Below are 53,001 nucleotides of genomic sequence, written 5' to 3'. Positions count from 1 at the left end.
CAATTTGCTGGGAAATCACACTGAGGCCTCATGCACACGGCTGGTCCCCGGCCATGGCCGTAATTGCGACTCGCAAACGGCGGTGCGGAACGGAGGCATGGAACCCCACTACGGAGTGCTTCCGTTTTGTTCCTGTCCATGCTTCCGCACTGCAGTGTGGACGGATCACAGTCCCATTCAAGTTAAATGGATCTTGATCCGTCCCGGCAGCCGCACGGATGTTGCCCGTGCATTGGGGACCGCAAATTGCGGTCCCCAACGCACGGAACGGCCGCACCAAGGCCGTGTGCATGAGGCCTAATAAGGAGAAGATAAGAAGCAGAGGTCCCGATCTCGCTTACTACTTATCAGTGGGAATGGGCTCCATTCCAGATTTTGATATGGGCCCCCATCTCTGCTGTGCCATATATCATTCTTTCTCCTCTCACCCATATCTTATCACCTGGCACAGAGTGATGTACATCGCCTTGGTATCTTTCAGGCTGCCCATGACAAATAGCTTCCCTTGGCTTCCAGGAACGGATATATACCAGAGAAAAGATATGAAGTGGATAATATACGACAGATCTGTCAGCTCGCATATTTCTTAATATTCATTTTTAGCCAGGGGTGAGAAATAAGCGCTTACAGGGGAAAACAAGAGGAATCGCATGTCAATAAATCGGGCATTTTACCTTGCATGCAAATGCCCAAACCTGCCAAACTGAAAAGCGTACACATTACGCAGTCAGCATATCCGGCTGAAAACACTGCACCGCGCCAACACTTGGATGATGTCATTTTCATTAAAATGACCATAACAATCTGTCGGCCACTCTGCTTTTTCTGTAATATTACACTAAGTTTAGGGCTAGACTATGATTTTTGGCATGCAAATGAACATACAGGGGTTGTCCGGGTTCACCTCTGAGGCCAGTGATCCCAGACAGGGATTTTCCGGAACTTTTATACTGGTGACCTATCCTCTAGATAGGTCATCAGAATCTGATCGGTGGAGGTCCGACACCAGGGATGCTGGCCGATCAGCTGTTTGAGAAGGCACCAGTGATCGCGCCCTCTCTGCTCACCAAAGACAGCACCATGCAGCTGTGTTTGGTATCGCGCTCTGCCCCATGGGGCTGAGCTGTGCCTAGACCACATGACCAATGAACGCAGCGTCACATTGCCTCGGCAAAGCTGCGAAAAGGCTGTGACGCTACTGCAGGTGACGATGCCTTCTGAAAAGGCTGATCGGCAGGGATTCCGACTATTGGACCCCCACCAATCAGATACTGATGACTTACCCAGACAATAGGTCACCAGTTAAAAAATCTTTATCTCTAACTCCTTAGATGCTGCAGTCAATACAGACAGTGCATCACCAAAGTGATGATACAGGGGGAGGGGGCTAACTCTTCAGCCAATCTGTGTCCTTAATATACAACTGTAGGGTGCCAATGGGTTGCATTGAAGATTCGCAGGTCTGCCATGGACAACAAACGTAAATATCCATCAAAAAACGACCAGACCGCATGAATTATAAGTAGATTTATTAACAGATTACATACAGGACAATCCATACATAAAGAACAAGTGCAGGGAAAGGCGGCATCCTCAAGAGGAAGACACCGGGGCAGTGATTCCACAGAACATCCACATTAAAGTACAATAAAGTGCATAGTGCCAAGTTTGTCAAACAAATAAAACGCAGAATCGGTTACCCATGTGTGCTTCCTCAAGGATGGCGCCAGCCCTGACGCGCGTTTCGACGAAACTTTGTCATGGACAACAACTGTAGCCTCCAACTCTGACGGGAATATTACACTGCAATACAGAAGTACTGCAGTGTAATATAGAAGTGATGAAATACAATACAATGTGGTCTACTATTACACATACAGCCCTATAGTGATATACAGTGTACTATTATTACACATACAGCCCTATAGTGATATACGGTGTACTATTATTACACATACAGCCCTATAGTGATATACGGTGTACTATTATTACACATACAGCCCTATAGTGATATACAGTGTACTATTATTACACATACAGCCCTATAGTGATATACGGTGTACTATTATTACACATACAGCCCTATAGTGATATACAGTGTACTATTATTACACATACAGCCCTATAGTGATATACAGTGTACTATTATTACACATACAGCCCTATAGTGATATACGGTGTACTATTATTACACATACAGCCCTATAGTGATATACGGTGTACTATTATTACACATACAGCCCTATAGTGATATACGGTGTACTATTATTACACATACAGCCCTATAGTGATATACAGTGTACTATTATTACACATACAGCCCTATAGTGATATACGGTGTACTATTATTACACATACAGCCCTATAGTGATATACGGTGTACTATTATTACACATACAGCCCTATAGTGATATACGGTGTACTATTATTACACATACAGCCCTATAGTGATATACGGTGTACTATTATTACACATACAGCCCTATAGTGATATACAGTGTACTATTATTACACATACAGCCCTATAGTGATATACGGTGTACTATTATTACACATACAGCCCTATAGTGATATACGGTGTACTATTATTACACATACAGCCCTATAGTGATATACAGTGTACTATTATTACACATACAGCCCTATAGTGATATACGGTGTACTATTATTACACATACAGCCCTATAGTGATATACGGTGTACTATTATTACACATACAGCCCTATAGTGATATACGGTGTACTATTATTACACATACAGCCCTATAGTGATATACGGTGTACTATTATTACACATACAGCCCTATAGTGATATACGGTGTACTATTATTACACATACAGCCCTATAGTGATATACGGTGTACTATTATTACACATACAGCCCTATAGTGATATACGGTGTACTATTATTACACATACAGCCCTATAGTGATATACGGTGTACTATTATTACACATACAGCCCTATAGTGATATACAGTGTACTATTATTACACATACAGCCCTATAGTGATATACAGTGTACTATTATTACACGTACAGCCCTATAGTGATATACGGTGTACTATTATTACACATACAGCCCTATAGTGATATACGGTGTACTATTATTACACATACAGCCCTATAGTGATATACGGTGTACTATTATTACACATACAGCCCTATAGTGATATACGGTGTACTATTATTACACATACAGCCCTATAGTGATATACGGTGTACTATTATTACACATACAGCCCTATAGTGATATACGGTGTACTATTATTACACATACAGCCCTATAGTGATATACGGTGTACTATTATTACACATACAGCCCTATAGTGATATACGGTGTACTATTATTACACATACAGCCCTATAGTGATATACAGTGTACTATTATTACACATACAGCCCTATAGTGATATACGGTGTACTATTATTACACATACAGCCCTATAGTGATATACGGTGTACTATTATTACACATACAGCCCTATAGTGATATACGGTGTACTATTATTACACATACAGCCCTACAGTAATATACGGTGTACTATTATTACACATACAGCCCTATAGTGATATACGGTGTACTATTATTACACATACAGCCCTACAGTAATATACAGTGTACTATTATTACACATACAGCCCTATAGTGATATACGGTGTACTATTATTACACATACAGCCCTATAGTGATATACGGTGTACTATTATTACACATACAGCCCTACAGTAATATACGGTGTACTATTATTACACATACAGCCCTATAGTGATATACGGTGTACTATTATTACACATACAGCCCTACAGTAATATACAGTGTACTATTATTACACATACAGCCCTATAGTGATATACGGTGTACTATTATTACACATACAGCCCTATAGCGATATACAGTGTACTATTATTACACATACAGCCCTATAGTGATATACGGTGTACTATTATTACACATACAGCCCTACACTGATATACGGTGTACTATTATTACACATACAGCCCTATAGCAGCACACATAGTATCAGCGGTATTCTTTATTATGATATAGTAACAAGTCTTTCCTCCCTCTATTTATGTGACCATTCATTTGTGTGACCATATGACCACAAGTGTCCCTGGTCAGACATGTAATCTGTGCCAGGAGGAAGATCCCCTCGTTTAGAGGAAGTGTGCACGTAACCGCTGTGTCATGTGTGTATGTGAAGACAGGACCGGAAAAGAACAAGTAAATAGAAGGTCTGGCAAAACATGAGATTTTAAAGAGACATAGGCAACATTATGTGAGCAGGGCAGGACGGGCAGGACGTGTCTTGGACTGCCAAATGCCCAGCGTGCATCAGGAAGTCTGAGAATTGGTGGCACCATCTTGAATGATGTGACAGGAGCCCAGAATCAGCAGATTTGTAGCTGAAGAGGGGGTCATCACCATGTAAGTGTTCTATTAGTTGAGTTAATGTGATTTTTTTTTCTTGAAAGGTAAAGTCACTTTAATATATCTGAATAGTAGCTGAATGCTAAAACATGCAATAAGCTCCTAAGCTCCCCCTAGTGGTGGCTACAGACAACGGTTATTTAAAGGTCAGTAGTGGAAATATGCAGCTACAACTCGTAGCCAGATATAGTAAGAAAACAATCAGGACAGAATTTTTAACAATTACTTAAAGGGGTTGTGCTATAAAAAATATTCTACCTATTTGAAACGAGCTACTTTTGTAATTGCATGTAATTAAAACTTTTGTATAGCCACTGAGTTATTCAATAAAATGTATCTGTAGAGCGCCACCTGCTGTTTGTTCTTTTCCTTATTTCTTATTCACCTCACTGAGGTGGTCGGACATGCTCAGTTTAAATCTTCAACTGCCACCAGCTGTATGTTCTGTTAGAAGTTGTGGCAGGGAAATAAATCCAGCAGAGCAACTGGGAAATAAATCCAGCAGAGCAACTGGAGCAATGAATGAGGAGATCTCTGGATCCATGCGAGGTACAGGGCTGGTTCTAGCTCTGTTAGAAATAGGTTTTCATGTCCTATAGAATGCCCAATTTTCATTTTTTTCATCAATCAGGGCATAATCTCTTTATAGACTTGTGTACACAGATCTAAGCATCCGAGGTATGTATTTCAGGTGAACATCCAAGAATCCAAAGAGAAAGAAATCCATCATGGGGACTCTGGTGGCTTTTTCTTTTGGGTTCCTGGATGATGGCTTTTGTCTGACTATATCTGTGGATCAAGGCGCTCCAGCAGTCGGCATTAAAGAGATGAGGTGGATTTAGATAAACCAATAATCGTCCAGATTGGGAACGACCGTGATTGGGTAATCGGATAATTTGTGCGCACGCAAAAATGATGGTTTACCGGCAGCAGATCGTGCAGTGAAAACACGATCTTCTGCCGGCAAATAACTAGTCCTTATGGGGACAAGCTATGGCATTAGCGATCACTCCTTCCCATTCTCTGGAGGAGATCGCTCCATGTAAATGCAGCGGACTCCTCCTCCGCTAGTGGTCAGCAGATTGTTGGGAAGGAACGCTTCCTTTCCGACAATCTGCTGTAAAGGGACCTTAAATGTTTTGTGGATCACCTGGTAAACGTGCAGCAGATCTTGCGGTCTAAAGAGTGATCTGCTGCCCAGAAACAATGATTCTGTATGAGGACGAGCGATGGCGATCCCTAGTCCTCATACTGTAAAGGAGATCGCTGCATGTAAATGTGCGGTGTCCTTCAATGAGAGAGCGGAAGACTGTCAGGAAGGAACGCTTCCTTCCCAGCAATCGGCCGGTCCATCAGCCCATCTAAACCGGCCTTAACAGGAAGGATGCAAGCTGATCAACTATCTATCTGTTCTGCTGGAAACTGAACCATACAAAAAAAAAGTTTTTTTTTTCATTTGCATAAAGTTGCTGTCCTGCATATTCAGGGGTGCATCACCAATGAGGCGAGGTGAGGCGATTGCCTCAGGCAGCACCAGATAGGGACAAGTGGGGGGCCTATTCATTGATTCATTGATTTCTGACATATTTCTGTATAACTACATGTTGCGTTAAAGGGGTTAGCCACTTTTCTAACATTTTATGTGTCCTTATTGTCTTTCGTGATGCCTGTTCTTCAAATGACGTCATATAGTGGATGCCTTGCTTCATCCACCCGTCCATTCCGCAGTGTTCGCTCTCGTCCTTCATTGTACTATGTAGAAGCCTGCTGGTCGCAGGAGGGCGCTTGGGCAGCGCATGCGCCAAATTTTTCATCGGGAGTTGGCTCAATCAGACCTGCAAAAGCGGAGCGGGAGCAGGCTGGGCCCCGCGTTGTAGGATTGTCTAAATTGACAGGAGGCAGGGCAACATAAGTAAGAGGGTCAGCAATACCATAGCACAAATACTATGGACCACAGTGCAGCACAATATATTGCCCTGAAAGCTTTCCCTCTGTGTTGGTGGTCAATAGCTGCCATTTTCTGTCCTCCTCCTCCAGTTGTGTCAGATTAAGTTATGGAGCAGGGGTTTAGGAGGGGAGATGCGGGCCATAGTTGAATTCAGGAGGACATGTGCAGTCACTGTCTGGGTACATGAGTACTTGATTCTTCGGGTTCGTTCACACAAACGTTTTTTGCGTTCCGTATACGGACCGTATTTTGATTCCGTATACGGAACCATTAATTTGAATGGGTCCGCAAAAGATGCGGACAGCACTCTGTGTGCTGTCCGCATCCGTTGCTCTGTTCCGTGATCCCGCAATAATTATGAGACATGTCCTATTCTTGTCCGTTTTGCGTTAATTACCACTGAGAGCTCGTTATGTTCCCGGCCAGCGGCAGAGATGGGGGCTTGGGCGGCCCCCTGGGAAATCTCCCTGTAAATTCTATGGCCAATCGGCCCCTGTTAGCACTCGATCCAGTAGCAGCGCTGCAGTGGGAAAGGGCAATTCAGTATTAAAGAAATCCCAGCAGCTACTCTGTAATCCAAACAGGTTAGTGCTTAATTTCATTCCATATAGCACAGTGTCAGGACGCGTTTCGGCTCGTCCGGCCTTACTCATCTGACACATGCGTATTGTAAATAAAGTATTTTATACAGGTAAAGGTGAGTCACGCACGGACGCTCAGAGGCAGCGCCATATTCAAAAGAGAACATGAACAGAAGCAAAAGAATACGAACAATGCGCTTCCTCCGGCGCCTGCGCAGTACAATGTAGGACGGGAGCGAGCACTGCGGAATGGACAGGTGGATGAAGCAGGCCATTTGAAGGTGCCGCGAACAGCATAGACAATGTTTACATCTGGGGAGGCGACCACAAAAAAAGTAAAAATAAACAAGCTTAAGGAAAAAGGCCATCTGCACAATGAGAACATTAAATACACAGACAGTAGGAACACTTTAAGATCTGTCTGCAGCAAGTATACAGCCCTGGCAATGCAGAGGTTAATCCGGGGTGCACTGGCCCTTTTCCTATCTCTTTCTCTTGGACAGAGATAAGCTCCTTCATTGTGTCCCAGGGGAGGAGGGAGAGGAGGGCGAGGAGGGGGGTGTTCTGCTATTGTACAGATGTAAACACACTATCAGCCGCCTGCACTTTGCCCAAGACATCTCTATAAATAAGCTGCTGGAAGAGCTGAGCCCTCCTCAGACAGGACCAGCCATGGAGCAAAAAGAGGACAAGGTGGAATCAGTAGTGGGTGTCATCTTCTCCAAAAACCGTCAGGAATGTCCTGAGCCAATCAAAGCAGAGGTGCAAGGTAAGGGGGCACTCCGCCCTGAAGGAGACCTGATTGCATGCAAGAATAAGGGGCCTAGTCATAGCTTAGTTAACTCCTTATGGGTTGAAATAGACTCTCCTTATAATGCAGGTTAATTTCACCAATCTGTCACATATAAGCCTCACGGGCAGGGCCCTCTCTCCTTCTGTACCAGTCTGTAGCTTAGTGCAATTGTCTGTATTATGTATGTGCACCGCTTATCATATGTACAGTGCTGTGGAATAAATGGTGCTTTAATAATAAATAGGTGTCACGGATGGTGTTGCAGAAAGCTGGAACTTATAAATAAACAAGCGACTGGCTTGATCCCAAACTAAGGAGCATATGGGTGAGCCCTATAAAACCCCTAGAGCTCTCCCTGACTGCTATGCCCATGCAAAGGTCTTTATGGTAGACGATGGCATGCCCACGTACCTTATACTATGTGACACCTGAAAACCCTATAATAGTGAGGGGACACGACCACCGGCTCCCTGCACTTAATACGGACGGAGTCAGGGTCACCTACAATCAAGCCAGCAAGGAGACACAAATAAAGGAAACAGACTTATCTGAGGAATCAGGAGAAGCAGCCTCCAGCAGTGAACAACTCATCCAGGAAGAAGTATAAACCGCAAAGTGAGGTAGTATGGGAGGGAATATAAAGGGAGACAATCAGTGCAAATATGTGACAGCTGGGAGAAGGAAAGGAGATGACAAAGTGAAACCAAAACAAAGAACGTCATGCAAGAGGTAGTGAAGAACGTCTAACAGACCTTCGGCGGTGACAATAGGTCACTGGAATTTGGGCCCTGAGCTCAAATCTCGGGCAGGTAGCTGTATGAATGGGCTGTGTATGCTAACGTGTGCTTTCCAGAAACCTGTAAATCTGCTCCGCCAATGGCACTGTACACTGCGGGTCCATAAATACACAGGTGCAGAAGGTGCCAAAATCAATGCTCCTTGATGCCCTCAAAGGGGTTGTCCCATGACTAATGTAAAAAAAAATTAGAACCAGACAACATATAGTACATGACAGTCTCTTTCTAACAAAGCTAGAACCAGCCCTGGACCTCACATGGATCCAGAGATCTCCACATTCATTGCTCTGCAAGATTTACATCAATATCAAATGTATTATGTTATAGCAGACCACTTTCTGTACCTTTAAGACCACCATGGGGCGACATCCAATGTCCATATAGGTTTCCTACAAAAGATATAGATAAGTATGTATGCTTATGAGTTCTGTGAAGAAGCGGGGGCAATAGAAGGCCTTACAGGTATCTAGACCATAGCACCAGCCATCTATGTAATGTGTATGGGAGTGCCTCGACTCTCCACCGGACAGCATATGTTGAGGGGATGTAGGATCAAATATGTTTGATTTCACCATGAATGTTCCTATACCGTGATCTCTCAGGATACAATGGCCCCAGGATACCATATTTCCAACATACGATGGTCTTTTCTGACCCATTGTAAGTTGAAACTAGATTCAGCATACAATGTCTCAGACTCAGATCCAACCAATCAAGGTCACTTCTCTGGTAAAGTAGCTGTATAAGTTGCTAGTTAGCAGCTATTCCTGACTGTCATATGTAAGGACTAGTTGTATCTGTCTTAGTTATCTGCTTATTTTTCTTAAATCTTAATTTTCTCTTATCTTGGATGACATTTCGGGGCTTTGGAACCGATTACTCAACTTACAATGGTTTCAACATACAATGGTCGTCCTGGAACCAATTAATATTGTATCTTGAGGGACCTCTGTGTTCCCAACGGAGATATGCCGGAAATGTCTGGCAGCAGCGTATCCCCTCTCCCCAATGAACATACTCGGCCAAGTCAGGAGAAATAGCTGTCAGTCAAACAGCTAAAATGTATGGCCACCTTAAGTCTCTAAAGGTCGTGTATAGGATAAATACCTATTGACTTAAGAAGTGAAGGTAAAACGTTAGCAGAATTAAGGGCCCTATTACACTGGCCGATACTCGGACGGGACGAGTGCCAATGGATGATACTTGTTGGCAGGGACCTATACAAAAGGTGAAGGTGAGAGGAGGGATCACTACACAGTCATCCTCCCTCATTCCATTCTATTGATTACACCAGGAGATGTGCTGCCGATAATCGGACGTCTTTCATCCTGATGAACGATGCCAATCAGCCGACAAAAGAGCGTTTGTTCGGTCACTGCCAATTATCAGGAACGAGTGTTCCTATTATCATTCCTTAAAGGGGTTGTGCAAGAATGGGGGTGGGGTTTTTGGTAAATTCCTGCCCCATCTCTCCCACTTGGCTGGATCTGTAAAGGGAAGATTATTTACCTGCTTCCTGGCGCTGGCTCCTCACTCCTTCTTCTCCCAGCTTTCGATGCTCCTTCGCCGAAAACATCCGGTTTGACATCACCACAGCCAATCACTGGCGGCGGTGACCAGATCCCTTGCGTTATGTGACCATTAGTCATGACACAAAAGGAGTAGGTCACTTCTGTGGCCAGTGACTGACTGCAGCCATGTCAAAATGGATGTTTACAGCAAGGTAGCCCAGCGGACCGTCGTAGGCCTGGAGGAGGAGTGAGGAGCAGCGCCGGGTAGTTTCTGCATCCTGTGATAAGGGCAGCTATTATTTAGACACAGTGGATTGCGTGTTTTTTTTGGACCACAGGATGCAGTCACCTCTGATGATCACCTTTGGATTAATGGATGCATGTGCCCTTTAGTAAATAACACAACCGCAGCATCTAATTGTCAGCTCCTACACATTAGTTTCAGGTCACTGAACAGTTTTCTAATTAAAGAGCTATTCCAGGAGGCCCATGGACAGTGGTCACAAAAGATGCAGCATTGTTTGCAAAAAAAAAACTATTTAGTGTATTCTGAGTTAAGATGGGGGGAGGGGGGGGGGGGTTGGTGTCCCCATTCAGGACCCTCCTCTATTTAGGCCTTATGCACATGACCATATCCGTTTTTCCGGTCCGCAAATAACAGATCTGCAAAACACTAATACCAGCTGCGTGCATCCCACATTTTCCCCCTTCTGCAGGTCCCGCAGTCTGTTACATATGCCTATTCTTGTCCAGAAAACAGACAAGAACAGAACAATTTTCACAGAAGGGGAGAGCGTGCACAGCCCTGAGCTCAACCCACACCTCTGTCCCTGCCTACTTGCACGGTCTGCCCTAGGTGACGGTGTACAACTGGACGACGTTCCCTAAACTGAGTACGTGCTGGGCCTTAAGGCCTCATGCACACGACCGTTGTTTTATTCCGTGTCCGTTGTTCCGTTCTTCGTGATTTTCTGCGGACCTATTGACTTTCAATGGGTCCGTTGAAAACTCAGCTAATGCACCGTTTGTCATCCGCGTCCGTGATCCGTGGTTCCAGTCCGTCGAAAAAATATAACCTGTCCTATTTTTTTCACGGAAAATAGTTTGCGGACCCATTCAAGTCAATGGGATTGTGAAAAAACGCGGAGGCACACAAGATTGTCATCCGCGTCCGTTTTTTTCCTATCATTTGCATGGCAAACTTGACTTAGACTTTTTTTTACTTTCCTTCATGTCTGGTGGTCCTCCAAAAATAAAGGAAGACACACGGAAACAAAAACAGAAACGGATCACGGAACAACGGAACCCCATTTTGCAGAACGGAACACAACAACGGTCGTGTGCATGAGGCCTAAAGGGAACAATGAAACTGGAGAAAATAATAAAACAAAGTGACAGCCAGGCACGGAGGGGTAAATACACAAACAATGCAAATATAAGCAGCGGTCAAAATACAGGACGAAAGATACATATAAAAGAGTAAGCAAGGTCAAAACAAGGAGGTCACGTCAGTACAAAGGAATAATCAAATCACAACAAACACAAGCCGAGGTCCGAATGCCAGGAGGTCACCTCAATTCAGAGGAAACAGCAGAAGCGAGGTCAAGGTACAAAACAAACCAATACAGAGGAGGACAGCAGGCTGCCTGTTTAAATAGTCCTGGCTGGTGAATCACATGACGTGGCCGGCGTCACGTGACGCACAGCAGACCAACTCAGCCGAGCACCGATCATCATTATCGGCGCTCGGCTCTCCTGCAGCTCGCCTGCTGTCATGGAGACGAGGACGCAGGCTACGTCCCTGTCCCTCTCCTTGCGCAGGGTGCCGGCGGTGCTGCGAAGGAAGCGTGCGTCGCCAGCCCCTCGATACAGAGAGGCCACAGAACGGACATACGGATGCAGACAGCACACGGTGTCCTGCCCTCATCTTTTGCGGCCCCATTGAAATGAATGGGTCTGTATCTAATTCGACAAAAAATGCAGATCGGATCAAAAATACGTTTGTGTGCATGAAGCCTTGGGGCTAATGCACACGAACGTATTTTTTGCGTTCGTGTGCATTTTTTTGGGTTTGTGTGTATGTGTAACCATTCACCTTAATGGGGCCGCAAAAGAAAAACGGAAATGAGTTTGTAATGACCGGCGTCACGCACAGGGAGGAAAAAGGGAAAGCCCTGCCCAAGGGAGAGGGAAAGGTGGTGACCCCTAACTCACCTTGCGGCTGGCACCTGACTGCCCTGACGTCCCTAGACGGGTTCCTCACCCGTGCGGCGATCACGTGCCTAAACCCTGGCTTTCCCTAAAATGAGCCCTAGATAGTGAACGGTGGGATCGCTAGTCCGCACCACTGACACTAAGAGGGAAACACCAGGGAGAGGACAGACAAAACAGACAAACACATACACCCAGGTGGCGACCACAATAGACCACAAAGGTCCAACAGGGATCCGGAGGGTAGCGTTCTGGACCAACTACCAGAGAACGCAGCAACACAGCTCCAGACGGTCAGAATAGATGTCCAGGCAGGAAGCTCTATATCTGGCAACCAGAGAAGTGTGAGAGAGGAATATAAGGAGGTCTGGGAGTGCTGGACAAGGAACAGCTGAGGAGAAGGAGCTACGGATCCCTGAGTGAGCCAAAAGGGTTTGCAAGGCAAACCCAGAAAGCTACAATAAGGAAACAGCCCTATCTTACATAGAGCGTGCAGCCAACCGCTGCGACTTCCTGACCCCGGGTATAACTGAGTCAGGCGTGGTTTTTGACACCCTTGTGACAGACTCCATGTGCATTCCGTGTCCGTATGTCCACATGTCCGTTCCGCAAAAAAATTATATTATTGTCCTCATTATGGACAAGGATAGGACTGTTCTATTATGGGCCAACCGCTACGCAATTTTCAGACCACAAAACAACAATGGTCGTGTGCATGAGCCCCTCGGTCATTGCTGAACACCCAGCAAGGTACTACACTGCACACATGGTTCTTCAATGGGAACTGCAATGTCTCATTTGTGCTAAGGCGGCGCTGCAGTGAAGTTGGACACTTGGATTACAGCCGATCGCCAGAGGTTTAAGTAGAAGGTCAACCTGAGAACTTCTTACTAGAAGGGTCCTATTAGATGGGCAGATATTTTTTCATTAAAGGGAACCTGTCACCGGGATTTTGTGTATAGAGCTGAGGACATGGGTTGCTAGATGGCCGCTAGCACATCCGCAATACCCAGTCCCCATAGCTCTGTGTGCTTTTATTGTGTAAAAAAAAAAGATAATTTTATACATATGCAAATTACCTTGAGATGAGTCCTGTACCTGACTCATCTCCAAGACAGGACTCATCTCACTCTGGACTCATCTCAGGTTAATTTGCATATGTATCAAATAGGTTTTTTTTACACAATAAAAGCACACAGAGCTATGGGGACTGGGTATTGCGGATGTGCTAGACGCCATCTAGCGACCCATGTCCTCTGCTCTATACACAAAATCCCGGTGACAGGTTCCCTTTAAAGAGCGTCAAGCAATGATTTAGCGAGTCGTTCAAAAGACGTTCAATTACGCAAAACAGTAATTGCTAAACATTCTTTTCTGTTTGCTCGTTAATGCGATTGTTGCTTATTCTCCCCTCCAGCACTTACATTGCTAACGACTGGTAGATTTCTGATTAGATGAGGGGATGTGGCAGTGACTAAAGGACCGTACACTGTTCAATGGAGCAGACAATTGTTGGGAAGGAAGCGTTCTCCTCCACAGTATGGGGAGCTGATGCCATCGCTCGTCCTCATACAGAATCATTCTTTGCCGGCAGCAGAGTTCTGTTTAGACGGCACAATCTGCTGCCCAGAAACCATTATTTAGGTGACTGCACCAGCAATCTAAGCGTTTCGCTCATTCAGCGGGTAATCGGCGGCACCTTTACACCGGCAGATTATCTCTAATGAACGTTCACATGAACTATATAAGAATTCAGATGATAATCGCTCCAAATGAGCACTTAACAAAAAGGGATTGCTGAAGGTGGACACCCATTTATGGCCCCCAGGTGACATTCTTAGGCTACTTTCACACTGGCGTTTTGGCTTTCCGTTTGTGAGATCCGTTCAGGGCTCTCACAAGCGGTCCAAAATGGATCAGTTTTGCCCAAATGCATTCTGAATGGAAAAGGATCCGCTCAGAATCCATCAGTTTGCCTCCAATCAGTCTCCATTCTGCTCTTGAAGCCTGCAGCGTTTTGGTGTCCGCCTGATGAAACTGAGCCAAACGGATTCGTTCTAGGACACAATGTAAGTCAATGGGGACGGGTCCGTTTTTCTCTGACACAATCTGGCACAATAGAAAACTGATCCGTCCCCCATTGACTTTCAATGGTGTTCAAGACGGATCCGTCATTGCTATAGAAGACATAATACAACCGGATCCGTTCATGATGGATGCATGCAGTTGTATTATTGTAATGGAAGCGAGTGTGAAAGTAGCCGTAGACGCTTTTACTGGTTGTCTCCTGTGTAAGGGTACTTTCACACTTGCGGCAGGACGGATCCGACAGGCTGACCACCGCTCCGTCCCCATTGACTATAATGGGGACGGGGCGGAGCTCCGGCGCAGCACGGCGAAAGCCGCCGGACTAAAAAGTCGAACATGCAGGACTTTAGTCCGGCGGCTTTCGCCCCCGTCCCTATTATAGTCAATGGGGATGGAGCGGCGGCACGGCGAAATAGCGGAAGGACGGATCCGACATGGTGTCAGATCCGTCCTGCCGCAAGTGTGAAAGTAGCCTTAGTTATAAGAAATAATTCTATATATTGACTTATTGTAGAGCAAAGATTATCAAAGGGGTATTCCCATCTCAGACAATGGGGGCATATTGTTAGGATATGCCCCCATTGTTTTATAGGTGCGGGTCCCACCTCTGGATTTTTTTAGGAAACATACATGTGCTGAGAATTGTTTGCGGTTGTAAAAAGACAGGTATAGTTATAAGGTGACTTCCCATTGCTTAACATGTGGATATCTGGCTGGTGCGGTATTTTATTAGTAAAGACCCCACCAAACAAACGGAGAAACAGATGTCCTGGTGAGCTCAAGTTTGCCTTTCCACTAGCGGATGCTCATTATATAGGGGGTTTAGAATCAGGGGTGCACCTAGCCTTTCTGCCCCCCCCCCCTCAATGCGAATTTCTTAACCTAACCCCTTTGCCACAATGAAAGCGCTCATTGCCCATGGCCCTTCCGCTGCCCCCCCTTGCCCCTACCTGGTGCTACCTGAGCCTCACCTGGCCTCATTGGTGTTGCACCCTTCTTAGAATACATCATAATCATTAAAGGGGTCGTCTCACTTCTTCAAATGGCATTTATCATGTAGAGAAAGTTATTACAAGGCACTTACTAATGTATTGGGATTGTCCATATTTCCTCCTTTGCTGGCTTGATTCATTTTTCCATCCCATTATACACTGCTCATTTCCAGTGGTTATGACCAAGCTCATACAACATAGAGAAAAGGGCCAGCCTATGCTCACTGTCCCAGCCACCAGAGAGGCTGGCACCTTTTCTTATAGTGTGCAAGCATGACCACCGCTGAACTGCAGAGTGGTCGTAACCATGAGAATTAGCAGTGTATAATGTGATGGAAAACATGAATCCAGCCAGCAAAGGAAGCAATATGGACAATCACAATACATTAGTAAGCAGGGTCAGACTGGCCCAACAGAGGATCCTCCGGCGAGCCCAAGCTCTGACAATAATGGACCCCTAATAAAACAGGGCCCTTAACACACAGAGCGTGGGCCCTCAGAATAATTTACTCAGGTGGGCCCAAGGGACTTCAGTCTGAAGCTGTTTTTAAGTGCCTTGTATTAACTTTCTCTACATGATAAATGCTAATTGCTGAAGTGAAACAAACCCTTTAGGCCTCTTTCACACGACCGTTTTTTTTTTCCGTTTTGCGGGCCGTTTTTTGCGTTCCGTATACGGAACCATTCATTTCAATGGTTCCGCAAAAAAAACGGAATGTACTCCGTATGCATTCCGTTTCCGTATTTCCGTTTTTCCGTTCCGTTGAAAGATAGAACATGTCCTATATTTGGCCGCAAATCACGTTCCGTGGCTCCATTAAAGTCTATGGGTCCGCAAAAAAACGGAATGCATACGGAAATGCATCCGTATGTCTTCCGTATCCGTTCCGTTTTTTGCGGAACCATCTATTGAAAATGTTATGCCCAGCCCAATTTTTTCTATGAAATTACTGTATACTGTATTTGCCATACGGAAAAACGGAACGGAAACGGAAACACAACGGAAACAAAAAACGGAACAACGGATCCGTTTAAAACGGACCGCAAAACACTGAAAAAGCCATACTGTCGTGTGAAAGAGGCCTTAATGTGTATGAATGGCACAAATATAAATTTCGATCCATTGGACATGTTTATGCTGAAGGCTGCCTGGTAGCGGCAGCGGGTCCCTATATTGAGAAAGGAGCCCCGAAAGTGGTGGAGAGTGCACTTCGCATGCTTGGCTATTTCTGTTAGGCCCATAGAAGTGAATGGGAGCAGTGGCCGGTCATGCGCGGTGCACTCCCATTCACTTCTATGAGGAGCGCACTTGGTGGTGGCCGGACCGGAGTCCTCCAGCCACTACCTTGCGGGGCTCTGGTCCCGATATAGGTGCGGATCCCAGTGTTGGGGGCATATTCTAGTGATATGCCCCCATTGACGGACAACATTCCATCAATATCTGATTGGCGGGGGTCCGACCCCCTGCAGCACCGCTACTCAGCTGTTCTGCAGTAGCTCCAGGTGTCGATGCTGGAGCTACACAGCTCCATCCATTGACTCAGGGATTACTACTGGGTGATTTTAATCTACGATTTTCCCCTGCTCAGTGATGCAATTCAATAGCAGAGGCAAAACAAGCGCATTTCTCGAGTGTGAAAGGTTGTGCTCACGCATAATACGGACTGCTTCCTTCTATTACTCAGGATCCATACCAAAGTGGCTGCAGGGAACTCTGATTCGGAATGGTCCTGGAATACACTCTGTCGGGGAAATGTCATATAACCACTGGTTTGATGGCCTCTCCCTATTGCACAGCTTCACTTTTAAAAATGGTAAGTATGCCGTCCTGAAGGCTCTAATCCACCCAGTACATGCATTATCTCCTTTGCAGTATATCAGTGACACTGTCCAACATGCAAGATCTGAAGACGATGAAGCAACACATGTTGTCTAATGCTGTGGCTATACAAGGGTCCTCGTCACCCAATATTTTAGTCCAGTGTGACCAGGCCACAATGCAGCATGGGAACGAGGGGAAAGATTAATCCCTTGTGGTGATCAAAAGTGCTAAGGACTGGAAAAGTCACCTTGTGATTATGTTTCTTCCCTTTTTTATTAAAAAAAGAGAGGTATTTGACGTCGATCCAGAGGACCATGAACAAAGAAAATGCCTGATTGACCAGATAAGCCTGTAAAACATCACGCTTAGGCCTCATGCACATGACCGTTGTGTGCATCCGCGGGCGTTGTTCCGTTTTCCGTTTTTTTTCGCGGACCCATTGACTTTCAATGGGTCCGTGGAAAAATCGGAAAATGCACCATTTGGCTTCCGTGTCCGTGATCCGTTTTTCCAGTCCGTGAAAAAAATAGGACCTGTCCTATTTTTTTCACGGACAACGGTTCACGGACCCATTCAAGTCAATGGGTCCATGAAAAATCACGGATGCACACAAGATAGTCATCCGCGTCCGTGATCCGTGTCCGTGATCCGTGTCCGTTTTTTCTATCATTTTCAATGCAAACTTGACTTCGTTTTTTTTTTTCACTTTTCATGTCCGTGGATCCTCCAAAAATCAAGGAAGACCCACGGATGAAAAAACGGACACGGATCACGGAACAACGGAAACCGTTTTTGCGGACCGCAAAAAAAAACGTCCGTGTGCATGAGGCCTTAGGCTACAGCCACACGACCGCGCTGCCGCCGTGCCCTTGTTTGCAGGTCCACAAAACACAGGCACCGGCCAGGCCTTCAATGGGTCTGAGATCAGCAAGATGCTGTGAAAGATGGGATATGTCCTATCTTTGGGTGCACGAAGGCACGGATCCAGAAGCACACAGAAGGGCTTCCATGTGCTTCCGTGGGCTCATCGGTCCTTGTCTTTGTGTCATAAAGGATATGACATGATCCCTCTTTTGCCGCATCTTGCGGATCGTGGATCCATTGAAGGCAGTGTGGCGTTCACACGGCCAGTGCCTGTGTTTGGCGGACCCGCGGCGGCATCACTGTTGTGTGATGAATGCGACCTAGATATGAAGAGTTTCCTTGCGGGTGGGTGTCAGGCGTATTAAACAGCCGGTACCCACCACGTATGGAGTGAGCTTCTGGCAAATCGAATGTCATAATTGGGTTAATTTTCTGAAGCTCCCAGGGAGCACAGTTTCTCCTTGAAGAGACTGTCGGTCAGTGTAGGGACTCTTAGGCCATTTTCACACGGGCGTTCCGGATTTGCTCCGGATGCGTCGCGGCACGAGTAGGCATGCAATTGCAGTCAGTTTTGTCTGCGATTGCCCTTCCGATGTTCAGTTTTTTCTACGCGAGTGCAATGCGTTTTGCACGCGCATGAGAAAAAACTGAATGTGGTACCCAGACCCGAACCCCGGACTTCTTCACTGAAGTTCGGGTTAGGTGTTTTATTAATTTTATTATTTTCCCTTAAACCATGGTTATAAAGGAAAATAATAGCATTCTTAATACAGAATGCTTACTTAAATGTGGCTTGAGGGGTTAAAAAATAAAAAAAAATAACTCACCTTATCCTCTTGTTTGCGCAGCCGGACTCATCTTCTTTCTTCTTCTTTCAGGACCTGCAAAAGGACCTTTGATGATGTAATTGATTACATCATCAAAGGTCCTTTTGCAGGTCCTGAAAGAAGAAGAAAGAAGATGAGTCCGGCTGCGCAAACAAGAGGATAAGGGGAGTTCAATTTTTCATTTTTTAACCCCTCAAGCCACATTTTAGTAAGCATTTTGTATTAAGAATGCTATTATTTTCCTTTATAACCATGTTATAAGGGAAAATAATACAGTAAATTGACTTTTATCAATTTACTAACATCATCTCGTAGCAACCATCCGTGAAAATCGCACCGCATCCGCACTTGCTTGCATCCATTTATTTTTTATGGGGCCTGCGTTGCGTGAAAAATGCAGAATATAGAACATGCTGCGATTTTCAGGCAACGCACAAGTGATGCGTGAAAATCACCGCTCATCTGCACATCCCCATTGAAGTGAATGGGTCCTGATTCAGTGCGGGTGCAATGCGTTCAACTCACGCATTGCACTCGCACGGAATACTCGCCCGTGTGAAAGGGGCCTTAGAGGCAATGCTCCCTGGGAAAGGGAGTGTAAAGTAGCTCTCCTCCAGAAGGAAGGAGACTGTCTCTAAAGCTACTTATAGGTGGCTTTAAAGGGACAGTTTTTTTTCCTTTTGGAAGAGAGCAAATTGACTTTCATGTTAGGAATGAAGGAACAGAAGTCCATGAGTTGGATATCGTCACTTGTACATAGAGTTTCATGGGCACAGTTCAGTCATTTGTGCCCAGAGGCGCACCAAAAACAGAGAGACAATCGAATGACTTACACATAATGCGCAGCACACAGCTCTTATCATCATAAAATCTATTTTTCACAAGCTATGATCTGTTGATTGACAGGCGAAGTGCACTACAGAAGTAAATTCCTTCGCAGCGACACCTATAACTGCAACATGGAAGCGAACCGGATAGTGGTGTCAGAATTTGGCACAATGGCTTACCCAGACCCCTGCAAAAATATCTTCGCCAAGTAAGATCCCGTCTGATGTTGTCTTTAGTAGGCATATAGATGGTTATATTTTGGGATTGGTTTTGTCTGTGCTACTCTTTAGTTTTTAGTATTGATGTATCGTCTTTTGTATGACCACCGTAATGGTAAAGTCCTTCGTCAACCTGGAATAGCTACTCATAGATACTACTGCTTTCTATCCAGCATTGCCGTCTGCATAGACACCACAAGGCAGATAGGGAGTCCCTATGAATCAGTAAGGTATCATATTATGCCCTAGAAGCAATTGTTTTGCAGCATGCCATATTTTCTGTTCCTCACTGAAGAGTGGTATGGGCCTGCAGATATGGCCACTGTACAGTAGGCCTAACACTACATTATTAACAATTTATAACTGTAGGCAATGTTCTTCAAAGAGTGGCCAAGTCATTGTGTGGATTCAGGCCAGCATGCATTTTTGCATGTTCTTTAAAATGGGGCTCTTCGTGAGTATTATATTGATGGCCAGTCCTTAAAGGGGAATTAATAAAATAAAATTACTGAAGATACTTAAATATTACTTTAAAATAAATACATTCCCAAATACCTTTCAGTAGTTATAATGGCTCGTTTGGCTGGGGAGCAATCATCAGGAGAAATAAAATGGCCACCGTCCTATCAGTACTCACAAAATTTGTCCTAATCACACAGGAGGACAAGTTACTTCAGAGCACTGAGCTAAAGAGCTGCTTCATCCTCCTCTCTGCTCTGCTTGTCAGGGAATATGATCCTGAATACAGCTGATAAGATCTTCAGCTGAACCTCTGTAGGAATGGAGGTAATGAGAAGACATGAAGTACAGAGAGGACGGACTGTGGTAATGTAACCGACTGCATACAAGTCCCACTCCTCATTAGCCACATCCCCACCTCCTCTGTACTTCATGTCTTCTCCTGAGCGCCAAGTTACCTTTAAGAAAAATAAATCCTGACCTAGCGGCCAGTGTGAAAACTGCAAGATTATATATATATATATTTATTTACATTATAGATCAGGCATGCTCAACCTGCGGCCCTCCAGCTGTTGTAAAACTACAACTCCCACAATGCCCTGCTGTAGGTTGATAGCTGTAGGCTGTTCGGGCATGCTGGGAGTTGTAGTTTTGCAACAGCTGGGGGGCCGCAGGTTGAGCATGCCTGTTATAGATAGTGACATGGAAAAAAAATTCAACAAACCACCAACAATACAAAAAAATAGGATTTAACAGTAAGTCATTTTCTGGTGACACATTTCCTTTAGGGCTCATGCACACAAACGTATTTTCTTTCTTTCTCCGTTCCGTTTTTTATTTTCGGACTGTATGCGGAACCCTTCATTTCAATGGGTCCGCAAAAAAAAGTGTGCATTGCGTTTCCGTATGTCTAATCTGCAAAAAAAATAGAACATGTCCTATTATTACTCCTGGCTTTCGGCTTCCTCGTTCCCTGAACCGACCGGCAACAGAAACCTTTTCTTCTTTTAAAAGGACATAAATATAGTACAGACCCGCAAAGAAACAGGTTCACCGTGCTTTTATTGTACTTACAAGACCATTTCTTGCCACATCACATATACATATACGTTTTTGTGTATCTCTGCCCGACCGCCCCAAGGAATGTGAAATCAGGGCGCCCCAGACGAAGCTGGTAGCGAAAACCGGGTCGGGCAGAGATACACAAAAACTTTGTATATGTGATGCGGCAAGAAATGGTCTTGTAAGTACAATAAAAGCACGATGAACCTGTTTCTTTGCGGGTCTGTACTATATTTATGTCCTTTTGAAGGAAGAAAAGGTTTCTGTTGCCGGTCGGTTCAGGGATCGAGGAAGCTGAAAGCCAGAAGTAAGGCGAGACGGCTCCAGGAGAGTGACTGCTTGTGAACATTCCTGTAGGGGAAAACAATTAGCGCGGACCCATACCTATGCGTTTTATTTGAATTTTATGGGAGTGCGGGCCAGCTCCTGTTTTTGGGACTGCAGCTGTGAGAAAGTTCAAGAACCTGCACACTAAATTGTTTTGTTCGTGGTGAAGATGCTCTTGCATACGAACGTTTTTTTCATTCCTTTTCCGTTCCGTTTTTTTGGGTCCGCAACTAAATGGAAGGTACTCCGTGTGCATTCCGTTTCCGTTTCCCGCAAAAAAAATAGAAACGTCCTATTATTGTTTGTATTACGGACAAGGATAGGACTGTTCTATTAGGGGCCAGCTGTTCCGTTCCGCAAAATACGGAATGCACACGGATGTCATACGTATTTTTTGCGGACCGCAAAATACATACGGTCGTGTGCAAGAGGCCTGATCCAGCTCACCATAAAACCTCTTTAGCATGTGACTAATGGTATTCAATAGTTATACTTGGCTTTATAAATGGTTGCGTAAGCCAGGGTTGTCTAAAGCTTTTATCTGTAATGTGTCTCATTCAGGGCCTTCACTTACTTGTCACATGTCGTACCTGAGTTCACTGATAATTGCCTAATCAACATCATAAGGTTTGGAGATGATTATTATGCTTCCTCTGAAACCAACTTTATCAGAAAGATTGATCCTCAGTCACTGGACACACTGGAAAAGGTAGGACTGTTACAGACACGTGTAAAATAATTACTAAAAAATGTAAAAAACATATACGGTAATTTGCATTTGCAATCTAGATCAGAACTGAACTGTAAGTTCTGGTGTAGGGAAACCAGAGTGGCTAGTGTAAGGGTGCATGTATAGGAGGTATGGGTACTGTACATGCAAGACTGTATGTCTTTCAATATTTGTGTAATGTCGCTTTGTATCTATCCATACACAGTCAAGTCCCATTATTCTGACCACCTCCTACTTTCGATGTTGGCAACATGTAGCTCATGAAGGAACTCACGTGTGGTGAGCTGGATTGGTGGGTATATAAGGGTGTGATAGGCTGTCTTTACATTTCCCTTGCTGCCGTCATGGGGGAAAGGGTTGCAAAAAGGGATGATTATTGGCTTTCGAGCCAAGGGTGGAGGTATTTCTGAACCTGCGCAGTTTGTGTACTGCTGTGGTGAAAGTGTATCATGGGTGGACTAATGGCACCATTGTGAATAAGCAAGGTGGAAACTGCGGTGAGAGGTGAACATCGGCTATGAAGGTGTGCAAAGGAGCACTGACACACTACAGTGGAGCAGTTCCCCACCAAAATGAACCAGGGGCTACCAGACGTGTGTCTAAAACAACAGTTCAGAGAACCCTGTTGCAATAGGGGGTCTCCAAAGCAGATGGAAAATCACTGCACCACTGCTAACAGAGTTGCATCGGCAGAAAAGACTTCAATTTTTGCGGCAGTATCGGAATTGGACCTCTGCAGATTGGTAGAGGGTTGCCTTCTCCAATAAGTCATGTTTTCTGCTTTATTGATGGGATGGAAGTTGGTGTGTCAGACGAGAAACAGCAGAGAACAAACGCCCTGCAACCTTTGCTGGAAGAACACAAGCTGGTGGTGGTCTGGGAATGTTCTCTGGGCCTACTCTCAACCCTATACATGACGATTCTCTTCCCTAAGGCGGGTGGGATCTTACAGCAAGACAATGCAACATGTCACCTGGCTACAAAATATCCAACATTGGTTGGAAAACATGACCAGGACTTCCAAGTACTACCCTGACCTCCTAATACCCCAGACTTGAACCCAACTGACCATCTGTGGGACCACATCGGTCATCATGTTCGCTCTATGGATCCTCCCCCACACACCCTCCAGCAGCTGTGCGATGAACTGCAGTCAGCATGGCTCCAGATACCTGTGACAACCCGCCAAGACCTTATTGAGTCACTCCCAGCCAGTCTAGCTGCTGTCTGTGCTGCACATGGCAGTTACTGTGGATATTAGTGTAGTGTCCCACTAGGTAGGCGTGGGCACTACACAAGGGTCAATTGGGTGACGTGTTACTCCTGCTCACAAGGGACAGTAATGTTATATTTAGCTGTGCACTTTAATGTATTTTCTATGTGTTTTTACATGCAATGTTTCCCCTGTGTTATGCATTGCAGGCCTATTAGGGTGTAGTTAGGAATCCTAGACACTAAAGGGAGATAGGGAGCCCCTAGTATAAATGTTCAGGCCCAGACAGGGAGGAGTTGGTTCATAGTCAGGAGTCTGTGGAGACAGAAGTGAGAAGGCACCAGCCAGAGAAATGCTGAGGGCCTCCTCCTGACATGCAGCTTGATAGCCCTGGCTGCTAGCCACAACCAGAAGGCTAGTGAGGAACTCTAGCCTGCCTGTAGATAAAGTGAGCCTCAGTTAGCTCAGAAGATTACCCCAGTAGTAGGACAGGACCTCCTGGGAGAAACCTGCAGCTTCCCTACCAAGCAAGGATAATACAAGTTCAGATAAGTACCCTGATGGGCAGAGGTTCTATAAAGTAGAGAGCAAGTGCCAATACTGGAGGAAGGATTTATATACCATGGATTAAAGCCAGCAATTAGGCATCCGGGCCTTGGGATCCAGCCAGCTAGAATAGCTGAAGGGGATAGAGCAGCATTGCACTGCAAAGCATTAACTGTTTGCCCTCCAAGTATCTTGCATGATTAATACCTGCCATTATGGAAAGAAAACCTGCTTGTGGAGTATTGTTCAAGGGACTGCATCATCATTATCAACTGTAACTGCCTGTACAAAGTTGGACTATTTTTCCACCAAGTAAAGCAACGTTTGGTTTACCAACTGTGTACTCATTTACTACTCCTATAAATCGGTGTGCCACCGTTACAGGCACTGGCGTCACGAATCTTAAAGGGACCTTACCTAAGGCACTCAAAACACCTCCAACACCCAGGGCACCTCACACAACATCAGGCCTGGTCCCTAACTACAGAGTGTGCCCCAGAGGAACTAGTGTCTACCTCTCCATCACTGCCGCATGCCTGCCCAGGGTTCTCCTCAGAAAAGTGAGTAACCCTCGATTGCCCATACCGTGACCTCACTGTCGCTATACCCTGCAGGTCTGGCGTGCTGCATTAGCTGGTGGTCATGATAATGTGACTCAACTGTGTATATGTGTATTTATTTACACTGTGTTGACTATTTTTCTTTCTATCTGTCCCTTTGATAATTATAATTAAGGGGTGTTTAGCTTCCATATTATGGTCTCAATGTCTGGACCTCCCACGGATCTAAACCAGGTTTAGGATTCTGGGGAGAACACCAATAAAATTACAGAAGGTCCAGGACCGCATTAAGAAGGTCAATATTTGTCTACATAATGTCCATCTGAAATCAGCCTTTTTACCATTCATTCATCATGGTATTTTTTTTCCAGGTGGATTATTTGAAACACGTGACAGTCAATTTAGCAACTTCTCACCCCCACTATGACAATGAAGGGAACACTTTAAACATGGGAACGTCTATTGGTGACAAAGGGAAAACAAAGTACATTATTTTTAAAGTTCCATCCAAAGTACCAGGTAAGACAGAAAACTAAATATCACAGGTCTTGACTTCTATCGCTCTAAGGCTTCATGCACATGGCCGTATAAATGATGTGGCCAAAAATTTTGAGACTGACACAAATTCTGGTTTTCACAGTGTTTTTGGATCTTTTTGTCAGAGGTTTATGTTTGTTTGTCCATCTGGTTTTTGAAGATTGACCACAGGTTCTCAATGGGATTGAGACCTAGGGAGTTTCCTGCTCATGGACCCTAAATTTCATTGTTCTGTTCACCAAGCCACTTAGTTCTCTTGTGACATGGTTGTCCATCATGCTGGAAAAAGCCTTGCTCATCACCAAAGGCAAAATTGTGAGTAAGCCCACTGCATTGGATGAGAAGCCACCACACACATGAACTTTCTCAGGATGCTTTACTTTATTTTCATGGCCAGAAGTACCCATAGAAATATACTGCACTTCTCTGTGTCACTAATTTGAAAATCATGACATGTTCTGGCCTAAGATCTATTCCCACAATGTTTTTGTCCCATTTTGCGGTGTACGAAATACTTCTATCGCGGCGCTGCAGTAATTCTTTGTTAAGCCGGTGGATGTGTGCGTGCGTCCGCGTCACTTCCGGTATAGACTTTTCGCAAGGTATAGCGATCTGGCAGAACACCAGTTATCTAATAAACCTTATTTCTAAACTACTGAGAGGTCATAAACACTTATTTAAGCCACATTCTTTTCAGTAAAATAAGAGCTGAGCTATAATGAGTGTTCATAACGTGAAAGAGCAGAGATAAGGAGTCGTCTGCTCCTCAGATGACGGAAAGGACAAAAAATTCACAGGCAGCTACAGTAGTAGAGCATCTTAGTTCTGTAAAGAAAAAAGGATTCCATATTGTTAATAAAGACCAATTGAAAAAATGTTTAGCTCAAAATAAGTATAATGCAATAATAAAAAAGAAATTGCCCCCAAAGGTGTACATAGCCTTTAAATAACTTTTGGGGGGTGGGTTCCATCAACATAGCCATATGAGGGCTTCTTTTGGCAGGAAGGGTTATATTTTGTATTGGCATCATTTTATAGAACATCTAATGTATTGTATAACTTTTAAAAATATTTTGGGGTGATATTGTAAAAAAAAACACAGCAATTCTATTATTGTTTTTTTTTGTTTTTTTGGCGTTCACCATGGTATAAGTGACATAACATATTCTGTGGGTCAGTACAATTATGATAACGCCAAATGTATAGACTTTTTAAAATATTTTTCTACTTTTGCACGAAAACTTTTTCTTGAAAAAAAAATAAAAATTGTGTCGCTGTAATTGGGACAAGTAATAGTTTTCATCACTGACAGGACTTAATAGGCATCTGTAAATGATAGACCTGGGGGCCATAATTAGGCTCCTGGCTGCCAGAGCAACCCTTTGGAACCCCATGATCGCATTGCTGGGGTAGGGCGATTCTAACCACTTAGATGATAGTATCAGCATTGACCACGGCATCTAAGGGGTTAAACTACCAGGGTCTGAGTTAACTCCGATCTTGGCAGTGCATTAAAGGGGCGTTTCCCTTCAGCAAATGGCATTTATCATGTAGAGAAAGTTAATAAAAGACACTTACTTACGTATTGTGATTCTCCATATTGCCTCCTTTGCTGCCTTGATTCATTTTTCAGTCGCATTATCCACTGCTCGTTTCCAGGGATTATGACCACCCTACAGTCCGTAGGTGGTCGTACTTGCACACTATAGAAAAAAACGCCGGCCTCTCTCGGTGGCTGGGACCGTGGGAGCGCACAAAGCATGAATGCGCAGCAGCTCCCATCCCGACCACCTTGTATCTGCAGCAGTGGTCGTAAACCCTGGAAATGAACGGTGTATGTGTATGTCTCAGATGTCATATGAAGACTTTACATCTTCTCCATAATACAGTTCTGTCCCAAGGGACCCTATGCAGGGTTGCCAACAGTCCCAAATTTGCTGGAATTGTCCTGTATTTTCAGAGACAATGTGGCAAGTTCATTTTCTTTGTAAACCCTGTCCTAAAGTGGTTGTTCCAACACAAATGAAGGTGAGTATATATACCTATGGTGGCACATGAAACCCATATGGCCCCCATAATACAGAACCCTTAGGGCTCATGCACACGACCGTATGGCTTTTTCAGTGTTTTGCGGTCCGTTTTTTACGGATCCGTTGTGTTTCCGTTTTTCCATATGCCATATACAGTATACAGTAATTACATAGAGAAAATTGGTCTGGGCATAACATTTTCAATAGATGGTTCAGCAAAAACGGAACGGATACGAAAGACATAGGGATGCATTTCCGTATGTGTTCCGTTTTTTTTGCGGACCCATTGACTTGAATGGAGCCAAGCACCGTGATTTGCGGACAAGAATAGGACATGTTCTATCTTTTCACGGTACGGAAATACTGAAACGGAATGCACACGGAGAGACTTCCGTTTTTTTTTTGCTGAACCATTGAAATGAATGGTCCAGTATATGTACCGCATACTGAACCCCAAAAACGGCCAGTATACTGAACGCAAAATACTGTCGTGTGCATGAGCCCTTAGTATAATGACTCCGTCTACCATCATCATATGGATAATATAAGATTATCTTTTCCCAGATAAAGATAAGAAGAAGTCGCCCTTGAAGAGTGCTGAGGTTCTCTGCTCCATTCCTGCGCATCGCCTTTTGAGCCCCAGTTACTATCACAGCTTTGGAATGACAGAAAATTATGTCATCCTAATAGAACAGCCTTTAAAGCTGGAGATTGTAAAGCTGGCGACTGCGTACTTCCGAGGAGTCAACTGGGCTTCATGCATCACCTTCTATAATGATGAAAAGGTACGTTCATTAGGTGCTAGAGCAGTGATCAGCAACCTTCGGCGCTTCAGCTGCTGTGAAACTACAACTCCCAGCATGCACACGTACTTGGCTGTTGTAGGGAGGATTCTGGGAGTGGTAGTTTCAGAACAGCTGGAGGTCGCTGATCCCTGAGCTATAAGATTTTATTAAAGGCGTTTTCCGGCAGTAGACTATTGATGGCCTATCCTCTTGTTCTACGCTCTTTAGACCTGGTTTCACATCATCGATAAAAGGACCAAAAAGCCTGTTGGAGAAAAGTTTTACAGCGATGCTTTGGTGTTTTACCATCACGTCAATGCTTATGAAGAAGACGGCCATGTGGTGTTTGATATTATCGCATACAAGGACAATAGTTTGTATGAAATGTTTTATATGGCCAATTTACGGAAGGAACTCAGTGAGGATGCTGCATTAACCTCAGTACCATCCTGCAAACGATTTGTGGTCCCCATACACCATGACAAGGTCAGTTTCTAATTCTTTCATCCCACACCTTCTGTTGATTTCTATGATTATGTGAAGCCTCGGTTCATCTTTATGGGGTTGCTCCTCAGTAACAGAATACAGTATGACCCTGTCTGCGCTCACTGTCTGTCTGCTGTCCATCTGCTTATGACGCCTTCACAGGCGGAAGGCTTTGCTACAGAAAATTTCTGCAACTGAAAATCAGTCTCATTCTTCTGAATGGGGTTTGCAGACCCTACTGTCGAAATAACCCCATTCACATAAATGGAACAGATTTTCAGAAATACTGTTATGTAGCTGACTGATATAGCGAAGCGCTAATGTCCGCACTACATAACAGTGTGTTTCTAACATTAGTCCCTGCAGCCGTTTTTGTAAAAAAAGCACTTTTATTATATGCTAATGAGCCTCTAGGTGCTATGTGGGCGTAAAATCAGCACCTAGAGGCTCCGTCCACTCACGCTTTATGCCGCCCAGGTAATCTGTTCTGCCCGCCCAGCTCCTCTTGATTGATGCCACGGTCCACCGCATCGTTGACGAAATCCCGCGCCTGTCTTCATTCGGCGCAGGCGCTCTGAGAGAAGGAGGCTCACCTCCTCAGCACTCCCTCAGTGCGCCTGCGCCGATGACGTCTTCTCTTCGGCGCAGGCGAACTGAGGGAGTGCTGAGGAGGCGAGCCTCCTTCACTCAGAGCGCCTGCGCCGAATGAAGACAGGCGAGGGATTTGAAATGATGACAGGGCCAGCCGGAGGAGGAGAGCGCTCGCTGGCCCTGTCAATCAACAGGACGAGGGGGCGGTTTTTTGCGGCGGCTACCAGCAAGTAGACGCCCTACTTGCTGGTAGTGAACTGATTTGCATATTTTAAAAGATCGTTTTTTAATGAAAAGAAGCCACAGCCAAAGGTAAGAGCCCTATATAGGGAATAGTCGTTATAAAAGAATTTTAACAAGCTCAAAAAAAAAAAAAGGGTTTTGGGGGTGACAGAAGCCCTTTAATATTTAGTTTTTTTTAAATCTGAATCTTGTTTGATCGCTTGTACTAATCCTTCTGTATTACAGTGTATAGGAGATGTTGACTGAGTCTGTTATATCCTGCCAGACACAGGGTGTAAAAGAGACCATAATATGACAGGCCAGGGGGCCTTTGGAAAAACCCCTACTCCCACGACAACTACTTGGCACCCTTTAATTGCGTTTATGGAGTGCCAATTGGAGGACAGAGGTATCTCCCTCCCTCTTTCTAACCACTCAGATGCCTCGGTAGTCATTGAACGCGGCACCTGAGGGGTTAATAGTGTAATCTCCAGTCCCGGCAGTGAGAGCAGGGTGCCAGCTCTATAATACAGCTGGTACCTTCAAGCAAAGATGTTGGCCCAGCTCCCAAGCTTTTCTGGCACTGAGCGTTAACTTACTACTTACAGTAATGTAATAGTACGCTGCTGCGTTTCAAGGGGTTATGTACTCAGGCTGTCACTCAGTATGAGGTTTGGATGACTGATATAATGTGTCATTTATTTGCAATTCTCCTGTATAAGGCTACTTTCACACTAGCGTTTTTGCTGGATCCGGCAGGGTCCAGCAAAAACGCTTCCGTTATTGATGATACAACGGATCCGGTTGTATTATCTTTAACATAGCCAAGACGGATCCGTCATGAACTCCATTGAAAGTCAATGGGGGACGGATCTGTTTTCCATTGTGTCAGAGAAAACGGATCCGTCCCTATTGACTTGCTTTGTGGGTCATGACGGATCCGTTTTGCTCCACATCCCAGGACGCAAAGCAAACCACAGTATGCTGAGGTTTGCTCTCCGGTAGGAGAACTGTTCAGTTACGTTTTGTCCCCATTGGCAATGAATGGTGACAAATCAGAAGCGTTTTTTTACGGTATTGAGTACCTATGATGGATCCTGACACACGCTGCAGCGTTTTTCTGTCCGCGATGTGGTGCGGAGCAAGACGGATCTTGACATACAATGTAAATCAATGGTGGCAGATCCATTTTCTCGGACACAATAAAAAAACGGATCCGTCCCGTCATTGCTATGTTAAAGATAGGATATAATAGTAAGGCAGCTCTCACCTGCGTTAATTGCAATCACCCTTTGTGCACGGATGCCGCACCTGGATGGGGTAAAGTCCAGAAAATTACAAAGAAGATATCCAGCTCAGTTCAGGTGAAATTATAGTTGACTTTTATTCCAGCGTTAAAAATCCGTATTACAAGTATATATCTACGCGTTTCAGACCTCTTAAATATATGGGTCCTTCCTCATGACAAGCATGTCATGAGGAAGGACCCATATATTTAAGAGGTCTGAAACGCGTAGATATATACTTGTAATACGGATTTTTAACGCTGGAATAAAAGTCAACTATAATTTCACCTGAACTGAGCTGGATATCTTCTTTGTAATTTTCTATGTTAAAGATAATACAACTGGATTTGTTCATAACGGATGCAGACGGTTGTATTATCATGACGGAAGCGTTTCTGCTGATCCATGACGGATCCAGCAAAAACTCTGGTGTGAAAGTAGCCTAAGAAGTCCAGATTGCTGTTTTTTATTTTCTTACTTCCTCCTTTTCCCTGCTGTCAGCACTCAAAGCTATGTTGTCAGGACTGCTGTGCGCATGCACAGGAGTCCTCTCCATTATGTCAGCACAGAGGTCCAGACTGTGTAGTTAAGTGCAGCTTTGAGTGCTGACAGCGGAGGGCAGTAGTGATCTGGATTCCTTAGGCTACTTTCACACTCGCGTTTTGGCTTTCCGTTTCTGAGATCATGGGCTCTCACAAGCGGTCTAAAATGGATCAGTTTTGCCCTAATGCATTCTGAATGGAAAAGGATCCGCTCAGAATGCCTCAGTTTGCCTCCGTTCCGTCTCCATTCCGCATTCATTATGCTGCCTGCAGCGTTTTGCTGTCCGCCTGACGAAGCAGAACCAAACGGATCCATCCTGGCACAAAATGTAAGTCAATGGGGACGGATCCGTTTTCTCGGACAAACGGATCCGTTCATGACGGATGCATGCGATTGTATCATTGTAACGGAAGCGTTTTTGCAGATCAATGACGGATCCGCAAAAAACGCTAATGTGAAAGTAGCCTTATCTGCAGGACTACTCATGTATGACTGATGATAATGGTCTAAGACAGGGATGCTCAACCTGCTGCCCTCCAGCTGTGGCAAAACTACAACTCCCAGCATGCCCGAACAGCCTACAGCTGTCAGCCTACAGCAGGGCATTGTGGGAGTTGTAGTTTTACAACAGCTGGAGGGCCGCAGGTTGAGCATGCCTGGTCTAAGATCATAGTGACAGATTCTCTTTAAATCCATGTCACTAGGAATTAGTAAAAAAAAAAAAAATCCTTTATTTCTGTGAAGACTGAGACCAATGGATGTATGCGTACTGATTCAGAGTGCATTCTTATCATTTCATAGAAAGCAGACGTGGGAGTAAACCTGGTAAAGATTCCTACGACAACAGCAACAGCGGTGAAAGACAAAGACGGCCAGATATACTGCCACCCAGAGATTTTATGTGAAGGTAGGAAATAACACTGAAAATAACAACATGTAAACAGCTAAAAACAAATACAAACCACTGGGTAAATATAAGAATATGATGGTATGAAAAAGTAACAGAGAGTTAGGCCTCTTTCACACGGGCGAGTATTCCGCGCGGATGCGATGCGTGAGTTGAACGCATTGCACCCGCACTGGATCGGGACCCATTCATTTCTATGGGGCTGTGCACACGAGCGGTGATTTTCACGTATCACTTGTGCGTTGCGTGAAAATCGCAGCAAGCTCCTCTTTGTGTGTTTTTTACGTAACGCAGGCCCCATCGAAGTGAATGGGGCTGCGTGAAAATTGCAAGCATCCGCAAGCAAGTGCGGATGCGGTGTGATTTTCACGCACGGATGCTAGGAGACGATCGGGATGGAGACCCGATCATTATTATTTCCCCTTATAACATGGTTATAAGGGAAAATAATAGCATTCTGAATACAGAATGCATAGTACAATAGCGCTGGAGGGGTTAAAAAATAAAATAAAATAATTTACCTCCCCTTAATCCACTTGTTCGCGCAGCCCGGCATCTCTTCTGTCTTTATCTGTGAGCAATAGGACCGTTGATGACGTCACTACGCTCATCACATGATCCATCACCATGGTGATGGACCATGTGATGAACGCAGTGACGTCATCAAAGGTCCTTTTCCTGCACACAGCAAAGAAGAAGACAGAAGAGAAGCCGGGCTGCGCGAACAAGTGGATTAAGGGGAGTTAAATTATTTTTAACAGCCCTATTGTACTATGCATTCTGTATTCAGGATGCTATTATTTTCCCTTATAACCATGTTATAAGGGAAAATAATACAATCTACAGAACACCGATCCCAAGCCCGAACTTCTGTGAAGAAGTTCGGGTACCAAACATGCTGATTTTTCTCACGCGAGTGCAAAACGCATTACAATGTTTTGCACTCGCGCGGAAAAATCGTGCATGTTCCCGCAACGCACCGGCACCTTTTCTTTGTCAGCTGTATATTACTATAGAAGCTGGCACTCTGCCCTTTCTAAACTATGGGGGTCATTTGTTATAGCTCTACATCTGATTTCTGGCTTAGAAAAATAGCAAATGCCGGTTTGCCAACTTTTTAGCTTTTTCCAACACGAAAGTAGATGGGGCGTGGGCGGGAGGAGGCGCATATTACACCAAAAATGTACTCTGGCTTCGTGGTGCACAGACAGATGTGATAAATATACTCATTGACAAAAAAAAAGAATAATGCACCAAGAAGAAGTTGTTGGAACGGAATGAAACTTCCTATGTGTAAATGTCATGATGATCTATAAGTGATTACAATGTTAGAGAGAAAGGAGGAAGGAAAACTGTATAATGGAAAGGAGGCTCTAGGACCCTGTTGGGCCTGGACACAACATGGGATATGGTAGGGCATGGAGGAATACAGGATGGCATGGAATTTGATCCAGTACTTGGTATTAAAGGGGTTGTCTGGTTTCCCATATTGATGACCTATGCTCAGGATAGGCCATCACTATCAGATTGGCGGGGGTCTGACTCCCAGCTGTTTGAAGAGACCACAACGTTTGTGTTCTCTTCACTCTTGACCTGCACGTCATCAACATGGCAGCATCCCCTTCGAGTGACTGAGGATGGGTCATCAATATGGGAAAACTGGACAACCCCTTTAAATTGAAGTCTTGTGCATAAAGCTGAAATATACTTATATGTATGGAGAATGAAGCAATCATTTTCCTCTGAGATAGTGGCAGTGCCCGGGAGCATGATGACACAGTATGACTGATAAATTGCATTTAGTAACCCAGCAGTGACCATTTATATTGGAAGATCTATCACCCATGCATAAAATATCTGTTACATTTCCAGGCATTGAATTACCTAGAATTAACTATGACTACAATGGCAAGAAGTACAGATATGTTTACGCCTCACATGTCGAATGGCGCCCAATTCCCACCAAGGTAAAGCTTCTTGTCATCTTGCATCACCATTTTTGGGTGTTGTCGGCTGCACATCAGACCTCTGACAGATGCAGAATGCAATCCGGATGGGTTTTGCTGAATACTTGGCTACGGACACCTTCTTTAGTAATTTTTTAGGATTGTATTTTAATAATTTTGGGTTAAAAATAATTTTTTCAATTAGTCTTTATTAAAAATATTCAGTAGTTTTTTAGATACAGGAGTTAAAAATGAGTCTGTTTACAAAGTTTCACTTCTCAGTCCCATCAGCTGACAGCTCATGTGAAGCCTTATTTCTGATCTCCTGGCCTCATAAACACTCATTTAATGGGGTTGTCCGCTTTTTATAATTGATGACCTATTCTCAGGGTAGGTCATCAATATCAGATCAGTGGGGTCCAAGTCCCGGAAACCCCACTGATCAGCTGCATGAAGTGCGGGCAGTGCTGGTACTGGTACTGGTACTTTTTTTGTGACTTCACCTCCCAAAAATGAGATAAAAAGCAACCAGAAAGCCAAATGTACCCCAAAATAGTGGCAATAAAAACTACAGCTTGTATCATACAAAATAAGCCCTCACACAGCTCATTCAACAAAAAAAGTTATTGCTCTTAAAAACCAGGACAGAAAATTCCATGTTAGAAAATCCAGATGCCGCTCCTTCCCTCCTGAGCCCTGGCGTATCCCCAGTTTACGACCACAATTGGGGTGCTACTGTATTCAGGAGAAAATGGGTAGCAAATTGGGGAGGGGATATTCTCCTGTTATCTTTTGTGAAAAAGAAAGTTTGGGCCTAAAGCACCATTTTCTTGTAAATTAAACTAAAAAAAGTATTTTTCATTTTCACACCCAAGCATTAAAAATTCTATGAAACAGCTGTTGAGTAAAGTGCTCGCTACACCCCTTAAAAATTCCTTGGGTAGCGTAGTTTACAAAATGTGGTCACTTTTTGGGGGTTTTCACTGTGGGGTTACCTCAGGGCCCCTTAAAATGCAACCTGGTGCCCAAAGACCATTCCAGCAAAATCTGCCCTCCAAAAACCATATGGCGCTCCTTGCCTTCTGTGCCCTGTCGTGACATTTTGAAATTTCACCTCTATTTTACTTTAATTCCTGTGGAATACCTAAAGGGTTAACAACATTTCTAAAACCAGTTTTGAACAGTTTGAGGGGTGTCATTTCTAAAATGGGGTCATTTATGGGTTGGTTCTATTATTTAAGCCCTACAAAGTGACTTCAGAACTGAACTAGTCCTTAAAAAAGTGGGTTTTGGAAATTTTCTTAAAAATTTTAAGAATTAGGCATTCCAGCCCCAAGATTGTGTTCTGATGGTCGCTTGTCATGAATCAGGAGCACTTTTATTAGTGACACATAGTTAGCTTGAGGAGGGGCTGTTCTTCTGCTGGGATTGTGGATTTGGATGACAGGGCAGTCATAGTCGGCCCCCTGTCTTCCCCAGCCCCTCTATAAAAAGCAAAGAGCATGTTTGTGCAAACAGCTTTGGGCTCCTGAAGCCCTTTCACTTCTGCATCTACTGATATGCTGATTTTCTTTATTTTTTCTCCCCCCTTTAAAATTGCATGTCATTCTTTTTTTTGTGTATTTTATTGCATAGATAGTGAAATTTGATACAGTGACAAAGCAAATGTTATCGTGGTCCGATGAAATGTGCTGGCCTGCAGAGCCTTTGTTTGTCCCAGACCCGGATGGCAAGGACGAAGATGATGGTAAGAACTTCCTTACAATCTGTATCTATCTTCAACCTTAATTTGTCATACAAGTAATACACTGAAGATGGCGGCAGTGACCAGCTAGCTCTGCAGCCAAAGGCCTCAAATCTCCAATGGAGATTAGGTAAAGAAGAAATTCCCTTTTAGGCTACTTTCACACTTGCGGCAGTGTGATCCGGCGGGCAGTTCCGTCGTCGGAACTGCCCACCGGATCCGCCGATCTGCCGCTAACTAAAAGCATTTGTGAGACGGATCCGGGTGCGGATCCGTCTCACAAATGCATCGCGAGGACGGATCCGTCTCTCCGCTTGTCATGCGGACCGACGGAACCGTCTTGTACATTTTTTTCAAATTTTTACCGATCTGCGCATGCTGGAACGACGGCATTCCGGTATTCTGAATGCCGGATCTGGCGCTCATTCATTCCTACGGGAAAAAATGCCGGATCCGGCGTCCAGGCAAGTCTTCAGTTTTTTTCGCCGGAGAGAAAACCGTAGCATGCTGCGCTTTTAGCTTTGGCCTGATCAGTCAAAAAGACTGAACTGAAGACATCCTGATGCAAACTGAACGGATTACTCTCCATTCAGAATGCATGGGGATAAAACTGATCAGTTCTTTTCCGGTAAAGAGCCCCTGTGACGGAAATCTATGCCGGAAAAGAATAACACTAGTGTGAAAGTAGCCTAAGGGCTCTTTCACACTTGCGTTCTTGTCTTTCGGCATAGAGTTCCGTCGTCGGGGCTCTATGCCGGAAGAATCCTGATCAGTTTTATCCTAATGCATTCTGAATGGAGAGAAATCCGTTCAGGATGCATCAGGATGTCTTCAGTTCCGGAACGTAACGTTTTTTGGCAGGAGAAAATACCGCAGCATGCTGCGCTTTTTGCTCCGGCCAAAAATCCGGAACACTTGCCGCAAGGCCGGATCCGGAATTAATGCCCATTGAAAGGCATTGATCCGGATCCGGCCTTAAGCTAAACGTCGTTTCGGTGCATTGCCGGACCCGACATTTAGCTTTTTCTGAATGGTTACCATGGCTGCCGGGACGCTAAAGTCCTGGCAGCCATGGTAAAGTGTAGCGGGGAGCGGGAGAGCAGTGTACTTACCATCCGTGCGGCTCCCCGGGCGCTTCAGAGTGACGTCAGGGCGCCCCAAGCGCATGGATCACGTGATCACATGGATCACGTCATCCATGCGCATGCGGCGCTCTGACGTCATTCTGGAGCGCCCCGGGAGCCGCACGGACTGTAAGTATACCGCTCCCCCGATCCCCGCTCCTACTATGGCAACCAGGACTTTAATAGCGTCCTGGGTGCCATAGTAACACTGAACGCATTTGGAAGACGGTTCCGTCTTCAAATGCTTTCAGTACACTTGCGTTTTTCCGGATCCGGCGTGTAATTCCGGCAAGTGGAGTACACGCCGGATCAGGACAACGCAAGTGTGAAAGAGGCCTTAGACCTGTTGTTTAATAAGATATCCCATGTCTATTTACAAATGTTCTACTTCTAAAACATCAGTACATATATTACATATGACTACACTATAATCAAAGGGGACCTAAACCTTTTCTGAAAGTGTGGAAGGTGGAAGTGGTGTTTCTCAGAGTGCTCTGCACCTTCGGCTTGCATCGTCTCACTCAGCTTTCCCAGCAGGCGGGGTGCAGTTTCTTTATACTTTTTAACAGATCCGTACTCTTTGGCTGGTTTCACACGGGCGTTGCGGGAAAATGTGCGGGTGCGTTGCGGGAACACCCGTGATTTTTACGCACGAATGCAAAACATTGTAATGCGTTTTGCACTCGCGTCAGAAAAATCACGCATGCTTGGTACCCAAACCCGAACTTCTTCACAGAAGTTCGGGCTTGGGATTGGTGTTCTGTAGATTGTATTATTTTCCCTTATAACATGGTTATAAGGGAAAATAATAGCATTCTGAATACAGAATGCATAGTACAATAGCGCTGGAGGGGTTAAAAAAATAAAATAAAATTTAACTCACCTTAGTCCACTTGATCGCGCATCTCCTTCTGTCTCCTTCTTTCTGATTGTAGGAACAGGACCTGTGGTGACGTCACTCCGGTCATCACATGATCCATCACCATGGTAAAAGATCATGTGATGGATCATGTGATGACCGGAGTGACGTCACCACAGGTCCTGTTCCTGCACAGAGCAAAGAAAGGAGACAGAAGGAGATGCCGGCTGCGCGATCAAGTGGATTAAGGTGAGTTAAATTATATATTATTTTTTTTAACCCCTCCAGCGCTATTTTACTATGCATTCTGTATTCAGAATGCTATTATTTTCCATTATAACCATGTTATAAGGGGAAATAATAATGATCGGGTCTCCATCCCGATGGTCTCCTAGCAACCGTGAGTGAAAATCGCACTGCATCCGCACTTGCTTGCGGATGCTTGCGATTTTCACGCAACCCCATTCACTTCTATGGGGCCTGCGTTGCGTGAAAAACGCAGAATATAGAGCATGCTGCGATTTTCACGCAACGCACAAGTGATGCGTGAAAATCACTTCTCATGTGAACAGCACCATAGAAATTAATGGGTCAGGATTCAGTGCGGGTGCAATGCGTTCAACTCACGCATCGCATCCGCGCGGAATACTCGCCCGTGTGAAAGGGGCCTTTATCGAGCAGGTCGCTTTGAGAAGCACTGCTGCACCTTCTGCGCTTTCAGTAAAGGTTTAGATCCCCTTTAACATGAAAAGTTTCCATTTATCAGGCCCTCTTCCCCAAGGGCTGTCTATAAGCACATGTCTACTGAGCCTATGGGCAAATTTGGCCCTGAATATGCAGGTCATGGTCTGGGACATGCAGCCTTTATAATCATATGACTGTTAGGGCTCATGCACACGACCGTTGTTGTTTTGCGGTCCGTTTTTCACGGATCCGTTGTTCCGTATCTGAGGTTTTTTTTTTCTCTGATTTAAGTCCTCTTCCGTTCCGTTATTGCACAAAACACATCCGTATGGTTTCCGTATTTGATCAGTTTTTTTGCGGATCGTATACAGAAACAGTAACTTATTAATCACCAAACACATGAGCGATGTGGGCTGGGCATAGCATTTCTACAGTATGGATCCGTAAAATACGGATGACATACGGATGTGTTCCGTATTTTTTTCCGGACCCATTGACTTGAATGGGGCCTCGGACCATGATTTGTGGACAATAATAGGACATGCACTACTTTTTTGCGGAACGGCCATGCGGACAAACGGAAACGGAAAGCACGCGGAGTAACTTCTGTATTTTCTGCAGCCCCATTGAAGTGAACAGTTCCGCATACGGTCCGCAAAAAACCTGTAATGGAAGCGGAAAGAAAATACGTTCATGTGCATGAGCCCTTACATCCATAGAAATTCATGGAGTAGCTACATTTGGGTTACTAAATACAACACATGCAACATATACAATTCTGTGACCGTCATTGGGGTCATTTTCGAACAGATATACGCCACTTTTGTGGCGTATATCTGGCGCAGATTCTGTTGCACGCCAGGCCCATCCCATTCATCATTTTGTATGCCTGGTTTAGGTGTAGAAAATGGTCTAAATGTAAGACAGCTAGGGATCTGCCTTACATTTGGAATTAGTAGTGGATACGGCGAAGTTATGTAGAGGCCAGGCTCCACCGCCAGCGCAGGAGCTCTAAAACGCCGGTCTTAATAAATGTGCCCTGTTATTTTGTAATTACGTATCTAACCCAGCAGCTACTTCTCACTGCAAGTTCCTTATTTCAGGTGCTTAGAGCTGGGTGAATGATTGAGAGAGGCTATTCACCACAAAGTAAGGCCTCATGCACACGGCCGCGCCGTTTTTTGCGGTCTGCAAATTGTGGGTACGCAAAAACCGGATGCCGCCCGTGTGCCTTCCGCAATTTGCGGAACGGAACAGGAGGCCCATTATAGAGATGCCTATTCTTGTCCGCAAAATGGACAAGAATAGGACATGCCTCTTAATTTTTGCGGGGTAACGGAGCGGAGCAATGGATGCGGACAGCACACAGAGTGCTGTCCGCATCTTTTGCGGACCCAATGAAATGAATGGTTTCGTATACGGAATAAAAATACGGTCCGTATACGGAACGCAAAATACTGTCGTGTGCATGAGCCCTGATTCATAGGGCCTGCAGCATTAGACCCCATCCACACGACCGTATCTGCTTTGCGGTCCGCAAATCTCAGATATGCAAAATACAGGTGCAATCCGTGTGTATCCTGCACTTCTTGCGGGCCCTGTTGTAATAATGCTTACGGTATTTTTGTCCGCATGGTCTATCTTTTTTGCAGACTGTAGAACGGACATACAGATGTGGACAGCACACAGCGTGCTGTCTGCCTTTTTGGAGGCCCCACTGAAATGAATGGGTCCGCATCCGATCCGCAAAACCTGGATCAGACGCAGACCGAAAATCTGGTCGTGTGAAAGGGGCCTTACAGTCAAAATGATGTATTGCTCCCCCTAGCCAGATGACTGCCACACTGCATCAAAACTTACGTACGGAGATGATGGTGGCCTCATTATCTTTTGCTATACAATGGCCTGCACCCACTGCAAGCACAGGTCTTAATAACTGATAATATATAATATTTAAATACATATTGAAGACAGGGATTATAATACAATTTCACCTGAGATTTTCCTTTATTTGTGGAGATGAAATTCGAGGAAAACCTACAGTGACCAATCAGCTTCCTACTTGCAGGCCAACCTAACTGCTTGCCATAGGCGGCTCCTCTACTTTTTCTGCATCTGTTTTGGAAAATCTCCCCAATCTGCACTGACTAGATCCTGTGTGTTACTTTTGCAGGTATTATATTATCCTCTATCGTATCTACTAACCCCAAGAAATCTTCTTTCTTACTCGTTTTGGATGCCAAGACCTTCAAGGAACTTGGACGCGCCAGCGTCAATGCAAGTGTTCATCTGGACCTGCATGGGCTCTTTATTCCAGACAATAATAACTAAACGATAATCTGAAGAGTTGGACCACGTACAGGAGCCTGGTTTAAAACGTCACAAACTTTCATGGGTCATAGAGGACAGTGTACTTCAAGAGGTCTCTAACCTGTCACTCCGCTGGCGCAGGCTGTCCTGCTTGGGGTTGTGGCTTTGTGACAGCTGGACACCTATTCTGTAGACTGTTTAGGTAAAACTAGAATGGTTCCCCATATCTTATGAATAACTTATCTTGTCAAATACCTTCTGTGGGGCTAGAAATTAGCTTGTCCTTCCCTTCTACAAGCTTTTTCAGGCATCAAAGAGAACTCAGAAGGGTCACATCACATACTTCCCTCCAACCCTGATATATGTTAGATAAATGTCAACCAAACCCAGGGGTGCACCACCAATGAGGCCAGGTAAGGCGATCGCCTCAGGCAGCACCAGGTAGGAGCAAGAGAGTGGCAGCCGAAGGGAAAGGATTAGGTAAAGAAATTGGCATTGGGGAGGGAGGGGTGTCATTTCAGTTTTTGCCTCAGGCACCAGAAAGGCTAGGTGCGCCCCTGACCAAACCCACCGATTTTGGTCGGACTGGCCGACCATCTAATGTGCCCCTGATGGCAGATGTTGAAGGAAAGAAGGGTCGGCAGTGGCATGTCGCATCGTGTTTTCTCAGTGGAGATTAACCGCTGCCAGAGAAGTCTGGCAACTACTCATTTTCCTATCCCCATTGGGCACACATGCATGCCTGGGCCAGGCATGCATGTGTGCTCAATGGGGAGAGGCCAAGCCAAACATCCTGGCCAAGCCAAACATGTGAATGAAGGGACTGAGAGGCAAAGCTGCTATACAAGGTGAAAGGCCACCTTTAGAATCAGGAAAAGTTGTGTTCATAAGACGTCAACAGTAGTTTCTTGCGCACTTCCACCAGTCAGATGCAGCTGCACCCACCAGTCGAGCTGTTTATAGGACATCAAGCAGAAACAACTATGTCCTTTACCTCTTGAAGCAAGGAGGAGGGCCATTTTGGGTTTTGAGCTACAAGTTCTTACCGTTCTCCATAAAAGGTCTTGCTAGGAATCCAAGACTTCTGCCAATGTGGAAATTCAAGAAGACTATGGCTTTACATCATTCAGATCTTTCAGATTTACAAGTTAAAGGGAAACTCTACCTCTGAAGAACTGTACATTCCACACTTCAATGCTATTGAAACTGCTAAGAACTATTTGTAAACTTCAATGAATTCATTGTGTGCCGAGACCCATGACGTATTCTACCCAATTCACGTTTCAGAACTTCTGAATGTACCCGTTCCTCTGGTGTACAGTATGTTACCAAGGAACACCGCTATGCAGGGTTAAAAGCTAAGATTTTGAGTCACATGTCTGACACAAAAGATAAACTGCTGTATGTTTCCAATGGCAACCAGCAGAATTCTGAAAGCTGCTTTGTATATAATGTGTAGGAGACAAGAAATAGCTCAAAATCTCTTCAAAGGGTGCGTCAGAGCATTTGCAAAAGCATTTTACTCATTTGGGCTACAAATCATTTTTTCAATTGGTCTTTATTAAAAATGTTTAACCATTTCTGAGATACAAGGGTTAAAAAATCTGCCTTTTTGCAAACTGTCACAGTCTCTTTTCTATGAATCCCATTATTTGAAGGCTCATATGTAGCTCTTATATCTGATCTCCTGACCAGTATGATAAAAATTGAGCTATAATGAGTGTTTATGAGGTCAGGAGATAAGAGCTACAAGTGAGCCCTCAGATGACGGGATTTAAAGAAAACAGACTGTGACAGTTTGCAAACAGACTGATTGTTATTGTTAACCCTTGTATCTCAGAAACGGCTGGACATTTTTAATAAAGACTAATTGAAAAAAGATATATTTTTAATCGCCTCGAAGCTGTACATAGCCTTTAAATTCTAATTATTCACTTGTTATCTATCCGTTCTTTAATCTGTGATCCATCTGCAGCGGTAAATTACAGGGTGACTATTCTTTTATGTATGATTATCAGTCTTGATAATGCATATATTCTTTTGGTGGTGATAAATTCTGGGCACAGTGGTCATTTTATCTTGTTGCTGTCAAGATGGGGAGTGGGGGAAACTCCCCACCGCACAATAAGGTGGGTATACGGGAATACAACTAGGCCTGGATGCCGGGATAAGGGAACAGAAAACTGATTCCTACCCGTATGAGCGGACCTGGATGGTAGGACGGCTCAAACCCAGGAACCTAGGACCCTGAGTCACCCTGATAATCCCTCAAGATAGGGAAAGACACGGATGAACAGGAGTCTCACCTGGCCTAGATGCAGGGAAAAGCAGGCTGTGCACAGCTACTGAATTGGCAGGTAAGAGCCCAGAAACAACCCGCACTTACCTGCCACGGCAACAACGAAGAACGGATGAACACCAAGTGGCCACACCCAGCCAGGTAGTTAACCCCTCCAGCACCAGACAGGAAAGGACCCAGGAGAAAGGAGGAGGCACAAACATGCAGCAAAGACACGTTGCCCATGGCAACAAGTATGCACGGCTAACGTGTCACGGTGAACAACGCCGCCCGTGACAGTTGCTTAGCACAGGTAAAACACTAGCACCCTTATAAATGTAGGCCGATGTCTATGTCTGGTAGTCAGACACATAATGGGCCTTTATAATAGGGAATAGTATGCTGTATATGTGACTTGTCTGTCAGGGGATGTGGTTGTGAACAGACTAGAGATCAGAGACACTGTAAATCTAGGACAATTAACATAATCAACTGTATTTATTAAATGTATTTAAAATAAATGGTAAAATATATATTAATCTTGTGAAGTGTGATGATTTAAATTGGACCTGTCTCCTCTCCTGGCATGTCTGTTTAAGTAACTACTTACATTCCCTATGTGATAACACTTCTGGAGCATCTATTCTACTGAGTCTATGTTCTGCTATTCCCCTATTATTCAAACTGGAAGTTTATGATTGAATTGCCAACTTTCTGCTATAGAGCCCAAACGGGTGTTTTTGGTTGGGGATGTGTCCCTGAAAAGTCTGACACTATCCAATCAGTTCTTGGACCTTTGTTACAGAATGTTAGAAATTCATTCATAAACTTCTAATAGGAATAATAGAGGGATGGCAGAACATAGATTCATTAGAACAGATGCTCCAGAATTGTTATTACATGGGGCATGCAAGTAGTTACTAAAACAGTGTTCCTGGGGTATATAGGGCGCCTTTCCCGCAATAGAAGGTGCCTGACATAAGGAATTCAGAAAGTGACACGACGAAGATACATTTGTGCAATGAAGCATCCTCACATGCTGGGCCAAAGTCTATTCACAAGATGTGGTCACGTTTTAGTTTATGTCAAATTTTTTTTGCAAAATTGCAGCAAAAACAAAAGTACAATGGGAGAAAATGCAACTTGAATGCGCCATGTGAATTAGGCTTCATTTACACCTGCATTGGAGGCAGGGGCTTCCACTGCAGAGTCCATTAGAAATGCTGGACAAGATAGAACACGGACATGAAGGCAAAGCCCATAATATAAAGCGCTAGGAATAATCACCCAGCACTACAGAGAATTCATCATTACAATCAAGCCACAGCAGCAGAAATCCCACTATGCATGCCGGCCATACTGGAACCTGTAGAGGGGCTTCTAGAGGGTGTGACATGTCCTCTTTAAGGCTACATGCACATGACCGTTGTGTGTTTTGCGGTCCGCAAAACACGGATGGTGTCCGTGTGCGTTCCACAATTTGCGGAATGGCACCGACAGCCTTTATTATAACTGCCTATTCTTGTCCGCAAAGCACGGACAAGAATAGGACATGTTATATTTTTTTGGCGGACCACGGAGCGGAGCAACGGATGCGGACAGCACACAGAGTGCTGTCCAAATCTTTTGCGGCCCCATTGAAGTGAATGGGTCCGCATCCGAACGGCCAAAACTGCGGCTCGGATGTGGACCAAAAAAGTTCAAACAAGAGACGCACTGTCGCTTTCCTAATCACCCCGATATGTATAGGCGCGGCAGACGCCGCATTTGTGTGAGGGGAGGCGCCAGCAGGACTACAAAAGGTAGGAGCAGCGAGCTCCCGAGTGACGCGGTCTTCAGCACAGCTGACGTCACTTCCGGGTTTCTCCTGCTCCTATTCTTGCTCCGGCGTCGGCGTGGTACGCGATCCCCCGATACTTCCTCCGGTGGGTAAGTATAGGGCCGGCATTCAAAGCGAGGGACCGTACATCGGTACGCACGGGGGGTAAGTGGGGCAGGGGGGCGGCACGGCACAGACACCAGCAGACACATCGTCATACTCACCAGCAGCAGCCGGACCACTGGCACGCACGCCCGGTCCTTGCGGCGCATCGGCCGCCTCCTCACATGTGTTTCTTTCAACAGGTTGTTGCTAAGCGGCAATTCGGCAGCCCCATCAAAGCAGCGCTATTGTGGGTGTGTGAAAGGTATGGTCTGGGGTTGGTAGGGCCGTGGCACCGCAGATATGAGAGGCTCATCAAGCGCATTTTTTCATTACAGGGCGCCTGCTCAGGGATAATTGAAGGTAAAGAAAAAAAAAAAAAAAAGGTGGTTGTAACAGATGGGAGAGAGGGGGGAGGGGGGGGGGAAGAAGTGTCAGTGACGTGACATTCCTGCTGCATGATAGTGGGGCAAAAGACAAATCCATGAGGGGCAGTATGGCCTGGGTGCCCCCCTCATTGCTGGGGCAATAGTCTCGTAGCTTTAGGCTCACGTGTCTGTCCTCTGAGTATACGCCTCACGCACGTGCGCAGATCCGTCACGCCTTCGGATCCAAAGGTTAAAGCCCTGTCACGTCTTCAGGCACCAGTAGTCCTTTACGCACGCAGGACACGACTTAAGTCCTGTCACGACTACAGGCAAGCAGTTCCACACGGTCTTGGACACAAATTAAGCCCTGTCACGTCTACAGGCAGACTCGGTCCTTCACGTCCAAGGACTCCGCTAAAGTCCTGTCACGACTACAGGCGCGTGCGTGCATGTGTGTATGTATATATATGTATATATGCGTAGGGGGTTACGTATGTGTGTATATATATATATATATATATATGTATGTATATATGTGCATGTATAAAAAAAATAAAAAAATAAAAAAATTAATTCATGCATCAACTCGTGTCACGTCGCATCCATTTCAGGCATACGAGGGTCACTCCAGTCACGAGGTTACAGGGCACGCATCGCATTCAATGTCACCATCTAGTCTGGGCGCACGGTTAGAATCCCACAGGTGATTAGTTCCGGGTACACTAGTGCATGCAGGAGGACACTTTGGGCAACAGGGCCTTCATGTCTTCACAATATCTTAGATGGAACCAGCACAGGACCAGAGGAGCCAAGGCACGGTCGATTCCCAGAGAAGTCTCGACCTGATGTCTGACAGGGAGCACTCCCACTCCCTCAGAGCCTGGACCATTCCAAAACTATCGGCCGAGCTCCTGCGTAGAGGCATCCCATTTCCCGCATCAGCCAGGAAGGCAGAACTGTATCGTCTCCTCCAGGCGGATTCGGGCCCCAGCCAAGACGTGGTTACAATGAATACCATTCAAACTTCTATCAGTCAGCTGCACGCTGTCATAAATAACATGGCCTCATCCATGTCCAGCTTTCAGACCAGACTTGAAGTTGTTGAAAGCAGGGCTTCCAATCCCATTGACGACAGCCAGGGTCCGGTGGTTCCATCTACTTCCGCCGGCTTGGGCGTCCACACCCCACCCGTTTTCCCCAGCATATCCCCGTCTCACTTCATTCCTGCCACTCTGAGGAAGGACATCCTCGAGGGTAAGGACATCAATTTAGCCTCTTTACTTATTGCCACCCACGAAGTCCCTGACAACAAAACGATCGCATGCGGCGAAGTGTCAGTAATACTGAAATCCAGAGACAACCGATTAAACAGGAAGCTCAGTGTCATCGAATTTGTTCTGGCATTTAGCCTATACAGAGACGTCATTTGTACGGTATCCCCAACACGCAGAGAGGAGTTGGATCTGTACCTCTATAAGGTGGCGGAACTGGGTCACAAGTACGGGGGCACTGCCTTCTATGAATATCACCGTTCATTCTCCGCCAAAGCGGCTGCAATGCTTACCCAGTTCCGGCATACTGTAGATTGGGCAGTCGTGGACACTGAGCTGTTCTGTCGGCACTTCGCCGGGCAGAAGTCACCAGCATGCGTCAATTGTGGGTCTTATTCCCACGCAGAAGAATGGTGCACCAATGCCAGCACGCGACTCGACGTTCCCATCCCAAAAAACGCCCCGGAGGCATTTCCGTCTAAAGCAGGCACGGGGGTGGACAAGTTAGGTCGGCCCATCAGATACTTGGGGAAGTCGCAGATATGCAACAATTTTAATGCTGGCAGCTGTTTCTACAATCAGTGCCGCCTGTTGCATCTGTGCGCAAATTGCTACAGGGCACATCCCCGCATTGCGTGCCCACAGAAAGGTCACAACCCCGCATGACTAAGCAGGGTAAACATCGATATGCTCGCGTGTCACCTGGCAGGTCATCCTGACCTAGCTTGGGTCAGTTTTGTCATCAATGGCTGTTCATCAGGGTTTCATACAGGACAGGTCGCCATTCCCCAGGCTTCGTTTGAATGTAGGAACCTCCAATCTGCATTAAACAACCCCGAGGTAGTGTCTCAGCTGATCCAGGCCGAACTAGCCAAGGGATACCTCATCGGTCCATTCTCCATACCCCCGTTTGAAACCTTCAGGATCAACCCCATAGGGGTAGTCACCGGGAAATTTAATAATAAACAAAGATTGATCTATGACTTGTCAGCACCCCATTCTTTATCCACACCTAGTCTTAACTCGCTCATTCCAGCTGAAGAGTTCACCATGAAATATTCCTCCATAGACGAAGCCATCCAGGTTATTCTGTCCTTAGGTGAACTGGCGTGGCTATCCAAAGCGGACATAACGGACGCCTTCAAACTCCTTCCCATAGCTCCGCAGTTATGGCAATGGCACGGGGTTAAATGGGAGGGCTGTTATTATTTCGCCAACAAATTAACATTCGGGTCGAGATCCAGTCCATGGCTTTTCGATCAATTCGCCAGGGGCCTACACTGGATCTTGCAGCACAAATTCCACGCTTTTCACGTAATACATTACTTAGACGATTTCCTGTTGATTGAACCCCCTTCACGACCACCGGTAGACCTTAATACTCTGATGCAAGTTTTTAGGGAACTCCAAGTACCAGTGGCTGATAACAAAACAGATGGGCCCAGCACTAGGATCACCTTCTTAGGAATCCAGCTAGACACCGCGTCCGGTCAGGCCAGTCTACCAGCAGATAAGCTGTCTAGAATAAAAGCGGCGGTGCGCAACTTGCTTCAAGGGGAGGTCACGTCCAGGGTCAATCTGCAAAGCGTTCTGGGGATGCTCAATTTCGCTATGAGGATCATTCCCCAGGGCAGATCCTTCATCTCCAGACTCCTGCGCTTGTTGCCCGAGGCAGCGGAGCAGAACTCGATCATTCATCTCGACCACCAGGCCAAGGCAGATCTTGTCATGTGGGATCGGTTTCTGTCACACTGGAACGGAGTCTCTTTGTTCATCCCCAAGGTCTCTAACAATTCCCCTGTCGTACACACAGACGCTTCATCTTCGGTTGGGTTTGCGGCTATTTATGGGGAGCACTGGATAGCTAGCGCTTGGCCGGCAGAGGTATCCCGCATACCGGGGTTTTCAGGCTCATCGCCTCTATTCGAGATTTATCCCATAGTCGCTGCTGCACAGACCTGGGGCAGCCAGTGGTCCAACAAGACGGTACTAATCATATCCGATAACATGGTAGTGGTCGATCTTGTCAACAAAGGGAGATCGGCATCCGCGCAGGTCATGGCCTTTCTAAGGCGCTTCGTGTGGTTGGCGTTACAACATCATTTCAACTACGAAATAGCGCACATTGCTGGGAAGGCTAATCTGGCCGCCGACGCGCTGTCAAGACTTAACATGCAATCTTTCTTCCAGGTTTCTCCAGACGCAGACCCATGCCCGACTCCAACACCAGCTTACAGCCTCCTCCACATGGATTGAGGCAGCACTTGGAAGTGGCTAGGTCACTCATCAATCAGTCCCTGTCTAAAAACACGCAGAGGAATTATAACACCGCCTGGGGACATTTCAGCACGTTCAAACACTTATTTCCACAGGCTCACTTAGATCATGTGTCTTACATCCTAGCATTTATAGCATACTGCCATAAGACTCTTAAATTATCCCATAGCACCATCAAACTATACTTAACTGGCGTCCAGCATTTCTGGTACAGCATGTACCCCGACAGGCCATCGTTATTTTTGGCACACCCCATTAAAGCCATCCTCAAGGGTATTCAATACACTACGGTCAGACCCAAGGCTTCACGGGAACCCATCACTGGGGAAATCTTCAAATCCCTGTCGCACATGTTAGATAACGAGCCTTTCGGACACCATACCAGTCTACTCATAAAAACTGCAATGTATCTCAGCTTCTATGGTTTCCTACGCCCAGGCGAGTTCACCTGCCCAGGCTCCTCCCCCGGGTACCTCCAGAAGGGACATCTTGTCCAGGTAGGTTCCGCCTTCTCACTCACCCTGCTGCATTCCAAGACGGCGCGGCCGGGGGAAACCGTAGAGGTGAGATATTTCCCCACCGGCAATGCCTGGTGCCCGGTAGCGGTCCTACGGGCATGGACGGACACCATCCTTCAGGCCCCGGCCCAATCTCCCCTACTAGCGCTTGGCTCCGTGCCACTCAGCATTCAAGTCTTCTTAAAGCACATCCGGATCCTCCTCTCCAAGGGTAAGGTAAACCCGCAATCAATCACAGGGCATTCCTTTAGGATCGGCGCAGCATCCGCAGCTTCAAAAAATGGCACCCCGGAGCACATCATAAAGAAACTAGGTCGGTGGCAGTCTTCATGCTATACCAGGTACATTCCCAATCCACGCTCCGAAATGTCTTGTGCTTTTCAGAAAATATTACTGTAAATCTGTAACACGAATCCTTTGTACCATCCATGTCTCACGCGTCATTTTTGGCCCCTTTAGGCTTTCCTTACACAAGCAGTTCCGCCACACCCCACTGCAAGGTTAGGGCTCATCATCTGCTAGCCGATCCGATCACAAGTATAGGCGCGGCAGACGCCGCATTTGTGTGAGGGGAGGCGCCAGCAGGACTACAAAAGGTAGGAGCAGCGAGCTCCCGAGTGACGCGGTCTTCAGCACAGCTGACCCTCCCACCCACAACCCTCAACTCACACATCCTCCTATCAAGGTGGCCCCCTTTAGGCTTTCCTTACACAAGCAGTTCTGCCACACCCCACTGCAAGGTTAGGGCTCATCATCTGCTAGCCGATCCGATCACAAATACTGTATACTATATATATAGCCGAATGACAGCAGAAACAAGGCCCCAGGTCCATCTAGTCTGCTTCTATATTATTTCATTGTTATTTTCTCTTACCCCAGGCAGGTTTCCATTCACTTACTATTAACATCCTAACACATCTGCTGGAAGTCTGTCCCAAGCATCTACTACTCTTTCAGTAAAATCATATTTTCCAACATTGCTTCTGATCTTCCCCATAATTTCAGATTGTGCCCTCTTGTTCTCACGTTCAGTTTCTTATTAAAAACACCACCTTCCTAAACCTTATTAAACCCTTTAAAAGGGTTTACTGAAATTTTAATACTGATGACCTATCCTCTGGTGTGTCCTCTGGATAGGTCATCAGTATCTGATCGGTGTGGGTCCGACACCCGGGACCCCTGCTGATCATCTCTTTGAGATTGCAGCAGTGCTCGCAGTATGGCCGCGCACTTCTCTCATCTTTTCCTAGGCCGAGTGACGACACGTTCATTGGTCACGTGGCCTAAGGGCAACTCAGCACCATAGAAGTAAATGGGGCTGAGCGCGATACCAAGCAAACACGCTATACAATATACGCACTGTGCTTGGTAAGCTGCAAGAAGGCAGCAACGCTCAAAGGAGTGTAGGTGCCTTCTCGAACAGCTGATCGGTGGGGGTCCCGGGTGTTGGACCCCAACAGATCATATACTGATGACCTATCTAGAGGATAAGTCATCAGTATTAAAATCTCGGAAAACCCTTTTAACAATGTCACCATTGCCCTTCTTTCCTTAAAGCTTTACAAATTTAGAAATGGCGCTACACCTGTTTTTGACATATAAATGTCGCAAAAGCCAGAGGCTGGAGTCCTACGCCACAGCAAATGGGAAACAAGGACCAGCATTAAAAGCCGAGCGGTGGCCCCATAGAGGTGACTGGAGAGGTGGCCGCTTCCCTACTGCCTGCATACAGAAATCAGAACTCTGATATCCTTCTCTTCTGAAGCACTGGCTAAGGCCTCATGCACACGACCGTTGTGTGTTTTGCAGTCTGCAAATTGCGGATCCGCAAAACACGGATGGTGTCCATGTGCGTTCCGCAATTTGCGGAACGGCACGGACAGCCATTAAAGGGTTTCTATCACTTCGGATCACCTATTTTGCTGTCAGACACTAGCGATCTGCTAGTGTCTGCTCTGGCCAGCCATCCTAATATAAGAGCTTTTGGAGCAGCCGTTTTGCTAAAAAAAGGACTTTTATAAATATGCTAATGAGTCTCTAGGTAATATGTGGGCGTCATTAGCACCTAGAGGCTCCGTCTACCTTCATAAACAGCCGCCGCCCAGCGCGTCCCTCCAGCCCGCCCATGTCCTCCGGAATGCGATCCTCCGTGTGACGCGGCGGACGCATTCTCGCGCATGCGCCGTGCGCGGCTGTATTCGGCGCATGCGCAGTGAATGTCTGACCGCTCCCAGCTCAGACATCTCCAATATCGTACACAATGCTTCCTCCTCTGCTTGCTGCCGGCCGTCGTCTGTCCCTCGGAGCACTGTGACGTCATCGGCACATGCGCATTGGAGATGTCTGAGCTGGGAGCGGTCAGACATTCACTGCGCATGCGCCGAATACAGCCGCGCACGGCGCATGCGCGAGAATTCGTCCGCCGCGTCACACGGAGGATCGCATTCCGGAGGACATGGGCGGGCTGGAGGGACGCGCTGGGCGGCGGCTGTTTATGAAGGTAGACGGAGCCTCTAGGTGCTAATGACGCCCACATAGCACTTAGAGACTCATTAGCATATTTATAAAAGTCCTTTTTTTAGCAAAACCGCTGCTCCAAAAGCTGTTATATTAGGATGGTTGGCCAGAGCAGACACTAGCAGATCGCTAGTGTCTGACAGCAAAATAGGTGATCCGAAGTGATAGAAACCCTTTAATATAACTGCCAATTCTTGTCCGCAAAACGGTTATATCTTTTTGGCGGACCATGGAACGGAGCAACGGATGCGGACAGCACACGGACTGCTGTCCGCATCTTTTGCGGCCCTATTGAAGTGAATGGGTCCGCATCCAAGCCGCAAAAACAGCGGTTTGGATGCGGACCAAAACAATGGCCTAACACAGAACTGCCAATATGATACTACGAAGGGGGATTCCTTCTCCCCAAGTGCAGAATGTTACGTTTAGTCACAATGAATTGCAGTTTCCATTGTTAAAGGGGTTTTCCGAGATTTTAATACTGATGACCTATCAGCTCTTGCAGTAGCGCCGCAGCCTTCTTGCTGATTTTCCCTAAACCATGTAATGTCACGTTTATCTCTCACGTGGTCTAGGAGCAGCTCAGCTCCATTGACGTGAATAGGGCTGAGCTGTGATACCAAGCAATGTACGGCGCTGTGCTTGGTGAGAAAGAGAAGGCCGCGGTGCTACTGTGAGTGTCGGTGCCTTCTCAAACAGCTGATCGGCGCGGGTCCCGGGTGTCGGATCCCCACGGATCAGATTCTGATGACCTATCCAGAGGATTGGTCATCAGTATTAAAATCTCGGAAAACCCCTTTAAGTATACAGTATATATCTTGTCATTGTACGTTATGGTATCCTTGTATAAAATAGATCTGTAACCAATACCTGACAAGTCCCATAGAGATGATCAGGATTCTGCCATCTTCGCCTCTGTGAACTTCATATGTTGACAGCTGTGGCCCCTGGGAGTCTGTGCAGCAGGAGGGCTCAGAAATGGCCGGT

The 53,001-nt window shown here is 45.6% G+C and overlaps 1 protein-coding gene and 1 long non-coding RNA gene across 3 annotated transcripts; one reads left to right on the top strand and one right to left on the bottom strand.

Moving 5' to 3' along the window:
• The first annotated feature begins 4,320 nt into the window (after positions 1-4,320).
• On the top strand, positions 4,321-41,604 carry BCO1 (beta-carotene oxygenase 1). Of its 2 annotated transcripts, none has more exons than XM_040409714.1 (11): positions 4,321-4,430; positions 17,040-17,168; positions 19,774-19,903; positions 22,323-22,470; positions 25,182-25,329; positions 27,942-28,162; positions 28,391-28,648; positions 32,092-32,197; positions 34,070-34,164; positions 35,779-35,890; positions 40,728-41,604. In XM_040409714.1, the coding sequence occupies exons 2-11, from the start codon at positions 17,108-17,110 to the stop codon at positions 40,883-40,885; spliced, it is 1,437 nt and encodes a 478-aa protein (XP_040265648.1). In that variant the 5' UTR covers positions 4,321-4,430; positions 17,040-17,107; the 3' UTR covers positions 40,886-41,604. The 2 variants fall into 2 exon arrangements, with proteins under 2 accessions (XP_040265648.1, XP_040265647.1); XM_040409713.1 differs by lacking the exon at positions 4,321-4,430 and adding an exon at positions 7,568-7,731.
• Positions 41,605-41,662: 58 nt separating this feature from the next.
• LOC120980553 lies at positions 41,663-50,428 on the bottom strand. Its single transcript, XR_005774545.1, has 3 exons — positions 50,414-50,428; positions 43,004-43,604; positions 41,663-41,914 (listed from the first exon to the last, which is right to left on the bottom strand). It is a non-coding gene; the product is annotated as an uncharacterized LOC120980553 (long non-coding RNA).
• Between the last annotated feature and the right edge of the window lie 2,573 nt (positions 50,429-53,001).

This window comes from Bufo bufo, chromosome 10 (genome assembly GCF_905171765.1).
Source record: "Bufo bufo chromosome 10, aBufBuf1.1, whole genome shotgun sequence".
NCBI lineage: Eukaryota > Metazoa > Chordata > Amphibia > Anura > Bufonidae > Bufo > Bufo bufo.
The sequence above is the reverse complement of the archived record's forward strand: the minus strand, read 5'-3'. Positions and strand labels throughout refer to the sequence as shown.

Bases quoted from the DNA above. Each gene is read 5' to 3' on its own strand.
- BCO1 (XM_040409713.1), top strand. From the start codon at position 7,635: ATGGAGCAAAAAGAGGACAAGGTGGAATCAGTAGTGGGTGTCATCTTC. The intron at 22,471-25,181 runs GTAGGACTGTTA...TTTTTTTTCCAG, and splicing joins CACTGGACACACTGGAAAAG to GTGGATTATTTGAAACACGT. The intron at 35,891-40,727 runs GTAAGAACTTCC...TTACTTTTGCAG, and splicing joins TGGCAAGGACGAAGATGATG to GTATTATATTATCCTCTATC.